The following is a 72,089-nucleotide window of genomic DNA, read 5'->3' on the forward strand; positions in this document are numbered from 1 at the left end:
CAAAATTTCTAATAAAGATTTCACAAGTAATTTGGGAATCTACTAGTATATCCTCCAGTGACTATGAGGAGTTCCTTCTAGGTTTCAATAAAGGAATTCCTTCAGTGACTCCACCAGGAATTCCTTCGAAAATTTCACTAGGATTTCTTCTAAGGATCCCAACTTAAAATTCTCTAGGAATTTCTCTAAGGATTCCACTAGAGGTTTATTTATGGATTGCTTCTAGAATGCGGCTGAAATTTCCATAGGGGTTCCACTAAAAAACCTTTAGAAACTTCACCAATATTTTTCCAGTGGTTTTACCAGGAATTCAAAAAATGCTCTAGAAGTTCTTCCAAAACATTTTGAAAAAAAAACCTCCAAGGGTTCCACCAAAATGATCTCTAACGATTTTTTATGGGATTTGACATTTGACAACCATTCCCTTCAGAGACTTCACCTATATTTTCTCTAATTATTTCACCAGGATTTTTTTTGAGAGTGGATTTTTTAAAGAAATTTCGCTAGGAGTTCTCCAGGGTTAACACTAGGAATATCACCAGAGTTTCGCTAGGATGTCCACCAGAAAAATCTACCACTGCTTTGCCAGAAATTCTACCAGAAAACACTTCAATGGTTTGACTAGGATTTCCCTTTCAATTTTTCAGGGTTATCAGAAATTCCTCCAGGGTATTAACTAAAAAAATCCTCAAGCTCACAAGATTTTTTTTTCCTGAAAAACCACCAATACTTCCGTAAGAGAATCAACTAGGGATTCCACGAAGGATTGAACTAGAAATTTTTTCTAGGTATTCCATTAGGAAGGCATCAACAAATTTCAAAAATATTGCGGCGCTCATTTTAATTCCACATGCAGCGGCGGCGGTAACGCGCAGATAATATGCGCACAATTTGAACGTAACGTCAAAATTTAAGCAAGCTAGGACTTTTTCGTTCTTCAAGGATGAGAATGTTCCAAATTTGCTAAATCTTAAATATTTGGTAATTTTCATTGTCACTGCGACGGTATATCGACATGTTCAGATAATCGCATTCCGTGGATTAGCCTTGCAGATCACAATATTATTCATCCAGGGAATCCGCTGATAATCACGCAGAGGATTAAACAAAGCATTTCTATGAATCCCTTGAAGGATTTTTTGGAACATTCGTGGAAACAAACATGGAAAAATTTATTGTGAAATCCTTACAGGTATCACCAGAGAATTCCCTGGAGAAATTCCTTTAAACTTCTGCTAAAGCAAACTCTGAAGGAGTTTTTTTTTTATTCCTGGTGCATTCCTTGGAAAAAATCCTCCAAGAAATACTGGAAGGAATTGATGGATAAATTATTTTAGAAATTCTCGGAGAAATCTTTGGTAAACTCTTGAAGTAATTCCTTCGAAAATCCCAGGTCGAGCGTGCCTCGTAGGTTCCCTTAAGGGATACAAGGAAGAGTCTTTGAAAGAAGCACTGGTAGAATTTGTAAACTAATTTATTAAAGATTCCACAGAAGAATCCCTTGAAAATAATTCGGGGGAACCTCTCAAAAAATTGTATGCAGTAGGATCTCTAAAGGAATTCCTGGTGGAATCTATTGTAGGAAGTTTTTTTTTAGTTCTTTTGCAGTATTTTTTGTTAAAGCCTTCCTGGTGGAATCCCTGGAGGAATTCCTTGATGAATCCTTTGAGAAATTTTGGGTGGAATAACTGTAAGTAAATTTCTGTTGTATTTCTGTAGGATTTTTTGAAGGAATTTCTAGAAAAAAAAATCTTGTAGGAATCTCTGAAGAATGTTTATATTAATCACTGCAGGATTTTTGGAGGTATTCCTTGGGAAAGATTTGTGATACATAGGAGAAATTCCTGGTCTAGTTTTTGATTGAATTTTTGTAATAATTTCTTAGCAAGAGCGGATTCATTGATCAATCTCTCTAAGAATTTCTTTTGCAATCTTTTAAAGAATTCTTGGAGACAGCCTTGGAGTAAACTCTTAAAATTTACTGAAGAAATCACTTGAGGATTTTTTTAACTTTGAAGCAATCAGTGGAGGAATTCCTCAATAATTAGCAGAGGAACTTTCGAAGGAATTTCTGGGTGATTTCACCCAAAAACCACCAAATGTTTTTTTTTTTTATATTTTGAATTGGAATGCTCGTTTTCTGAATGGTGGACGAGCTATTTAATTTTCTAACAACCAATTACATACACATACAGTTACTACTGAAACTCATTTCAAACCCGGATCAAAAGAGATCCAAAATTTAATGTTTATCGTAATGGTTGACTGAATTGAGCATGTGGTGGAGTTGCTATCATCATTCATAGGCGTATATAACATCAACATTTTCCGTCAGTTGTCATCATAATTTTTGGAATTTTTGGACGTTTCTGTTGGCACACAGCTAATGTACCTTCATAGCTGTTTATTTGTCTTTTCAATGCACTGGGCAGCAAGTTTATTGTTTATTTGCTTCCAACTGACTTGCGGAAATTGACTCGCAATAAGTCAATTTTTTTGTCATTGGTGACTTTAGTGCAAAACATTGCTCATGGAATTATTTGCAAAGCAATTCCCGGGCAGGTGAAAAATGCTTAGTAATAGCAAATTTTGATATGGACATCTAAAAGTTATATTAACTTGATAGATATAAGAGATAAAAGATCTGAAAATGATATCTAAAATTTACTCCTGAAATAGCATTAGCATATCATATTTAGCTTTTGTAAGATCTAACCAATATCAGCGAGCTATTCATTTGATCTGCAAACATCAAATTTTGCTATGGATCAAAAGTTCCAGGAATAAAATTTTGATATTATCATCAGATCTTTTATCTCTTATGTCAATCAAAACAATATCTCGATTTGATGGTCAGAATTTCGCTTTTGCTCGGGTTTAAATGGCATAATTTTATTTTATGAGGATATTTCTCAATTCAATACCCTTATTTGTTCTGCTTCTTCTAAGTAGAAGGGTTCTTGGAAGAGGAAGCAAATAGCTATCAGGGTATTGAATTGAGAAATATCCTTAAGAGCACTCAATCAAATATAATTGTGCTATTTTATCGAAAGTGTTATCATAATACCGTAATATAAGAAATTCATATAATGTTTGGAAAGATTCTAAAGAAGCAAATTCAAAACATTTTATGACAAATTTTGGTTAGGATATTTTTGATCCAACTCTAATACATCTATTGTGAAAGTTTAAGTTTACGGTTCAAAAACTCAGTGCTCAAGGTTTAACTTTTTTTTTTTTAATTCGGTTTTACGTCAATGTGGTCATCAGAATAGTTTTGTTAAATTATTTTCAAATACAAACATAAATGCAAAACTATGAAGTATTGAAATGCCTATGACTCAGAGGAGTTAGTACGATAATTTTTGAAATCATTTGAAAAGCCATAATTGAGGCAAATGTGCTGCAAAACTTCCAGAACGTCAATTTTAGATTGGAGAACAAAATTAACTGCAAACTATAAGTATGTTAGAATCATAATATCATGTATCATGGAATGTTAGTATCATAGAAATTCATCTGTAATCCACACAACTTCAAACTTGTTGGCGTCCTGGCTTAAGCATAGTTGTTGCTTTGGATAAATTCTAGTACTTTCTTATTGGGTAGATTTTTTTGGGTCTATCTCCTTAACTTTGAACTTTAAGAATTGGCTCAATTGATGAGTTAAATAAAAAGTATATTAGGCAAAAATTTTCAAAAGTTCGCCAAAGATTCGCAAAACTCAATTACGAACAACTTCTTTGATGACGTCACATGTTTGAAAACAACGAGAATAGAGAAAAAAGTTTGCTCCTACAAAATAATCAATTCGGACCATTGTGATTGTGGGCTTGGTGACGTCCGACTCAGCGACGACCCTTCCGCTAGTTGTTTGTCCCAGAAAAACAGACCCATCACCTCCAGTCTCACAGTAGATATTCAATGCCGAATGATTTATAGTGCCCCAGGCCGAAGATATCATCGCTCTCGGTTTGCTAAACGTCCACACCGAAAAGCTCCCACTCGAACGGGACAGTACACTATTTGTAATGGAAGTGGTGCTAGGTAAGTACCAAAACAAATAGCTCCGAAGATAGCCCTCGACTGGCGGTGGGGTCTTTCTGGTACAGCAGCTGCCATGGATCGTTTTCACGAAAACAATCCCGCATACCTATTATACACAGTCTGCTTTCACTCGGAATCAAGCTAAACAAATTTCTCCGGTCTTGGGGCAATAATTTTCATCGTGTATAAATAAACTTGCACACTGGCATGATTAAGAGCCGTTGTCTTCGTCTTTCGGAAACCGCACGGTCTATTAAGGGAGTTCATTTGGGGAATGTGATTGCGCTTAGACCGGTGTGGAATGTTGGCTAACAGTTTGTGGAAGTTGCAAAAACAAATACGGTATTTAGCAGCATTTGTTTCGATTCTGTCATTGCATTTCAAAGTGATCTCAATCATATATCCGTTAGATTATCATTGAGATGATTGTAGATCTTTCGTTTTCGGGTGAAACTACTGAAATCATTCTGACGTAGTTCTTAACATGATTTCAAGTATTTAAGATACTTTTAAGTATTTTAGGGATTTTTAAAGACAATCTTTAAAAGGATTTTATAGTAGGTGAAAATATTATCGTATTAAATTTCAGGTGAATTTTTGTCAGAACTCTGTGAAAATTTCAAAAAAAGATTTTTTAAACAGTAAGAAAAAATTCTATCATATTTGAAAATAAAATAGCCCATCCCTTTGCAATAAAAAAAACGAATGAGAATTTTGATTCAATCCCACTTAGGATTCTTGTAGGTATCCCTGTGGAAATTTTGAATTAAATGCTAAACACGTTCTTCAAGATACTTCACTAGCTCAAAAGAAATCCTAAACAAAAAGGAAATTTTAAAGTGAATTAAGGTGAAATTTTTTGCTAAAACTTTTTTGGTAATCAGTTTTTCCTGTCACTAGGAAAGATTTCCTATTTCATTAATTGGCTCAAAGGTGTTATGAACTCATACCTGATCCTAATAATATATAATTCGGGCAGTGTTCAAATTTTAAGAATCAATTCGAAAATCAGTTTTATCCGTATGCTTTTAATGTTATTGCGAAAAATCTAATGACTCGACTGATATTATGAAAGGAATTTACAGAGACTAGCCATCAAGTCGTCGATGAAGCGTCTTAAAATGTTTTGTCAAAAAAATACGCTACGAATTCTACATGCATTCTAAAACACATTTTACTCTAATTTATCCGTGAGGTTGAACTTGTTTCCTGTGCCATATGAGAACATGATTGTGGCTTGCGTTGTCTGGGGGCTGGCGGGTGTACGAAATTCGATCCCTTTTTTTATTGGATTTTTTTTCAACGAGGTTCATTGAAATCACTCGATGGACTTCGCATGAATAGCATCCGAAAGAGTCCGTGAAAATCGTTTCGTTCACACTTACCCCTGGGATACTCAATTATGCTTCGATGAGTTTGATTGCCACTCGGACGTGGGAGAGTACTTCTTCATTCAATAAGCCAATGGCTTCTGATGTTTGTTGGATTTCTTTTGACGATCTGACAGGGAATTTAATTCAATGGTGTGATACGTTTTTTTGCAGAGTTTTTCTGTCAAAAAAAAAAAATATATATATATATATATATAAGTTAAGATCGAACCCTTACCGATCCTCAACAATCATCCATACACCAATCGCTTTATTGGTGTATCATCATTTTCATCATTCCCGGCAACAACAACAACAACGACGACGTCCACCACACCGACGACGATAGCCCAGCTAGTAGAACGGAAACAGTAGTCTAGCATCAGCATTTCATCACCTGACAACATAGGTAGCATTTACGTGGACAACCACCGAACGAGACCACTAAACGAAGCCACAGCCCTTTGGACCCGCGGCATCAGCAGTTCTTCCACAGCAACAGCATAAGCATTGCAGTAGGTAGTGAGGTTTGATCGTAATTAATAATTGAATAAAGGTTCAGTTCGTTTTAGGCAGTAGATCGAATAAGTTCTTTTTTTTAAACTTAGTCTGGGTGACACCCTTCTTCACTTATATATATATATATATATATATATATATATATATATATATATATATATATATATATATATATATATATATATATATATATATATATATATATATATATATATATATATATATATATATATATATATATGCCAAAAATGTTCCCTAAATATTTCATTGGAATCCTAACACGTATAGAAAATATGTAGAATTAGTGAATAAAGACAGCACCTAGGGTTTCGTCGTATCAAACTTTAAATGTTTCACTACGGCGAATATTCCAACTTACCTGCAACATAGATTCATTATCCAAGTGTATTTTTGTGAAAGCTGTCATGGTTTGTACACTTGTACACCAGAAAAGCAATAAAACTACTCTGCCCATAACTGCAAAACAGTCACATTCGACATTTTTGAAAAAAGGAGTTAATACCATGGAGAGTCAACAAATGATAAATACTTTTGATCAACTTACTGAAATCTGTGAGATTGTTCTAGAAAACTCGAAAAAAATACCAAGTTGTTTTGACACATTGGTAATTATAACCGCATAACAGTCACATTGAGATTATTAATGAGTCTCGTATTGTGATAGCTATGAAATTTCTATCAGAAATATTTTCTGACAATTCACCTAGTATGCGATATGAGTTGTAAAAAATATCAGCCTCAAATAAGCATTTTTGAGTTCCTGGTAATTTTTAGAAATTTTAGTTTCCTTCCATACTGCTATAAAATGCACGCTTGGTATTCCATTTACTCAATGCCTACTTTTGTCGAATGTTACAAATATGCAGTTATGGGCAGTACTGTATTTCGATAAATAACTTCAGTTCAATTATCCACTTTGCACTTTTTCACTAAAATCCCACGAACGAACATGATTTGAGAGAAATTCTTAACGATCGACAACAGTCACACCACTTCATGATACAAGTTTCTTCCCGCCCCCCTGTGTGACATACTTCACTAGGTATTTATTTTCACTATGGAAAACCTTCGTACTTTTTCACTGAAGGGTTTCATTCCAATCACACGCCGTAAAAGTTCTATAATTCACGAAATTTTATGAAATTTCCTCACCGACCACGGAAAATTGAGAATGTAAACAAAGTTCAATCCTTCGTATCGGTTATAAAAAAGTTTGTGCGCATCAATGTGTGCGCGATGGTCGACGTAAAAATACGGTTGCTTTGATTGTGTTGTTTTCACTGCACTGTGAGCAAATGCCATAATTGTATGGTCAAAAGGAATTGTATTCATATGTTTGGGTTGAATTTTGATGACGATCAATGAATTTTAAAGGAAATTAGTATACTCCATCATGCTGAAGGAATGGAGGGAGATGCCCGTATATATATTCTAGTAAAACATTTTATTATAGCGTTGATATGTTGTGTTTTGATCACTCAATATATCAGCCGTAAGTTGTGAGACGAATCTGGAAACTGATTGCGACAGAATTGAAAACGATACGACGGATTGATAATATGGCAAGATGCATTTTCTATGCATTATTTCCAAAACGACGATCAACATTTATCAGAATCTTATTGTACAATGCTAAAGCCGTTTTGAGAAAGAATTGTTTGGCATCGGTTTGTATCAGCATCATCAGCATCACTGCAATACTGGGAAAATTGCAGTTCTCACTGATCAATGCTTAATACGATAGCACATCAGCCTATTACGCGTCAAATGATTATCAGGTGTTGATATGCGGTGATTACAATCAACCTCGTCTCCAGTGGTCACTCAACTCGAACGGTGACGTACAACTAGCTGGCAATACTTCTGTAACTCCTGCTAGTGCTGCTTTGATCGACGGAATGGACTTTTTGAACATGTTATAAGCAAAATACTATGCGATGTTCAATTTATGTAACAATTTGAGGGGAAACTGACTATCAAAATATAAAATTTCAACTAATAGTTAAACAAACTGGTGAAACGGTTCACAGCCTTAATCAGCTGAAAGTTGCGAATTATTCGCCATTTTTTTTTGCTTCCGTGTTCGACAACGCATCTGCTTTGGATACTGATGCTGACTCTGCCAAATTGGATCTGCCGCCGGATTTTATTAATCTGACAACATTTACCGTAACTCCTGCTATGGTCATCGCTGCTGCAAAGAAGCTAAAAAGTTTGCTGTCTCCAGGACCCGATGGCATCCCATCTATATTGTTCTGTCGTTGTGCTACTGTCCTTGCTGAGCCGTTTTCTACTTTCTTCACACGGTCCCTTGATAACAGCGTATTCCTCGAGACTTGGGAGAAATCTTATATTTTCCCTGTGTTTAGAAAATGCGATAGGAGAAATGTTAGGAACTACAGAGGAATCACAAACTTGTCAGCTGCCTCGAAGTTATTCGAAATCATTGTCAGCGAAGTAATTCTTAGCCAGTCGAAGCAGTACATTTCCGTCGATCAACATTAGTTTATGCCTGGTTTTTCAGTCACTACGAACTTGCAAAGGATTGTCCGACATTTTCCCGAAAACCATTTCTCCGAATGCAATTTCCTCGAATGACGTTTCCCGACTATTTCACTGAAAACTATTTTCCCAAATGTACCATTTCCACGAAAAAATCGTAATGTAATTGACATACTAAAAGATATTCATAATCCTGCTGCCAAAAAGTATTTAACGTGCTTGCTGACAACTGATTAATTTGTTATAAAATCCATGTGTTTAGAGTAACAGATGTTCAAAATAATTTATCACGTGCACTTGACTCAAAACAACTTTGATTTTTTTTTTTGTGATAGCCTGATGAAAAAACGAGCACATGATAGGCAGTTTCATTGGAAGCGGTATCTTTGGAGAATAGATATTTGGCTTATGGACATTTGGCTGAACATTCGGCTTAGTTTGGCCTTCTTAGAATAAAAGGCTGTTCTTTGTATGTATACTGTTCCAATATTTAGTGGCACTTAGCTGAAAAAATTTCAATTTGAAATTTCCCTTCTCTTAATAATAGGCTGTTCTTTCACATGGTTTCGCATTATTACGCAAAGATGCCTTTTTCGGCTAAACGTCATCATGTTATATGTCGACTAGGTTAAACGTAATTTCATTATACTTAGTGACAGTAGCTACACTGATATCATTGATCCATAGAATCTATTATGTCTTGTTCTACATAACTCAACCTCGATTCTTCTTTCTAGACACTTTCAAAAGACAACATGCTTCTACATTAACTTTCTGGCATTTTCCAGATAAAATTCTTTTTATTTCTAGGATAGAAACAATTTTTTTGAAATGTTCCTAAATTTGTCATCTAGTCGGAAACGTCAAATACAGAGAGCATGAGGTAATGAATACTGAGAATGATAATAATCACTAATAAAAAAAGCCTATCAAAAAACTGAATAAAGAGCAGATCCAAAGCATTGGAAATGTTGGATTAAAACAGTAGAATCTGTAGTGTTCGTTCTTACAATGACATTTCAAGTAAGAACATATTATTACTTGAAAAAATCTTATTATAGTTTCAGTAGCTCTGTTAATTTTTATGTATACATTTATCTATAAAGAACAGTTTTTTAATAAACGAAGGCAAATTTCCGATGAAATCAGTAGCAGTTGCAAGTAGAACAATATTAACAAAGCAAAGTTTCAAAGAACTGTCTACGGTGATAAGAAGGCTGGACCAACTTTGAAATTATCATCTATTTTGATGCCTATGATTATTAGACCAGTAATATAATGAAGAACAATCTACATTGCTGTATTGAATATTGTCGATGTCGATTTTCGTACTCAACTTTGACAAGCAATCGAGCTGAAATTTTCTTCACAGAACTACAAAAATTGATTTTTTTCTGAGTCCCTGCCGGAAAATGAGACACTGTGTGTTTTTTTCATTTCAAAATTTTTCTTCTACAAATATTTTCGGTTTTAGGTGTACGTTTGATAAGAAGGTGGACATTGTTCAAATGGTAAGTGATGAAGAATTTAAAAATTTAATGTCAAGCAGAAACACCAATTTTTAATACTGCTATTGTTTCGAACAATTTCACCTAGTATCTCACTTGCAGGGCTTAGAAAATTATGAAATTTTGTGTTAGCAAAGAGAAAATTTCAACTTGGTTGCTTGAAAGGATACAAAACTAGAGCACGACAAAGTTGAGCGTGTTGTATGAAAATTGACATGCGCTTCTTTTATATAGAAGAATAAAACAACACTGTAAGAAGGGATATTTAGACAATTGAAAATAAGCCTTTTTACGTTATCATTGTAGGTAAAAAAATACCACCTGCTTATGTTTTACGAAACACTAACGCGGTAGTAATGATCGAATGGTAGCCTGGACACGCTGCACAGTAGTGGTGCATGGCCGGACAAAACCTCAAAAATTCATGTTCTCAAAATCGCTTGTTAATATTTTCTATACACTTCTATGTAATTGGGTAACGATTCCTCAAAATTCAAGATTAATCCGTTTTGTTTTCGATTTTTTGCAGCATCGTAAGTGCAGGAAAGTTAGCTAAATTGGACTGCTGAAAATTCATCAACTAAGGTTCACCTAGCAAACTTCAAAGAGCTGTATCTCAACGATTCCATAACCGATTTAAGCTCAATAGGCTTCATTTGAAAACCTTATGCCTTTGATATGGCAATAATAAAATAAATTTGGCACATTAAGTTATTATTTGTAGCAAAAATATTTTTTGATATCCTTCTCTAAAATTTAGATAAATCTTCAAACCTTCGTCCGTTTTATGTGAAGTGTTTCGTTAAAATGAATCACTTACTATGAAGCAGCAAATCATCCATACTCTCTAACCTGCACTAATTTGTCTTGCCCCTAGAGGTGAAATTTCCGTTTTAATTTTTCATTATAATTTATCTATTTCATCATTCAAATCTGTATAATGTGTCATAACTCGTTTGAAAATTTACTGAAATTTACTGAAAAGGAACTTAAATATGTATCTCTAGCTAAGGTTTATACACAATTTTCTGCATTACAACCATTTTTTTTTTTGGTAATAACAGCCTTTTTATTCGATAGGATGACAATACTTAATTTGCACATATTTCACTAAAAAATCGAATTTTCAATTTAGCAGTTATTTCCAACGGAATGATATCAGGTATCCAAGATAGTTATTAAAAAAAACCATTATCAAGCGATTTGGGACGCATTTGAGGTTTTGTCCGACCTGTGCGCTGTGCTGAACTGTCAAATGCTTCAATTTATCAATTTATTGACTCATTTATTCTTTCTTAGTTCTCATGCAGTGAAGATTGGGATTATTTGGGTCACGTCTTTGAATCCTGTTAACTGTTTTCAACCAGTCAAACATTATTTCCTAATTCTGTCGTTGCCCGTTCAGTCAGATGAATTATGTTCAGACAAACGACATTAAGCATCAGATTTGTTCATATCGTGAATATTCTTTCGAAACCCTCCTTCTACTACTTTTGCATTTTTAGACCGATTGTTTGCAAAATAAAGTGTTAATACTGGACTTATTTTTTAACATGTTTTTGAAAGCAGACCTACCGATAATAACTCATCGATTTCGAATCCAAGTATCAGGTATCAGATCAGAAGGCCGGCTCCAGAGGCACGTTCCCCGCCATTTGGGAGATTTGTGCCATCGCCATATTTGAGCCTATTTCATCATCTACCCGATGGGAGAGGAAAGGGAAGGGAAAGATGGGAGGAAATAGGAGTGGGGTCCCTTGAAGAGGGAAAATCGCATAAGCGAATTGAGAGCATGTAGCTCCATACCACAATGGGTTCGAACAGCGCCCTAAAAAGGACACTGCAAAACGCATGAGTGTAAAGAGAGCCTATAGCTCATTACCACAGCGGGTTAAGAATAACAGAATGTCCTGAAGATTCAGGTTTCTGAAATCAGTTTCACTTAATAAGTGTTAATCAAGTAATTGGAATCGCAATCACGCGAAGATTGGATAGTTACATATCAGGTGAGAAGAAGTTCCATAATCGGAATCACAACTATCACACACAAATGTATCAACACACTGAATATTTGCCATGTGATAGTTGAGTCGGCAGTGACCAGTCAAGGTTGTTACCAAGAGACTGCAATTCTGCTTTGACAGATTTGTTAAATACTTAGCCACCTTTGGGATGGCTCAGTAATGTACAATTTTTTTAGGGACATGACTCAAAATTATTCCAATATTGCTGGTGCTGAATTGCCGCCCAAGAATTTCTGAAGCTTCACCCAGCACTTCTAAATTGGAATAGCTGCCTGAGGGCCAATGAAGTCATGCGATGCTCCATTGCGAGCTAATTCATAAGCCAATTCATTCCCAGCAATGGAAGAATAGCAAGGACCCATATAAGTTATACAGAGTTCACTGAATTCAGTTCCTCAAATTGAGTTCGACGTGCGATAACAAACTTAGACCTTGAGTTGGCCTAAGCAAGAACTTTTAAAAGCAGCCTGACTATCTGACATATTCCTTTACAAATAGCCAGACGAGAACTCGTCCCGCGAAGGGAGTTGTGAGGAACAAAGTGACAAGCAATTGTGGAATTCACTCGAAGCTAGGACAATTGTGTCCCAATTCACCGGAAGTGGAAACATTCAAATCACTAGGATTTCCAATGGACGGAGAGAATTCATAGAAATTGGTCACAACCAATTCCCAGTTTGTGGAGTATATGTTCATATAGAGATGTAGCGATGATCAGACAATGATTCATCATCTGATACATGCCAATTCGTCAACTCGTGACTGATTCTGTTCAAGCAGAGCATTATGTCTAACACTTCTTCTCTAGCAGACACCATGAAGGTTGGGCGATTCCCTAAAATAAGTAATCCAAGATTTGAACTACTTAAGCATTCCATCAGACTGGAGCTTCTCAAATTGATATCTGAGCTGATCCAGATGAAGTGATGAGTATCAGCATCACTACCCACAAATCAGCAGAAGGCCTTTTCATGGGCAGTGAACGACAACTCGTTTGAAATCATCCATTGAGGATGGTTCATCATGTGGTAAATACACCACACGACGAAAGACGTATTTCCTATAGAGGTCACCAACAGAAATATCAATTGTGACAGCATATACATCTCTGGTTGTTAACAAAAACTGGGTCCACAAGGTTACCTAGATAAAAGTACACAAAAGTATGGGTTTTGCGCCATTTGAACTGTACCATTTGCATGAGTCTACATAGATTGATCGTTGCTGATATTTTATGCTGAAGATTGGTCTAACTAAGCTATCCTAACCGTAGCCACTACCCAAAATAGGCAGGATTAAGCTTTTCGCAATCTCAGAACGAAAAAGACCAGCAGCGAAAAACCCAGATCGGTATCTCTTAAAAGTCGCCAAAGGCGAAAAGCACAGACTACACTGTGTAATACGCATAATGCGAAACCATCGAGATGAAAATTTTAACTAAATTACAACGTATCAATAATCCCACACTTATTTAGCCTCAGGCTTGAGACTGAAGAAGGGCAGCCGATTATCTCGGAGAAACACAAGGTCACCTACACCATTGCTCCGGGTAGCTTCAGGAAGGGCATAATACTGTGGAGGGCGCCCAGGTACTCCACAGGCTCCGTTTGCGGTTAGGTTTTATTTAGACCCCCCTAACCATTTATTCTTAGGCACGGTAAGCTTAAAGCCGCATGAATTAGGGGTCACCTGTTAGGTGGATTTTTACCACCGGAACAGGCAGTCCGTAGTGTTAATTCTTAGCCAATTGAAACAACCGCTACCGACACTACACGGCTATCTAGGCTGATCGGGAAAAGGAAGCTAACATTGATGATTAACTCCTGACGTGCCCAAACAGCCCCCATTGACTCATTTATTCTTTCTAAGTTCTCATGCAGTGAAGATTTGGATTATTTGGGTCACGTCTTTGAATCCTGTTAACTGTTTTCAACCAGTCAAACATTCTTTCCTAATTCTGTCGTTGCCCTTTCAGTCAGATGAATTATGTTCAGACAAACGACATTAAGCATCAGATTTGTTCATATCGTGAATATTCTTTCGAAACCCTCCTTCTACTACTTTTGCATTTTTAGACCGATTGTTTGCAAAATAAAATGTTAATACTGGACTTATTTTTTAACATGTTTTTGAAAGCAGACCTACCGATAATAACTCATCGATTTCGAATCCAAGTATCTCATCTTCTGTTTTTCGATTCAAATAATTTATAAGAGAATCTTTCGTTTGAAGCTATTATCAAACTTGTTGAATATAATTTATTACACCGATGATTTAAAAAAGAAATGAAAAATGTCTTTGGAAAAATCTTTCGGTAAAATAATACATTCGGGGAAACAGTTCGTTCGGAGAATTGGTTTTCGGGAGAAAATCCTTCCGGAAGAAATCCTTCGGGGAAATGCCGGACAATCCTTGCTAAGCTTTACCAATATTTGTGTAACTGCTATGGAGGATAAAGCACAAGTCGATGTCATCTACACCGATCTGAAAGCGGATTTTGATAGAATTGACCACAAGATCCTTTTGCGCAAGCTTTCTCAAAATCGATTCGAGCATTTCGTATACTTATACGTATACGAGGAAGCAACTTAGGCCCATTATTGATTAGGGTAAGTGTTCCCTTAGTTGTGGGTGTTCCTATAGTTGCGGTAGTGCCGTTTTCACTGATTTTATTACGTTATCCACAGAACTGACACTGCCAATCGACGTATTGGCTTGTTGATACACGGAATAGTTGAAAAGAGCGTTCAAATTGCTTTAAAACTGATGAAATATCACAAAAACTGCTAAAACTGTTCTTGCTTGTACCAATAGTTGTGGTAAAGTGTTCCTATAGTGGAGGATCCCATAAGAAAACCACGGATACCGCAACTATAGGAACACAAATTAAAAATATACCGCAACTAAAGGAACCCTGTACCAATAGTGGAGGTATTATTTTTCACTGACATGCCGTGGATTACTGCGATGGAATCATTTTGCTCATTAAGTCAATGGTCGTTACTTCCCGTTACAATATTACCATTTACATTCATTGCGCTTCTTGAATTTAGGCGGTAAAATGAAGTTCAATCGTGCTTAGTACCTCCACTATTGGTACATCTACCCTACTCTTTTTTTCAATGATGTTGCCGCAAAATTAGGTATGAATTGCGTTATTATTTATGACGACGACCTAAAAATTTATTTGGTGATCCGATCGGTAGAAGACTGCCACCGTCTACAAGCTTTGATCGACCAGTTTTTTGTTTGTTGACTCTCCGTAGAAAAACTACTTCAAACGAACTACCTTGGAGCAAGCGTTGTGATATTGAGTCTTTTTATGTGTGGCTATTCATTCCCACTGGAATTTGCCATGTCTTCCCAACTTATGTTCAGGCTTCAATTTTTTTTTTTTACCTACCATTAGAGGTTCATTACAAGTTTTTAAGAAAAGTAAGACTAGAAAAAATCTTCTACCTGAAAGGTTCGAATCCACCATCTTCGGATCGGCATGACGAAGCCTTGCCTCTCCAGGCCAACAAGGGACCCAAAGACCAATGTAACGGGCTTAATTACAGTTTAATTTTTATTGCCACAAATGATAGTTTGAAAAAGGCAAAATGTCGTAGACGAGGTTATAGCAAGTCGTTAGCAGAGTAATTACCGGGGGAAAACTTTTCTTTCCAGTTCTGATTGCTGCAAGTGGAAAGCCGTGCACTTAGAGTTATGGTTCATTTATTCGACAGTTTTCTACATTCCTGGCGTCGATAAAACTTCTCGCCAGATCAATTGCATGGCCGGACACAGTGACCTGAAACGAGAAGTGATTGTTAATGCTGTTACTGATAGGAATGCAAGGATGTTTTAGTACCTCTTTTATGCAACCATCGAAGTCAGAAGAGCTTTCTGAACACTGATTCCATACCAGGCAGTCATCTACCCCACCAAGATATAATTTGTGATCATTTTTCTGTTTGAAAAAGTTATCGGGAACGCTTTTTGACTGATCCGTTTCGTCGTTGACTGTCAAATAAACGAGCTTATCTTGGTAACCTGCCTTAACGGTGTACCATAATTTAGGGCTTATCGATACGGATGATCTGATTGTGAATACGGTGACATCGAGACCAAGGGTAAAACGCAGCTCCATTGCTCCTTTGTCCAGGATTAGTGCCGCGAAGTTTCCAGTTCCACGGATATCTGCTCGCAGCTCTGCCACCAATCCGGTGGTAACGTTTCTCGGTAAAAATGTTAACTGCATGTTGAAGTTTCTCTTGAGATCGATCCTGAAATATGTGATAAACAAAATTGTATGTAGAGCATATTTGGACGAATGAAATTTTCATATTTATATTTTCTATTGATTTATTTAAGAACTTAATGTTAGTGCTGTTAGTTGTGCCACTTTGCCCTGATCGTCCGTTCCTCGAATGTCAGTTCCCCGAACATCCTGTTTCCACGGATAGCCCAGTTCCTCGAAAAGTTTTTAGCACACATAACAGTCATAACCTTTTATACATTTCTGATTGGTGAATGAACTGGATGTTTAATATGCACTCTTTATCATTTGAATGACGGTTCTTTCGAACTTCACCGTCCTCAGCATTTTTGGTAACATGTGTATAGTCAAGAAAGACCAATCACGGCTTCGAATTTTACTTTACATATTGGTATTGCAATGCTCCTTGCTTCAACAATGGAATATGGTAAAGTTTTTATATTCTTTTAAGATAATATACTTACGAGTATTTCGCATATCCAAATGATCGGAAGGATATCGCCCGCCCATTGAGGTTGTTCATCTCTTCGCAACGTCTTCCAGTTCTGGTTGGTGAACAAGCACATCGGAAGCCATTTTCAAAATCTTTACACAATGATTCCACGCAGGACATTGCAAGGCATCGTTCTCCGCTATTGGAACAGTACCGTCCCGTGAAACCATCAGGACACAAACAGCGGAACGCATCTCTGTCCATCGTTTCCACGCAAACGCCTCCATTCTGGCAGGTGTTCACCGTACAGTGATTACACTTTGAAACCCGTTCTGAACGGACAGCTTCTTTCCGGAGATTTATCGGATAATCGTTCAAAACCATTTGGCTGATACACCCGGTAAACCCGCTCTCGTTACGTCCTGGAATGCCACCGAGGTAGATACATTCACTCCTGCTATTTGTTACAAACAAGTTCTCGTAGAATAGTGCTAGCATTTTGCCATCCAGTGCGAAATAACACCGACCCAGATAACACTTGACATTGACTGTATGCCATTGGTCTATACTTATCCTATGCATTTTAGAATCAATCTTTCGAATTACTTTGCTCTCTGTCAGTAAGCCCAAATCCATCGTTCCATTCACTAGCGCCAACATCATTATCTGGTGATCCAATTCATCACTTCGGTAGAACAGAACACCCTCTTCACGATCCGCCTTAAACGTCACCTGCAAGCTAAAGTATTGCTGATTCAGGAAAACTTCATACTTCATGTAGGCAGGACTACCAGCAACCGGATCGAACCGTGGCACTGCTCCCAAAACGGAAACGATCCTTCGGTCGGTCACGTTAGCTGACGAAGACTCCGATCTACAATAATATCTTCCTGAATGGCTGGCCTCCACCTGCCGCAGTGTTAAGTTATCGTGTACACCCGACTCGGTAAAGCCAATTTCACTGGATAGATCGATTTCATGGAGATGCTTGGTCTCGCGAAACCAACGGGTGGATCTCCGCAGTTCACCATTAGTGCCTTCGGAGCCATGATTGCACACAAGTGAAATAGTGGAATTGTACTCAACGCGTACGATTTTGTCGTGCTCTGAAGGTGTGACGCGGATAGGTTGCGACTCCAGTGGTGGGTGTGAATGAATAGTCGTTGTGCTGGTTGGTTGCGTTGTTGTTGTAGTAGGTGTATCTTTTTCTGATCTTATTGCAATAGCTGTAATATACAAGACAGGACGTGAAAAGGAATATTTAAGATATGATATGAGACGAAATGAATCGAACATTAGAAAGTATTTCAAAAAGGGGTTTTTTAAGGTGAAATGATTTTGTAGCACAAAACCAGCGGTTTGGGTTTAACTATTTGAAATTCCATGAATTACTAAGGATATAAATAATTATTAAATATTCCATATAAACCGTGCACTTTTTCAGTGTTTGCATTGAGTAACACAAAGTTTCACATTTAGTGGATTGAAACCCCCATTTACGTAACTTCTATTTACGTGAATTCCATTTACGTTATATAGGAGCAATTCCACCGAACATGACGAATTTTTTTTTAATTTAATTTTTGTATTTTTTGAATCGCCTGAAAATTTGCATACAGATTCTTTATGACCAAAAATGCCATTTTGCACCTTCAGACCGCCATTTTGAACCTCGCCTTATTTTTGAGAAGGGCGTATCGGAAAATGCATAGCAAAACTTGTTACGTTTAAGTATGAGTTGTATTAGATACGTAAATTAAAGTCAGACATCACGTAAATATTGTAAGCCGTTAACATTCAGAATAAAATGCACTGCTCCGCAAACCACAAATTGAGAGCCCCTGCACACGTTTGCGTTCCATCCGTCAACCGAGAAGAACGACCGATCGGTGACGCTCACACAATTTCACATACCTGCACACCATAAGACCACCCTCTGCATAGCATCGAGAACGTGCACCAGAAAACAACATCCTCACAAGACTGCCACCACCACACCGTCAAGCTGGAGAAGAGAGATCGCTCTCTGCGCTCTTTTACGCACACAACCGTCACACACGCCACGACGGGGGAGACGATTGCGAATTCGAGGCCAGCTCACTCAGTTAGTGTCAGCCCGCCGAAACGACAGTGCACGCAAATCGAAAGAGTCCGGTCTTCGTTGAAACGAAAAACTTAGCCGTCCATCTTGTGAAGTTTGGTAGGATAACCGCGTGTGGTTCCTCGAGTGAAATTAGTGCCAGGCAGGAGGCCCACCATTTGATTCCAGCCAAGGGTAAGACAACCCTAATTCCATTTGGCTCAAAACGCTGATTTCTGGATTCATTCGAACAGGAAATAGAGCGCACAGAGGGACACACGGACCACCATTTTGCATTTCGGTTTGCAGAAACCACGTTGCCCAGGGTAAAAACGCAAAAAACCCATACGATCAGCCCTCGAAGTCGAGAAACAGCGCGACGGTCGGAACCGGTGCGTGGGAACCCAACCAGTTGGTGCATCGGTAAGGCCTTTTACCACCCGTTTTGGATAAGCAAGTTCAAACGCCGTTTCTGTTTAATTGCGCAGTTTCCACCACGCCGGACTACTGTAACCCTGATTGCACCATTCCCGAAGGTCAACCGATAGTCATACATCCCCGGGACAAAGAAAGCCTTCCATAGGAAGTAAGCCAAAGCCCAAAAGTTAGGCCCACCACCAGAAGCTAATCGGCCTCGTGCGTTAGGGCTTTCTTTTTTCGTTTATTGCAGTCAGTTCGAGAGGTCATTGGCAAGGCGGTGGCAGCGAGTCAGTGTGGTCTTCAACCCCCCTCAATCCGGTTCAAGTCAACCGCGGATCTAATCTCGCCAACATTAGGGAAGGCACCCGGCGGCGTGCGTCATATGATCACCGAATAGACGGATTCGGAGCGATTGGCGGCTCTCGGCTGGTGCAGGAAAGAAGCGATTATCCGGAGGGACGAAACTATCCGCTAGGCAGAGCAGCGTCAGAGAACTGCACGCGGTCTCGCGGGTGTCGTCAGTTCAGCAGCAAGATCAAGTCGGTGTGAGCATCGGCCAGAAAGGCGGAATGATGGGGCTGCAGAGCGTCAACGGGGTAGCGGCGGTAAGCAGGGCGCGCCCGAAAGTGCAGTGAGTAGAGCAAATCTAGTTTTTAAGCAAAGTAAAGGTTAAAGGAGAGGCTAGGAGTCAGAAGATAGGAGGAAAGGATCAGGAAAAGGAAAATGATGGTCTGTAAATAAAAAAACTTGTAATTATGATCAGTTTTGTGTTGGAATTCAGTTATTTGTGCGCATTCCCTTAAGAGCTTTCCGGGGCTGATCGAGGTTTCTATTCCCCCCTCGACAGACACTCGCAACATTGGCGCCCAACTGAAAATCCACAATACATTAGCTACCGTTAGCAATTTTTTTGGTTTGTGATTCAGACATTTGGTTTTGTGCGTTTGATTATTCGGTCTATAATAATCAACAAAAAATTTTAACCCTTACGCATAGAAATAAGAAATGGATTACACACATTTGACGGACGAAGAGGTCACGTATGAGTTGGCCCTACGTCATGTAGTAAATTTAGGACCTACCACCCATAGAGGCAAGGTCTTACGTCTCAAGGCACTCATGCAAGAGGAGTCCTTGCGAGACAACCAGCCCACTAGCTCATGCCATGTAATGAGTTCACAGTCAAACATTGAGCACTGTGAAACTCAAATACAGCAGTTGCACATCAGCACTGAAGCGGCAATTCGCACTAACGATAGTGCAGCTTTAAACAAAATTCGAACACGTCTCAATCATTATCGCGACCGTTTGCAATTAATCCGCCCTTCGGTCGAGCTGCAGGAAACACACGCAATGTTATCCATGCATGTCAACGTGTTGTTAAACAAAGTGAACGGAACAAGTGTAGTTAATGGTGCACAAATGGGGGAAAGTGAAGTCAGAGATACAACATCAACTGGCGCTGTGAGGAGGAGGAGCAACAACGAATCGGAAGGAGCTGTTGGAGGAGTAGTAGATGCCACAATCCCTGTGGGCTGCAACTCCATTCAAGAAACCACACCACCGCCAGCTGTGCAGCCACCTCTGATGCCATCGTTTTCGGGTGGACACGGAAGAGGGCTGTTGTTCTCTAGCTCGTTCCAAGCAGGCGACCACGAAGACTGCCGACAAACGGAAACGAGACGGCGAAGAAGTTCACCACCTCCTCCCTACCTTTCTCGGGAGTATGCAGGATGGAATCAACAGGCAAGAGAAACCCCATCGCAAGAAGCGCTGGAAGTGAGAATCAGGCAGATGCAGGAGAGAGAAGAGCGGATGCGAGAAGAATGTTTCAGGATGCGAGAAGAACTGGAGCGGCTGATCAGGCGAGAACGACCAGCACCAGAGCGAGCAGATGAGAGAAGAATGCAGAAAGCAGTGCATAACTGGCCGTTCAAGTTCCGGGGCGAGAAAGACACCACTTCACTCAATGTTTTCCTAGATCGGGTGGAGACGTTTGCGAGGTCGGAAGGCATGAGTGATGCTACACTTCTTAACTCCATCAAGCACCTGCTGCAAGAGGATGCCATTGATTGGTACGCACGAGCAACTTCTCAGCAACTACTGCGTACCTGGGACGACTTCAAGAAAGAGATTCGAAGAGAGTTCTTGCCTAGCGGCTACTCGCAAATTCTGCGATTGGAAGCCAGCTTCAGATTTCAAGGAAGAGAGGAATCGTTTGCGAAATACTATCGCGACATTTCTGCGCTCTTTCGCTTTGTGGATCCACCGATTCCAGCGGATGAGAAGTTCTTCCTGGTGAAGAAGAATATGAACGAGAACTATGCGGCCATCGTAACAGCAGCAAGGCCACGCTCATTGGAAGAAATGGTCGAGGTGTGCACTGGATACGACGAGACGAGAATGCTTCTGAACAGACAGCGCAGGATTCCGATTCCGCACAGTGCGTTGCTGGAACCGAACTTCGCTACGCCTGTGACGTCCAACAGAGTGGTTGCAATGCAGCAGCAGCCTCAACGCTTTAACAGAGTCCATGCGGTGGAAGTTCAAGATATCGCTCATGATTACGAGACAGTTGACGATCAAGACGAAGAACATTGGCAGCACACCATCGACGAGTTGGCGGAGCAAGTCAATGCGTTGAAAATGAACCTAGAGCGGCGAACTACGCGACCAGGTTTTACACCAAGAAACGGAAAGCAGCCTAGGTTTACAGACAGGTTCAAACCAATCGAAGCGGACAGCCCGCAAGTAATGCGACAACAGATGAGAGACACGCAATTTCCCGTACAACAGCAAAGGTCACAAGCCGTTCCGCATCAGCCACGCCAGCCAGAGCAGCAGCAAGAGCAGCCGCAAAGGGTGCAGAGTTGGCAAACGCGACAATGGAGGCCAAGTTCGCTGGAAGAGTCGCAAAACTACAACCAGCGAAGCAACTCTCTTCAGCAAGAGCCAACAAGACTGGTAGAACGCCAATCAGAAGAACAGCAGGAAGCAGAGACCCAGCAACGAATGGTGATGGTATGCTGGAACTGCGACGAAGAAGGCCATAGGTTTATGGATTGTCCGAAGCCGCAAGCGATCCTTTTCTGCTACCGGTGTGGACGAAAAGGCTACTCGTTGCGCAGCTGCTTCACGTGCCGTTCAGGTGCGGTAAACTACCCAGCGGAGAACCAGCAATAGAGGGGAGCAGCTCTCCGCTCAGTATCGGAAACCCCTCCGACATTCCAGAATTTCGAAACCTAAACTCGTTAATCATCAATCCCGGAAGCGACAATCGACCACACGCCGTCATATCTGTGCTGGGAAAGGAGTTAACCGCTTTGCTAGACAGTGGAGCGAACTGCTCTCTGCTAGGAGGAAATAAAGTCAGTCTGGCAGAGGAATACGGACTACAGAGAGGAACCGTCTGTGGCGGAATAAAGACGGCGGATGGCACGAAACACAAAATACACAATTTCGTTTATCTTCCCATCGTATACAATAACCGGAACGAAGTCCTTCCAGTACTATTAGTACCTTCGATCCCGGACTGCGTCATCCTAGGGATGAATTTCTGGGACAAGTTTGGAGTAAAGGCTGTGTGTTGCACAGTTGAAGCAAAACAGGACGAAGAACTCGTCGAGGATCATGAGATGAAGCAACTGACGTCCGAACAGAAGAAGCGACTGGAACAAGCGATCCGGAAGTTCCCAAAAGCGGCAGAGGGCAAGCTAGGCCGTACGAAGCTGTACGAGCATCGCATCGATGTGGGTAACGCACCACCTCGCAAGCAACGGCATTACCCAATGTCACCGTATGTGCTGCAGGAGGTGAACAAGGAGATCGACCGGATGATTGCCCTCGATGTCATCGAAGAGGCACAGTTCTCTCCATGGAACAATCCATTGGTTGCAGTCAAGAAGAAGACCGGACAGTATCGCGTCTGCTTGGATGCTCGTCACCTCAACTCCATCATGGTGAACGAGGGATATCCAATCCCGCAGATAGCAGCGATCACAAACAATCTTCGAAGCAGCAAATACATCTCGTCGATCGATCTCAAAGACGCTTTCTGGCAGTTGCCACTTCATCAGGCTTCAAGAACATTGACAGCGTTCACAGTTCCATCCAGAGGCCACTTCCAGTTCAAAGTGGTGCCTTTTGGACTGTGCACAGCGAGCCAAGCCCTAGCGAGACTCATGACTCATCTGTTCGCCGATTTGGAACCGTTGGTATTCCATTACCTGGACGACATCATTATCTGTTCGGAAACCTTCGAAGAGCACATCGCTTTGTTGGAAGAAGTGGCACGCCGGCTGCGACAAGCAAATCTCACGATATCGTCGGAGAAGTCCAAGTTCTGCCGAAAGAGCATGAAGTATCTGGGCTACGTGATCGACGAACAAGGCTGGCGAGTGGATGAAGAAAAAATCCAAGCCATAGTCTTGTTTCCAACTCCTACCACAAGGAAAGAAGTGCAACGATTCCTGGGCGTTTGCAACTGGTACCGCCGATTCATCGCCGGATTTTCACAGCTAGCATCACCGTTAACAAGTCTGACGTCTGGGAAGACCAAGTTCCGTTGGAATCCCATCGCTGAAGAAGCTTTCCTCAAACTAAAAGCCGCTCTGGTCTCGGCACCGGTGCTAGCGATGCCGGACTACAGCAGACCGTTCGCTATAGCATGCGATGCCAGCGACACAGCGATCGGAGCAGTGCTAACGCAGGACATCAACGGCGAAGAACATCCGATCAGCTACTTCTCGCAGAAGCTGTCAGCGTCCGAGAGAAAGTATTCGGTCACGGAGCGAGAGTGTCTCGCGGTGATCCGAGCGATCGAGAAGTTTAGAGGATATGTGGAAGGAATCAGGTTCACCGTCTTTTGCGACCATGCGGCGCTCAGCTACCTAAAATCAATGAAGAATCCAACGGCGTTGATGAGTCGATGGCTGTTGCGGTTGAACGCGTTCGACTTCGAGATCCGGTACAGGAAGGGATCGATCAACGTAGTTCCGGATGCACTCTCACGAACGGTAGCTGAAGCAGTATTCGTGGTAGACCAGGTGCAGGATCTGTGGTACAGGAAGCTGGTTGAGAAAGTGAAGAGAGAGGGCGATCAGTTTCCGGACTTCCGCGTTGCAAATGACACATTGTACAAGAACTGTCGCTGCAAGGACGCAGTTGGAGCAGTATTCCACAAGTGGAAGCAAGTCGTTCCGAGGGAAGAGAGGTTGCAGCTGATCCGTAGATACCACGACGAACCTGCAGCAGCGCACCTTGGTTTCTACAAGACTTGGCACAAAATTCAAGCCCACTACTACTGGCCACAAATGCAGCAGGAGATTGGCGATTACGTAAGGAGCTGTGTGACCTGCAAGGCATGCAAAGCGCCAGGAAGGAAGATGATGCCGCAGATGGGAAACCCCAAACCAGCAAAGACCCCTTGGGAGATGATATCGGTGGACTTTGTCGGTCCACTCACACGTTCCAAGCGAGGAAACACAGTGCTATTGGTGGTAGTAGACTGGGTCAGCAAGTACGTGATCGTCAAGCCCATGCGCGCAGCGGATTCCCAGAAGATGGTGGAGTTTCTGGAAGAAGAAGTTTGCCTAAAGTTCTCTCGTCCAAGGCTGATATTGTCCGATAACGGGAAACAATTCGAATCGATGGTGTTCAAATCATGGCTAGCAAAGCACAGGATTGGTCACATGAAAACAGCGTTCTACTGTCCGCAGGTCAACAACGCCGAGCGGGTGAACCGCGTCGTAGTTACCTGTATCCGAGCATTACTAGATGGCGATCATCGTGAGTGGGACGAAAAGCTACCGGCAATCACAGCAGCGATTAACGGAGCGAGGCACGAAGCAACGGGAGTGAGTCCTCACGAAGCAAACTTCGGACGAAACCTGCTGTTGCACACGGACCTCTACACGCAGCAAGAACTAAACACACCAGACGACCCGAAAGTGGCACAAGATCTGAGGCTGTCAGCAATTCGCCGAATTCAAAAGGTCATCATCGAGCGGATCAAGAACAGTCACCAGCGGGCGAAGCAGCGTTATAATCTTCGCACCAGATCAGTCGCGTTCAAGGTAGGAGATCTCGTGTGGCGCCGAACATTCGTTCTCTCCTCAAAAGTGGATCAGATCACCAGCAAACTAGAGCCGAAATTCGTTCCGGCCATCGTGAAGGAAGTCCTCGGGACGAACCTTTATCTGTTAGAGGATGTTCTGAGCGGCAAGAAGGGAAGATTTCACGCAAAGGACATCAAAGCGGACTAAGCGTATATGGGCAAGCTATGCGAACAGGCGATGCCTGTCGACTATAAAGCAAACGCTGTCAAAAACACCACTGGGCATAATAACAGCGAACCAACGGAGAAGCATCCAACGAGCTCAGCTGCTTCTCTGTTGAACCGATCAAGGACTACATCATTCGGGATTTTCATCCGCAAGATGGAGATTCCGAACCGTTCAAGCTATGTACACAGGCGGTGCCTGTTAACCAGAATCAGTAGCAGTCAAAAACACCAATCTTCGGGAGATTTGACCACGAATGCTGAGTGTGAGAGCCCGCTACAACAACGCTCCACTTCAGCAACACCGAATTAGACTATGGCAAGGATTTCCGTTCATCCGAACGAGGTTCCACAACGATAAAGCTATGTCCACAGGCAAAGCCTGTCAACTATTAGTACCATACTCCAAAAAAACGTACCAAGCGGGAAAATGGCAAAAGTCAGGTGTGATGAGCAACAACTTCTTAATGACTACCTCTCCACCTCGACGATTCATCAGGTTCATTATAGACCACGATCCACGCCAAAAAAAAAAAAAAACCTTGAACACGATTTGCGACCACATCAAGCAGGGAGGAGATCCAACATGCGGTACCCAAACACTTCCATCGCGCCAGGAGGTGTACCGTGCGCCGTTCGCGAAGCGGGAGAAATCGCACCCTACGTCACTGGAAACGGGGAGTAGGGATCTCGGAAATGCACCAGATGTATTCTCTGATAGGAGGAGTGGAGACCCGGAGATCGACGACCAAAAATCGGTTCGACGCGGAGTTGAAGCTTACGGCCACTATCGGGCGCAGTGAGACAGCAACTGGAGGGCATTGAGAGGAGGAGGACGTGGCTGAAGCCTACGAAGGGCACGGGAGATTGGAACCCCGAAAACCATCGTGAGTAGGGAGACTCCAAATACCATCACGAAGAAGCAGAAAAGCAAGCAGCCTACGGAAGGCACGGGAGATTGGAACCCTGAAAACAGCCGTGAGTAGGGAGGCTCCAAATACCATCACGAAGAAGCAGAAAAGCAAGCAGCCTACGGAAGGCACGGGAGATTGGAACCCGGAAAACAGCCGTGAGTAGGGAGGCTCCAAATACCACTTCGAAGAAACGTAATCGCAAGCAGCCTACGGAAGGTACGGGAGATTGGAACCCTGAAAACCATTGTGAGTAGGGTGGCTCCAAATACCATCATGATGAAGCGGACAAACAAGCAGCCTACGGAAGGCACGGGAGATTGGAACCCTGAAAACAGCCGTGAGTAGGGAGGCTCCAAATACCATCAGATAGAGCAGAAGAAGTACGTAGCCTACATCAGGCATGGGAGACTGTGACCCCGAATTCCACAATAGGGAGACTCCAGATACCAGAACTAGACAACGAGCAAAGCGCATCGTAGACCATGTCCGCAGCGAGCTGCCAACCAAGTGGTCATGCCGTTTGCCGAACGAGATAAATCGAGCCCACCATCAAGATTCGACCACCCACCACACAGAGCTATGAGAGGCACTACTACAAAGACACAAAACACGATCTCGGTAATCCAAGCACATCCAAGACTGGATGAGTGCACCCAAACGCTCAAGTGCTTCCAGTCAATTCAAATGCGTGGCCAAGGGTTAAAGATCTGGGGGTCGTCATGAAATCTTCATCCCAAGGTAACGCGACCAGGGGCGCGGTAAAACCCCATTCTCGGGCTCATGACGATTTAGTCGCGGAAATGCTTCTTTTCTCAGTTTTATGCACAAACCAAAACAAACCAATTTAGTCCTTGTAAAAAGTTTGTAAATATAGCTTCTATGTTTAGTGTGCGATTAAGCCTATTTTAGCCAATACAATAGGCTAGAATCCGATTTGAATGTTTTGCCGTAGTTTGCTCGGATTTGAGGAAGCTGGACAAGGACTTTGGTCAGAGACGATTTGAGAGGTCTATGATTCTGCCAGGCGCAGCTGGCGTGATATTGAGTCTAGTATTAAGATTATGCAGTTTAAGCGATTTGATTTGGCAAGCTACCAAGGCTTGCGTATGTGAGTTTAGTTTACGGTGTAAGGTTAAAGAACCAGATGTAACTTGAGGTCTGCTCAAGCGTTTAGTTGACCGACTTGTCTCTGACCATCATCCTAGGAGGATGATTGAAGAATTTGTGAATTTTTCATAAATCGCTTTCTCATCGATTTATGAAAAATTCTTCCGCTACGGTAGAGTTGTGTTACGTTTAAGTATGAGTTGTATTAGATACGTAAATTAAAGTCAGACATCACGTAAATATTGTAAGCCGTTAACATTCAGAATAAAATGCACTGCTCCGCAAACCACAAATTGAGAGCCCCTGCACACGTTTGCGTTCCATCCGTCAACCGAGAAGAACGACCGATCGGTGACGCTCACACAATTTCACATACCTGCACACCATAAGACCACCCTCTGCATAGCATCGAGAACGTGCACCAGAAAACAACATCCTCACAAGACTGCCACCACCACACCGTCAAGCTGGAGAAGAGAGATCGCTCTCTGCGCTCTTTTACGCACACAACCGTCACACACGCCACGACGGGGGAGACGATTGCGAATTCGAGGCCAGCTCACTCAGTTAGTGTCAGCCCGCCGAAACGACAGTGCACGCAAATCGAAAGAGTCCGGTCTTCGTTGAAACGAAAAACTTAGCCGTCCATCTTGTGAAGTTTGGTAGGATAACCGCGTGTGGTTCCTCGAGTGAAATTAGTGCCAGGCAGGAGGCCCACCATTTGATTCCAGCCAAGGGTAAGACAACCCTAATTCCATTTGGCTCAAAACGCTGATTTCTGGATTCATTCGAACAGGAAATAGAGCGCACAGAGGGACACACGGACCACCATTTTGCATTTCGGTTTGCAGAAACCACGTTGCCCAGGGTAAAAACGCAAAAAACCCATACGATCAGCCCTCGAAGTCGAGAAACAGCGCGACGGTCGGAACCGGTGCGTGGGAACCCAACCAGTTGGTGCATCGGTAAGGCCTTTTACCACCCGTTTTGGATAAGCAAGTTTAAACGCCGTTTCTGTTTAATTGCGCAGTTTCCACCACGCCGGACTACTGTAACCCTGATTGCACCATTCCCGAAGGTCAACCGATAGTCATACATCCCCGGGACAAAGAAAGCCTTCCATAGGAAGTAAGCCAAAGCCCAAAAGTTAGGCCCACCACCAGAAGCTAATCGGCCTCGTGCGTTAGGGCTTTCTTTTTTCGTTTATTGCAGTCAGTTCGAGAGGTCATTGGCAAGGCGGTGGCAGCGAGTCAGTGTGGTCTTCAACCCCCCTCAATCCGGTTCAAGTCAACCGCGGATCTAATCTCGCCAACATTAGGGAAGGCACCCGGCGGCGTGCGTCATATGATCACCGAATAGACGGATTCGGAGCGATTGGCGGCTCTCGGCTGGTGCAGGAAAGAAGCGATTATCCGGAGGGACGAAACTATCCGCTAGGCAGAGCAGCGTCAGAGAACTGCACGCGGTCTCGCGGGTGTCGTCAGTTCAGCAGCAAGATCAAGTCGGTGTGAGCATCGGCCAGAAAGGCGGAATGATGGGGCTGCAGAGCGTCAACGGGGTAGCGGCGGTAAGCAGGGCGCGCCCGAAAGTGCAGTGAGTAGAGCAAATCTAGTTTTTAAGCAAAGTAAAGGTTAAAGGAGAGGCTAGGAGTCAGAAGATAGGAGGAAAGGATCAGGAAAAGGAAAATGATGGTCTGTAAATAAAAAAACTTGTAATTATGATCAGTTTTGTGTTGGAATTCAGTTATTTGTGCGCATTCCCTTAAGAGCTTTCCGGGGCTGATCGAGGTTTCTATTCCCCCCTCGACAGACACTCGCAACAAACTTTTAAAAACTGTAACTCGAAAACGGTTTGTCCGATCGATTTGAGATCTTCTACAAAGTTGTAGGTATTGCTTAGGACTATATGGACAAAATATGCACGGTAAAAAAAGTTACAGATTATTTTTTAATTCAAAAACAAAATTTTAAAATCGATTTTCTCCTGAAACGCATTTTCTATTTTTTTTTATTTTTGGATATGTTTTAGGGGACAACTTATGTGATTTATTGCACAATGTTTCAAAATGGAAGAATTATGGACAAAAAAGTTATGGGTTTTTTAAAAATAACAGAAATAGAGGAAAACAATAATGTTTTATGTGATTACTTGAAAGTACAGAAAAATTGCAATCGAAAAGTACTTAAGTAAATTTTTTCTAGGTTGCATCAATTTCGAGATATACTCATATTTATATAAAATTTTCAAATAAACAAAGTAAATAGGCCCTTTTCAAACATATTTCGTGTTTCTCCATTCCAGAAATATTTTATTTTGATTGAGTGAATCGTAGCTGAATTGTTTATTGTTTGATCAAAACCTATACACTAAAGTATTTAAAAAAGTATGCACGGTAAAAAATATAAACGAAATTTTCAAATAAAAATTTGAAGTCCATTGTTCTTAAAAACCGCATAATTGATGTTTTTAATTTTTGGATATGTTTTGCAGCATATTGTTTGTAATTTCTTGCACAATGCCTCAAAACGGAAAATTTTTGGATAAAAAGTAAATTATTTAAAAAAATAAATGAAACGAATTTATGTAAAACGATATTTTTGGTGCGTTTTTTGAGTACAGAAAAATAACTATATATTTTTAAATATGAAAAATTTCTATCGAAAAATACTCAAGTAAAATTTAGCTGAGATGCATCACTTCCGAGATATACACGGTAAATCTAAACGTGGCATTAAAAATGTGATTCTATCACAACGGTGTACCTTTGGTCCCCCCAGGGCTAAGCCCGGCTAATGGGTAAAGCCAAAGACAAATTAAAGACCTCCATGTCCCTTGCACTTGCCCAAAATTTTATGGCTCATAAGGTAATCTAGAACGCCGTGAAAAGTGTACTGCGATCTGTCAAACTTGGGTACCTTTTGTACTACTGAGGGACCAAATACAGTACTAGAAGTGGTAAAGCCCTCTCATCACGGCAAGATCGTACAACCATGGAGAAGGAGTTTGTTTTTTTTTGTTTTTTTTTTTCTATATATATACTGCAATTTTATTTCTTAATTATATCAACTACTTTCTTGTTATCGTCACAGCTCGAAAATTGTCTAACTTCAATTTCAGTGTTTCAGAGATAGGGATAAACGAGTGATATTTCTGAGTGCCTTGAACTGTTTTTGCTCTTGAAAATAGTTGGTTAAGTTCTTGTGCAATGATATCATATTCCTCAGTAGTTGAATAACAAAAGAAGATTTGTGTAAGCTGCCCTTCTTTCCGATTTTGAGCCCAATCATATAGTTCCTTAGCATTTTTTATCGGATGTTCACATTCTTTGGCAAGACTGGCTCTGGTAGCCTCCTATGGCATCGCATGGCCCTTTTCCATGTGATGTTGCAGAAAAAATGCCATTCAACTTCTATATCATATTTGATTTTAAATTGCCAAAGAGTTGAAAAGTTCCTCCTATTTTTATACTGTGATGCAGCTCAGTCAGACATAAAATATATCTTGATGACAGTTAACTTGTGATCCAATCGCAAAAAATCTATTTGACTTTGCCATCTTGACGATAATATATTACAAACGGATGCAAAGTTGCTTGCTGAGCATTCCAATGATGGCTTTGAACTTCATCTTGAAGAATAAATGTGTAGTTTTCCGAAAAATCACAAATTACTACAAATTCACCTTCCATCAAATTGTTTTTTGTGTTATTTAAAAATGTAGCTTGCTCTTTTTTGATGAAATTATGAGGTATTAGTTTCTCCAATTAACGAGTAAAATATGATACAAATTCATCAGGCTGCTTCAAAAAAGTTTCAATATCACACTTGTCGGTTGTGACCCACTGTTCAAATTGTAATTCGTAAATGTCATTCTCTTCGATTTTTGATAACAAGCTTCGTTCAAAGGTAGTAGAATCTGAACATTTTTCACAACAACGTAAGGTGCAATCCACTGTTTTTGTTTCACATAATAAACTATCAGTAAAAAAATTTAAATCATGCAGTAAATTATATTTCTTTAAACTATGGATTATCAAATTAACATTTTCGTGAATAGTACATACGCACACATTATGTGTTACAGAGCTAGTTAACAATTTACAATTCTTCGGTCTCAATTTTGCAAAAAATATTTTATAAAATTATAACTTTTTTGTCCATAATTCTTCCATTATGAAACATTTTGCAATAAATCACATAAGTTGTCTCCTAAAACATGTCCAAAAATAATAAAAATCACAGATGCATTTTCATAGAAAATCGATTTTAATTTTTTTTATTAAAAAAATCTGTCATTATTTTTTATCGTGCACATTTTTTCCAAATGATCCTAAACAATACCTACAACAACCGCAAAATATATCCAAAAATTAAAAACATCAATGTTGCGGTTTTTCAGAACTATTAGCTTCAAATTTTCATTTGAAAATTTCGTTTATATTTTTTACTGTGCACTCTTTTTCAATACATAAGCATATATGTTTTGTTCAAACGATAAACGATTTAGCTACGATTCACTCAATCAAAATAATTTTTTTCTGGAATGGAGAAACACGAAATATGCTTGAAAAGGGCCTATTTTTCTTTTTTTTTATTTGAAAATTTTATATAAATATGAGTATATCTCGAAATTGATGCAACCTAGAAAAAATTTACTTAAGTACTTTTCGATTGCAATTTTTCTGTACTTTCAAATAATTACATAAAAAATTATTGTTTTCCTCTATTTCGATTTTTTTTCAAAACCTGTAATTTTTTAAAAAATTATAACTTTTTTGTCCATAATTCTTCCATTTTGAAACATTGTGCAATAAATCACATAAGTTGTCCCCTAAAACATATCCAAAAATAAAAAAAATAGAAAATGCGTTTCTGGAGAAAATCGATTTTTAAATTTTGTTTTTGAAATAAAAAATAATCTGTAACTTTTTTTCACCGTGCATATTTTTCTCCATATAATCCTAAGCAATACCTACAACTTTGTAGAAGATCTCAAATCGATCGGACAAACCGTTTTCGAGTTACAGTTTTTTAAAGATTTGCCATGCATTTTCCGATACGCCCTTCTCAAAAATAAGGCAAGGTTCAAAATGGCGGTCTGAAAGTGCATAATGGCATTTTTGGTCATAAAGAATCTGTATGCAAATTTTTAGGCGATTCAAAAAATACAAAAATAATCGGGTTTATGAAACGGCGTGGAACCGCTCATAGGTAAGTGGAATTCATGTGCATGTGGCTACGCGGCATTCGCTTTGTACGTATTTATGAATGTTTTCTAGAGAAAAGTTGGATAACAAAGTGGTCAAGGGTTGAATTATCAGATACAAAGCATTTGATAGTTTGCTTTCATTTTAGTTAAAAAAGCAGGCAACATAACGATCATGATAATAAAAATTTATACAAATTATATCTTTAAATTAGTCAACTTATGATAATGGCCTATTTTAATATTTAAACAATATTTTTTGCATTAAACTCGATATAATTCGAAAATGGCTACTTCTAGAGAAATTATTCATATAACCATTATGGCTTAGAATCATTTCAAGATGCTTACTGTGTCATCAGAACGTATTTATTTTGACAAAAAAAAAATATCAAAATTTTAAAAATCGGCCAAAAGTTGTTCTTAGAAAAACTTTTTAATTAAAAATTTCTTCATCATGAAACTTTGTCCTAAACATCTTTCTACTATCAAGATTCTATGGTAAAAATTTAAAAAATATTAAAAATTGGGTTGTTCTTGCTTTAGCTTTGATCACCGTTTACTTAATGGTTTTCAGTTTATTGGTGCTTTTCGGTGATGATCGGTGATCACCGAAAAGCACCAATAAACTGAAAACCAAATTGGGTTGTTGTGTAGTTTAAAATTCAAGTCTTATTTTTGATTTTTCTATAAAAATAAATAAAAAATTTCAGTGTTGTTTTTTTTTCTTATAGTCCAAACGGTTCACTACAACTTCTTCATAGAACATTTTTCTCTTAAATCAACAGTTTCGGAGTTAGAATTTTTCAAATAAGTTGCATGCAATAATTTATAGGCTATTTTCAAAAGTTACACTTGAGTCAATTATGTTTGCACCCCAGCTTGTACCTTGAATATTTTTCCCCGCCTTGGGCCTCCCAAGTGGTCTCGAACATAAATGAAAATTAGTATTTGCATCCCGACTAGAGGCTTGTAACAAAAATATAATAAAATTTTATCAGAATATGATATGCATATCATATTATGATATAATTTTGTTAGGCTCCGTTATCCACAGAACATACTAAACCATAAATATAACATAGTATGTTTTATTTTCCTTTAAGATATTTTTGTGTTCATTTTTAACAACTTTATAACAAAATAAATAGATAGTTATGCATTTCAATAATATACAATATTATCGTATATCGAACAGTATTATAATTTTGATACTTTGTATCAAACATTGTAACTCGGTTTGATATGTTTTTGATAGAATTAAAACACATTTTGTTATGTTTATGTTACTATTCATACACTTTTTGCTATAATTTCAGTTATTTTAACAACATCCTGCATCAAGTTTGTAACAACCTATGTTCGAAAAACACTTATAACATAATAACATATGCTGATATAATTTTGTTATGTACCCTTAGTCGGGATCAGTCTAAATAGTTGACTTACATAACTGCTTTGACTTACATGCTTTACAAAATTCATTATTTTGAAAATATGTTGAATTCTAAAAAACTCTACACTGTTAGGCCTTTACTCATTCATCATATTGAGAAGATATCTGTATCATTTCTGAAATGAAAAACAATGATAATGGTTCAGATCGTAAGAAAATTTGTACAAGCTCAAAGCTCACCAATGCTCTAGATTATTGGAGAACTACAAACTTAGATAGATTTGATTAGAAGTAAGAATTCATGGAATAAATATTCATAAATTCAAAGCCGTTATTAGACTTAACATTTTCAAAATACCCGACTAAAGGTACATAACAAAATTATATCAGCACATGTTATTATGTTAGAAGGTTTTTTCGAACATAGGTTGTTATAAACTTGATGCAGGATGTTGTTAAAATAACTAAAATTATAACAAAAAGTGTATGAATAGTAACATAAACATAACAAAATGTGTTTTAATTTTATCAAAAACATATCAGACCAAGTTATAATGTTTGATACAAAGTATCAAAATTATAATACTGTTCGATGTACAATAATATTGTATATTATTGAAATGCATAAGTATCTATTTAATTTTGTTACAAAGTTGTTAAAATTGAACAGATATGTTATATTTTTGTTTTAATATGTTCTGTGGATAACGGAGCCTAACAAAATGCATATCATATTCAGATAAAATTTTATTTTTTTTTTATCAGCCTCTAGTCGGGTAGGTATTTGAGCCTATTTAAGTATCTGCAGGAGGTAAAGCCAAGAGTGGCCCTCATCGAAGGCTTTCCTTTGTTTTTTCTTTTTCTGGTCAACCGATTTTGGGGCCCCCAGGAGCTCGGGCCCGGTCCGGACCGCACCCACCGCACCCTTCCCAGAGCTACGTTACTGCACCTGCTGCAAGTTTATAATCATGGTAATTTTTACAGCCAATATGCTACCATAGTGAGATTTATTGCAAAACAAAATTAGAAGAAATAAATGCAAACAAAATTAGGCAGCATCCATTCATTACGTAACGCTAAAATGTACAATTTTCGACCCCCTTCGTAACGAATTTTGTATGAGAAAAAAAAATGTGTATGAGCCGCAACGTATGAGCCTAGAACGGGTACATAATTTATGGACGGCGCCTTAGTCTGCACAAATTTAGTGACGTCGTGTAGGGTAAAACGGTATAATGCGCCCCAACCGGGCAATACGCCCCACTTCATTTTCAAGAGATTGAGGCTTCTTCAACACGTAAATATGATTACATATCTTCCATATCCGTGAAAAAATGATGCTGCGCATATTAGATCTTTTAGAAGTATAAACAACCAATAGAAATACACTGATAGGCAAAATAAAGTGCCCACCTCACCAGTTTTAGAATTTCTCTCATTGATTTGGTTCAAATTAAATTTAACACACTTAAATCTTTTTTGATCTTTTATTTTTGATATAATTTTAAAGTTGCACTTACGAAATTTTGATAAAAAAAAAAAGAATTTTACTCTGCACCACACACGAGCCCGCCGCTTTCGGTTAAACAGCTCGAGCTTCAGGAGCGCTACATCCAAGGAACGGTGACGCATGGAGGTGTGATGTGATGAAATGTGATGGTCTGGGGGTGTCTTTCATGGAATGGAGTAGGAAGCCTCGTGAAAACCGACGGAATAATGACGGCAGATTCCTACATCAACATCTTGCGGGAAAATCTGGAGGTTTCGATGATCCAGACGGGCCTTGAAGAGAAATTCATATTTCTCTAGAACAACGATCTGAAGCATACTGCCAAGAAGACCTAGTCTTTCTTCCGGTTTTGTCGGATTAAACCGCTGGAATGGCCTCCACAAAGCCCAGACCTCAACCCCATCGAGAATTTGTGGGCGATTCTCGATGCCAGGGTTGACAAAACTGGTGTTACCAACAAAAATAATAATTTTGAGACTTGGAGCGCGCCTGGGAAGAACTAGAACCACAACACCTACAAAACCTGGTGAAAAGCATGCCGAAGTGCCTCCAGTAAGTCGTCAAGGCCAAAGGAGGACACATTAACTATTAAATTGGTTTTTATTTTTCTTAAATCATCTTTTCTAGGGTCAAGAAGGAAGTGTCACTATTTTTTTTCAATACAAATTGATTTTCTTTTTCTTTAAGTAAAACTCTTTTTTCATCAAATTTTCGTAAGTGCGTAACTTTGAAAGAATATCAAAAATAAAATATCAAAAAAGATGTAAGTGTGTTATCTTTAATTTGAACCAAATCAATGAGAGAAATTCGAAAACTGGTTAGGTGGGCACTTTATTTTGCCTATCAGTGTATCAATAATATCGAAAATCAGCTTTTTGGTGTTAAATTATGGGCCCGATAGGCAAGCCTCGTTGTAAATGAAGCCCATCCTTTACAATTGTACTAATTACAAAAACTTTTACCGGAAGACGACTGCTAATGGACCCTATTAAGCTTAGCTAGTGGTGGAATTCTCCTTGGAAGCATTTCTACAATGCTGCGGAACTTTTTCAATGGGAGGGCATATTGCCCGGTTTGTTTTGAAACGTCAATATTTGAACCGTTTACAAAAAACGTCTTGTTCTCATTTTATAAGCTATCTGGCAAGATAAAGTTGCATGCAGAGCATGACGAACTCAGTGAATAACGCTTTGACACCAAAAACCATAGAAGTAATGCATTTGCTACTGCGATAGAGCAGTTTTGCCTGTTTACCCTATTCAATTTGACTCTCTGTTATTGTATTAATAACTGCAACGCTGTTCTTAGTGTAGTCTGTATTTTTCTGCATTGGCCCTTTCAACGAGTAGAACATAATGAGTAACGTTTAATTTCAGGCATTGTCAACAAATACGAAATGTAACCTATACATAAACTAGCTTTTGCACAGTTTTGGATTGCCGAAGAGAACATTTTAGTTGCCGACAATAGTAATTGCATTGCCGATAAAAAAAGAAGTGCCTCATAACCTTGGTTAGGAAATACCGATGATTTTGAGAACAATATATTCTTATTTGTATAAATGATTATTATACAAATATAAAGTGCTCAAGTGTATTTCAAGTGTATCTTGTTATTTTTTGTGCATTATATTGTGAATAATGGCATGTTAAAAAAGTTCATCAGCTTGGACTGCCGAGAAGACGTAAGTTCCCGTAATAAAAATTAATTTCTTACCACTAGACTCCAAATGGAAAAATCTCGTTTTGCGAACTAAGCTTCGTTGATTTACCAACTAGAGTGTCCATCCCGGGACATCCCGGGACAAAAAATCCCGGGATTTGACAAATTTCGGGATTTCCCGTTTCCCGGGATTTTATTTCTGTTATCCCGGGAATCCCGGGATTCCCGAAATGTACGTAGAATTTGGTGAAATCACTAAATTTTCATTATGGGACAATTCGACTTGGTGTTCATTCCTAATTTTACTTAGCTAGCTTAGCTTAGCTTAGACTGACTACACATATCAATGGTTGCTATTCCGTGATTGACCGAAGTCAGTGAAAATGCACAAAGAATCAACTAGAAGTTCGGCTGGGATTGGCCATAATCTTCTTCAATGTGCATAATTCAGTGCCTCTATTTATACAGGGTCAATAACGGCGCCGGCCACGTCCTTGCAGTCAGGTGGGATTGGGGGAAGGAATGTTAATGTGTAACCTTTGCTATTTGGAGACCGTGTTTGCCTCTGCATCTCCACAAAGGTTACTGGGAGGGATGTTTATTAATGGGAAGGATCGTTGGGTCACAGGATTCACTTTGATAAGCGATTAGACCATGATAAATAGTGATTTGTGAGATATATACATGCTTTTTTGTAAATATAATATTTTCATTTGATATGAACAATTTCTATGTAGTGGAAAATTATGCCGACACTTGAGGTGACGAACCATTCAAAGTTTGTTGAACAAATACCTAAATGTAACATTTCTACAGCTGTCAGGACGAAAGCATGTGTTATTATATTTTACTTATTTGAAAAGAAACAAAAAACTTGATTGGATGGAACATCATAGAACACTCTTATTCTTATGCCGACACTTACAGTGGCGAACCATCCAAAGTTTGTTGAATAAAGTGAACCTTTCGCAAGTCTACACTTGTAGTGTCGAACCATTCAAAGTTTTTTTTTTAATTACAAAAATAAAGGTAAAAAGGGGTGTTCTGAAAATAAAAAAAAATGTGAAACATAAATAATTCATGAATCAGAGTTTGTGTCGACACTCACAGTGACGAACAATTCATAGTTTGTTGAAAATTCATATTTACGTCCCACAATTGTAACGATTAAATGTGCAGTCATACATATTTTATAGATTAGAAATAGTAGCATGAAACGAGCTCACCAATTGATTCTTTAACCTTCACTGTGCAGCCACAATCCACTCTCAGCCTCACTCGTTTGCTCGGCTATATAAAAGCACTCAGAAAAAAAAAAGGCGCGCGACCCGAAAAGGAAAAAAAAAACTTGGCTTTCTTGACGCACTGCCCAGCAGCAAGCGTCAAGTCAAAGGATCAAAAAGAACTAACCGATCGTGGCACTTTTCACTTACTCTAACCGAACTAACTGATCACGCCACTTTTTCACTTACTAGACCGACGCGCGACATGTTTGATCCTGCCCTCGTCGCTGGCCCCCGTAGGAGCAAGCGTCAAGGTCGAAAGATCAGACAGAACTCTTGGTGTTCATTCCTAATTTTACTGAACAAAAAGTGATTTCTTGTTAGCGCAGCTGAAAGATCATTCGAAAATATAATAAAAACTGTTATCAACTCAATTTCTACCAAAATGCAGATATCACTAACTTGCGATTCACGGCAGTAAACTTCAGTAAATAATTTTCAGTAATTAACTTTTAGCATGATCTACAATACCTTCAATGATCTTTGACCGTTTCTTTTGCTCTAGTTTTAACGGATTTTCAAATGTTTGAAGCAAATTGCTTTAATATTATGACTTAAGTTTTTATCATACTTCCATTTATAAGTATTATAGAGAATTTGAAAAAATAAATAGCAAACCCGTTATTAGTTGAGCTAAGTTTTGATTTTTGTTAGGTTTCTTCATCAGAATATCTGAAATGTGATTTACTATAAATAACATATTATTTTGAAAAGTTACATTATCTGTTTATTTCATTAAAAAAAACATTGTATTGTTAAATTGGTACTTCCATTTCAACCGAAATGATAATTTTATTAAAAAATTGAAAAATCCCGGGATCCCGGGATTTCCCGGGACAAGCATAGATTTTTGTCCCGAATCCCGGGACGAACAAAATGGCCGGGAAATGGACACTCTATTACCAACTGATTCAATTTACGAACCAATACAATTAACATTCTCAGAGCTAGTTCATACATTGAGGTTACAGTATATTCAATGATTGCGCTTGTATATCTGAAGTCCTATATTCCTGGATATTCGTTGCTGACCAAGGAAAATAAGCATATAGCTGTCATAGTTTTTCATAAATTTGTCACATAAGACTATTTGGTCTTTATCTCCGAAATTTCGCGCAAGCTGAATTTAGAAATCTCACAGTAGTTAACTTACCTTCATCACTAATATCTTTATGCTCAGAATCTTCCTGCATCTTCCGCTGATGCTCTTGCAATTGACTTCGAATCCAATCCACATAGTGCGGCACGTTTGTAAAGCCGGCATAGCTGTACACATCGCATAGGTTTGTCCCATCTTGTACTGTCGCAAATGAGACGATGCCTCGCAAATACCAGCTGTTCTGTTTGAAAACATACATTCCACCACCACTGTCTCCGTTGCAAACATTCGTTCCTAAAATGGTACGGCATCAACGTCGAAATTAACTCACTATCAATTTGCGAAATACCGTACCGTTCTCAGCTCGCGCGCAGTACATCCCAGTGTGTATGAGCTGCCCAAACAAATACGGTTTGGATTCAACGCAATCTAAGTAGCGAGCAATGAGCATCTGCGTCACCATAAGCTGATTGGAAACTTTGGCCTCCTCGGTGAATCCCCATCCTACCACCGTTCCATAACTACCAGCCAATTTTTCGATAAACGATGACTCGCTGTCATCTACTTCAATGGGCCGAATCTTCTCACTAAACACCACGGCCTCACTTAACAGCAATAGCGCAAGATCGTGCCTATGGCTTTCGGCAGTAAACTCGGGATAAACATTGATCTCTTTCACCTGGAATTCTTGACCATGCGTATGGCGTTGATCCAGGATCAGCACGCCCAGCACAATCCGGAGCTTTCCAGTGTCGAACTTGTAACCCGTATCTGGATTGAACAGACAATGGCCAGCCGTAAGAACATACCACTTGCTAATTAACGAACAGCCGCACTTGTAATCATTTCCGACGAACAGTGCACCATGCCAAGGCCAATCACCATCCACGGCCAGATTTCCTTCTATTATTCTACTATCTAACGTAAAATTGTCTGCACCGTCTCGATATATCTTCGTTTCACAAGACGTCGATGCCAATTGAAGTGCAACAACTAAAAGCAAAAAGAGCACTCGGATTCTAAAGAAATCTCCGAAATTACGACTCACTACCGGGGAAGCTGTTCTCGAGGTAGACATCATGCTACCTTGACACTTTGCAAGAGACTGTTTAAGTCAAAGGTCTCCCGTGAGAGCGGCTACTCACTCACTGTTTGCTGATAACCTGAAACTTGAACGCAACATCGTCTAGCGCGAGAATGCATCCTTAGTTCTGTTCCAGGATGATAAGCGTTATGCAATGGCGATGTTCGTGAAGAGGCTTGAGTAACCGGTAAGCAAGAGAGTAGATATTGACTGAATGCTTTTGTAGTCTGCTCTAGGGGAATTCTCATTGTATGAAATATACTACAGATGATCAATCAAGTTGCTTCAAATCAAATTTATATTCCAGGGGAAGGAGCCTTCCTTAGCCGAGTGGTTAGAGTCCGCGGCTACAAATCAAAGCCATGCTGAAGGTGTCTGGGGGCGATTCCCGGTCGATCCTGGATCTTTTCGTAATGGAAATTTCCTTGACTTCCCTGAGCATAGAGTATCGTCGTACCTGCCACACGATATACGAATGCGAAAATGGCAACTTTGGCAAAGAAAGTTCTCAATTAATAACCGTGGAAGTGCTTATAAGAACACTAAGCTGAGAAACAAGCTCTGTCCCAGTGAGGACGTAATGGCAAGAAAAGATGATTTTAGGGAAAACAAAGAACGGGATAAATAATTGATTCTTCGCGCCGTACCTACATTCGACAGCAGGAAGTTTTGTACCAGTCTACAATAGTAGTTTACAGAACAATTTGCAGAATGATGATTTTTACAGCACGAGTTGTAAATTTATTCTACGAGGCTTGCCGAGTAGGATAATCACGACGAGTGCTGTAAAATCGAGTTCTGCAACGAGTTACGTACAACATTTTTTGCTATTTCGTTGAAGACCACTTGAGGATACCAGAAATTTTATCGGAATACATTCACCATTATTTTACAAATTCTGAAAAAAATGCTGCGTAATGATTTATTACGCAACTTAAAACAGTTGCGTAATGAGAAAGCGCCACGTAATGAATCATTACAGCACTGATTTCAGTTGCGTAATGACTATTCCCGCACTGCATACTTCAGTGCAGGTAAGTCGGCCGTTTCATGACAGATTGGCATGATGAAAAACAGCCTATTATGATGAGAAAATGCAAAAAAGGATTTTATGTGATTATGTCTGTTATGGATAACTGGTCGGCGTTAAGTCAGAGTGGACCAAGAAAAAAAAATAATAGGAAAATTGGATTATTATTTCATTGCATGCAAAATTACCTTACCACCATTTCACTTTGATCAGATTTGATAAATGCTGTAAACTGCGAGAGATATGTGACAAATTTACTTTGGATGATCAATAACAATCGATTGTTACCAGAACAGTGAAAATGATCAGCGCGCTGAGGAATGTGAGGAAATGAAAGACATTCCAAGTGATTTGTCAGATCTTTTGACATCGAATGATTCTTCTTTTCATCCATCAGTAGAAATTCCTAAATATTACATAATTCTATGCATTTGATTTTGATTTTTGACCATTTACCATATTTGGATGGGGGTCAGAAATTGCAACAACTTCTGTGCAGACAGAGTGGACCAAGTGTCAAAAAGCAGTGAACTGATCGATAATTGCATTTTTTGAGTCGATTTCAGAGCCCGATAGAAGTTTTTGGTAGTTTTATGGTGTCTGTGTGGATTGTTCTAGAATTCACTGTTTGGACCAGTATGTTTTGGCCGATACTCAACATTTTCACTTGGTCTACTCTGACTGAACATATATTTGAATATTTCTGGTCTTCAATGCCCTGACCGTTCAAAATTTTAATTTTCAAACTATCGTAATGCCACTGATTTCTGAATTGAAGATATGGATTATTGAAGAATTTACGGTACTGATATCGAAGGATGTTGATAATCTGGTTATCTTGGAGATATGCACCCAGATCGAATATTCAAGCATTTAATGATTGTTATTTTCCTAGAAATTGTTCAGTCAGAGTGAACCAAGTCACTGAACGAAGGCTATTAGTTCAGTCAGAGTGGACCAAGTGCACATAGTCCATCAAAAATCGTTCTACCAGTTACATTCATTTCTTATATCTAGGTGTTCTGTGTTATTAGACAACACTTTCATCCTAATTTGGTAAAACAAATTTAAGATTTTATTAACATTTAGTTAACAACATGTTATATTTCATTTGCCGTAGCAGTTCAGATTTTTTACAGGTGAATTGATTTCATCTGCTTATAAGAGAAAAAAAAAGATTTTAATATACTTAACCTAACTTAACCTAAACATATAACGCATTAATCGTGGCAATAGAAGATTGTAACGATTTTTGCCTGAAATTATTTATTATTTTATTTGACATTTGTTCCAATGCTTCAACATTGGATATTCTATGTAACTCATTGGTACTTTACCAGGAAGGAAGCCTCAGAATCATTTAAAAAAAATTGGGGTGGGTAATGGCTATTACATTACCGCGGGGTTGACGTAGAACTACGATGATTAATAATTTGATTTGTCATGTGTATGAATTTGTAAGTGTACTAGTTTTGTGTTGTTATTGATCGGATGAAGTTTTCAGAAGTTAACTCTTTTTGGACTTATTTTGGTAGTCCTGAAAAGAACCATTTGTCGTTCTGTGGTTCCGAGAACCAGTGTTTGGTGTTCCAGGAATAATGCCAGATGATTGAATTTGTTTGTTTGGTCGTTGCTTCCTTGTGTTGCTTGGTTGGGTGATCGGTTTCTGGCCGGTTTCGCCAAACTCCTCCAGTAGATTAGATGTTTGATAGCTCGGGTGCTTCGATCGTGAGAATCGATAGAATCGGTCCAGTGCTTTGGTCTGTAGCAATATCCATTGCATAAGCTATAGGCTCTGTACTTTGATACTCATCAATATGCAGGCTTGGCCGCTATGATCCAGTATTTCACGCAGTTCGTCTCAAAGCGTCACTAATCGATGATTGCCTAAGCGCTGCAGCTCATTCCTCAAGTCAACCCTCTTGGTAGAATTGCTGCCTTTGGCGTGATTGAACTTAAAAAGTAAGAGGTTGTTTCCGAGATACGACCGCCAAAGTGACGTTGGATAACATTAGCATCTTCTATTTCCTGGCTTGAGACCGTCACGAACTTATGAAAGATTTCTGAGAGAACAGCACCAATTTTCGACCCAACACTAACTTTCGACCGATTTTCGATACGGTTTTGGCCTACTTTGTATGAAAATCCGAAAATTGGCACAGAATTCTTGTAGGTCGAAAATAAGTGCTCTTCTAATCAATTTTCACACTATTTGTTGCATGCCATTGTTGACCTATTATGAACATTTTGTGTTATTATTTGGTTGGTTCGATTAACTCTTCAACCGGTCGATGGAAGAAGAAGCATGAGCGATAACTTTTGCTCAACAAACAAATATTCCGCTTGAGGGTCCACGCATGATCCACTAAGATTGATTGCTTAAGTGGGTTCCGAAGCCTTTCGATACTCGTCGTATCCGTGGCGAACGTGCTGAAATTGCATTGAAGCACAATTTCAAACAACTGCCCTTTTCAGGGCCACAATTGATTCAATAATTTATTTAGTTATCAATTATAGCTTCGGATGATTAGTTTTCAACGGAGATAAATGGCAAACAATGTTTAACATAGGTTCCCGTCGTTCGGGTCGGGCGGCGGTAGCAGTCTTTTCTGTGTGCGTATTTCCATTCGTTCGACAATGTCTTACCAAATCGAAACGTCAACAAAGCTGTTGCTTATTAGTTTTAGCTCTGTGTTCGACGAGTTGATACTGATCGCTCTAGTATCATTTAGGTAGCGACGGCGACAACGGCATTATGCGATCATCTCTAAATGCGAAACAAACCGGGAGGAATTCTTCATTCAAGTGCCGTTCGCAATTTATCCGACTCATGCACACACTGTCGAGGATCGCCCCGCGCGCGCACAATGGGAAATTTATTTCCCATTTATGGTTGCGTGCAAATGACTGACCAAAATCTGAATCAATCACATTCAATCATCAGTAATGTCGCTCTTCACGGTGGAAAATTCTCACAACTCTTTTAAAATGAAATTGTCGTCCTGAAAAGGACGGTTGGTGGTAGTCACCGTCGATCAAACTGGGTTTTCATTCCATTGTTAGACAGAAACACACCAAAAGATCACTGAAAACGATTAAATTAAAATGCGGTCGGTAATTTTGTGCTCTCTTGTCCATCCTTGTATTCGATGGTTTGCTCACTCCTCCGACGGTAATTATCAAGGTTTCTGGACGCATTCTCCACGAATTCGATGGGCTAGCTGGATGCCAAGAGCCATGATGAGCGATTACACGGAACCCGCAGCTTTTAGCTTGGGAATAAACAGCAGCAGCAGCGACGAACGTGTAAATTTTATTCCGATATGAGTCCTTCTTCGGTTGCTGGTCAACGATTGACTGATGCGCGCGTGAAGTCGAGTTTGGTTGGCTTCGACTGAACACGAGATAATAAAGAGAAGTAAGAAGAAGACCGAAAAAGGGCGTTTCCCTTTGAATGACGAAAGTGGCTAAGATATCGCGCAATGATGTCTGTGTCAGGAATACACAAGAAAAATGTGCTTTTCTATAAAAAATAAGACATGCTTCGATATTTCCCAATTTTTCAATAGTTTAGTCATGATAATCAATAGTTTTCATTGTTGGAGTAGATTAGAAAGATTTCCAATCGATTGGTGCAAGAATCTTGAAAATCTATCCGGGCGTTAGTAAGTTATTAACAGTCAAAATCTAACAACTTTTCGTGACGCGAGCGATTTTTCGTTTTTCGAAATTGTACCCCAGTATGTTGCCGTAAGACGTTATCCAACGTCAAAAAATTGGAAGAGTTTGTCAAAAATAGCCCTTGCAGTGAAGTAACCCGCGACAAACCAACATATACCAATTGCTGATCCTGGCTTTTGTCATAGTCGTACACGACCTCGGGGAAAGTTCCACCTTGCGACTTATGAACAGTAAAAGCACAGGCGCTAACCATCGGGAACTGAATGCGTTTGCATTTGATTATGCCGCACAGCTTGAAAGTAAAATAAAAATTCTCTATACAGGAGTGAAATTGGAGTTTCAAAACCAAGAGCCTTACGTTGGCATGAAATATTTTGAACTCTTATAACTGTTTTCTGAGAGTTTTTAGACTGTTTTAGAAGAGAACGTTGATTTCAAGCAAATCTATAAATAGGGGTGGCTAGAGAAAATTTGACGTCATTTGCTTTCCATTCTCCGCTTGGATCGCATCTCAGCAGGCAACAGATCGTCTTGCTCTGACCGGGCGTGCTTCTCAGGCACAGACTTCGATAGCGAAGGACTTTCCCGTTTGTCTTGCTTCGCTCAAATTAAACTGTCGAGCGAGCGAGAGAAGATGCCGTCCGAAGCCAAAGTCATCACCGCTGCCGCCGCCAAGAAGAAGAAGAAGAAAAGGAAGCAGTCCACAGGAAAATTTGCGGTCGAACTGTGAACACGGTCGGGCAAGTCATTCTGGCTTTGTGCTTCACCGCTTGTTTGCGTTCACCCAGCCATCGTCATCGCCGCCATCATCAGATTTCAACTTAAGCTCGGTGATCCACTACCTGTTACTGTTGTGCGTCATCCACGCCACGAATCTTTCGGTTCGTCGTATAAGCAAATAACTTGCTCAAATTTATACATTTGAGTTGAGGATTCCCCGTTTGACCATGGCAATCAACTGATAACATCCCGCAGTGTTATTTATCTGTAAGAGCATCAAAGCTAACAAAGCCATCGGCCCTTTTCAGGGCCATCAAATTGGTGGAAAAGAGTTAAAAGAGAAATATTTCCGACTTTATATATGACTTCTTATATTCCTAAATCAATTTCACAGCTTCATACAAAATTTCATTTGTCATGAATAATTTATGACTAAACATTTTGAGACTGTAATCACGGACGCTGCTGCAGTGCCGTCGGGGTGAGTGCTCAACATTCCACAACAATTGTAAAATAGAGTGGCATTTCCAACAGCGTCTTTGATGTTCCATATTTTGTGGGAACACTTTGATTAGCAAAATTATCACATGTAACAAAATTGCGACATTTTAAGAATGCATTCGAATAGACATTCTCATTGAACAATTGTAATAATTTTGGCACCCATGGATCAGAAATTTACCGTCATAATAAAGAAAACTATTGAATATCATGCGTGATTTTAATTTATTGTAAGCTATTAAAATAATGTTGATATTTTTACTGTCCATACGAACGCGCATGTGAATTTTCCAAGATATGTAAATCCCTAACCAAGACATCAACTTCATGTACCTTATCCTAGATTGGTCAATCAGAAGAAGGCGAAGAATACGAAAGGGAGGAGCATCGTCTGCAATTCAAATTATGTAAAACATACTATCTTTGACAGATTCGGTTCATTTAAGGAACGAATGACCTTCGGATTAAAATCCCTCTGTAACAACAACAGGATTCGGTTCATTTCATTTACACTTTCGAGCTAGTAAGAACTTCTCGTGATAATATAGCTAGTAATATTTCTTAATGTGCTTACCAAAAATTTGCTATAATCTCTTAATTCATCTCGTAGCATCATACAATATCTGATTTATCACGAATAATCGACAATACGACAATTTGAGGATGTTCCAAGAACGCTGCTGCAGTGCCGTCGGGATGCAATAACAGCATAATGCTCATCTTGTACATCCCTTGCCAAGAAATCAATTTCATATAGCCTATTTCTCAGATTAACGCAATAGACAACATGTAGAAAAATCAATTCAGATCAAAAGTTGCTCATTACAATTGGTCAAGAAACAATTTATTGATTTTAATGTCGCAATTTTAATACATTTTCCAATTTCCGTACTCGAGAATTTTGGAAGCGGGGGCCGTGATGCTCGGGATGGATTGTCCTCCATGACTGGTCCTGGCTGGAAATATTCGTGGGGAGAAACTCGACCCTTTGCTGCAGGAATTTCATTAACAACTCTTTGGTAAAGCAGAAATTTTCCGAGGAAAATTCTGATAAAAGTGAACTTTTTCAAAACAACTCTTATTGATTGGAATATTTATCAACAACTCTTCGTTAAGTAAAATCATCCTTAATAACTCTTTGCTTCATCGCCAAACCAAACCATTTCATTGAATTCATCATGTACAAGAATATGAATGGTAAGGAGAGGCAGATGGTGTATATTTCGCTGGCGTTACTTTCCAACAGGTCGCCGGTTCGCGCTGACTACTAATCCGTCCACTGAATGATTTTCAGTTGTTGCTTTCGCTTCGTTGATCTCAGGTTCCGTTCGCTACTCGCACACTGCTGTGGCTTTCACGCGCTCTTCTTTGCTGCTCCGCTGCTTGATCCGTTCATTATGCCGTTCGATTTGTGAATGAGCTGGGAGCAGAACAACCAGTGGTTTTATTTGCTCAAGCTCCGTTCACCGATGGCGAGTGGTGGGGTTCTCGCTTGGTTGTTTCGTCACTCCGTTCGCTACTTGCACCCGATTGGTTATTGCTTTCGCGCTATTTTCGTTGATGGTGTAATTCTTCGCTGAGAAAAAAGGCAACTCTATTGATTTTTCATGCAAAATGACCGACTTTGATAAACTATATCTCAGTTATTTATGGACCGATTTGAATGAAATTTTCACAGAATATCAGACATAACTTAAATTTTAACATATGTTTTTGAGTGATTTTTCCAATCACACGTTGAAAAGCAGTTACGGTTTGACTAAAGTGAATATATTGACGATTTTTTATGATTGACATAACTAAACATATTGAAGGAATAGCTTCATGGTATCTTCAACAAAGTTGTAGACTTTGACGAGATGAATAAGTTTGCTGAAGACAGTTTTTGTGTAAGGCTTTGAAATTTTAAGATAAAAAGTTTTGAATTTTTCGTCGAAAATTACAGTTTAGTCAAACCGTTATTACTTATAAACTTGTGATTGGAAAAATTATTCAAAAATATATGTTAAAATTCAAGTTACATCTGATGTTCTGTGAAAGTTTCATTCGAAAATATTTCCATAATAACTGAGATCTAACTTACCAAAGTTGGTCATTTTGTATGGAAAATCGAAAAAGTTGCAAATGCATGCGAATAAGTTGGGGCCTTCCTTAGCCGAGTGGTTAGTGTCCGCGGCTACAAAGCAAAGCCATGCTGAAGGTGTCTTGGTTCGATTCCCGGTCGGTCCAGGATCTTTTCGGAATGGAAATTTTCTTGACTTCCCTTGGCATAGAGTATAATCGTACCTGTCACACGATATACGAATGCAAAAATGGAAACTTTGGCAAAGAAAGCTCTCAGTTAATAACTGTGGAAGTGTCATAAGAACACTAAGCTGAGAAGCAGGCTCTGTTCCAGTGAGGACGTTATGCCAAGAAGAAAAAGATGTGAATAAGTTCTCTGTTTATTCAACAAACCAGCTGAATAATTCATGGGTGCACAACAGAAACAGGGTAGCGGATCACAGGGATTTAGTTGAAATCTGGAAACGTAGCTCAATCTTGAAATCTTGAGCGATTTCACAAATCAGATTCTGGATTAACAGCTCAGCAAGCTTCTAGCAGCGAGGTACTTCTCGCTAAGCAAGTTCGGAGGAGCTCTTACCAGCTCGAAAGCGGAAATGGAATGAAACTGAATCCAACGAAGGCAGCATGTTTTATAACCTTGGAATAGCAGATGATGCTCCTCCCTTTTGTGCTCTTCGCTTTCTGAACGACCAATCTGGGAAATGGGTATGTGCCAATAATGTGTTGGGCTTGGAATTACTTGAAAATTGCGGAGAATACTATTACGTGAGAAATTGGTCGAACATGAATTGTTGGAATGATTGGCATTCCCTAAATATTCAATACGAGCTGTTGATAATTAATAGTTTTCTTTATTATGACGGTAAATTTCTGATCCATGGGTGCCAAAATTATTACAATTGTTCAATGAGAATGTCTTTTCAAAAGCATTCTAAATATGTCGCAATTTTGTCACATGGGATAATTTTCCTAATCAAAGTGTTCCCATAAAATATGGAACATAAAAGGCGCTGTTGGAAAAGCCACTCTATTTTGCAATCGTTGTGAAATGTTGAGCACTCGCCCCGACGGCACTGCAGCAGCGTCCGCGAGTACAATCTCAAATGGTTGAGTCATAAATTATTCGTGACAAATGAAATTTTGTATGAAGCTGTGAAATTGATTTAGGAATATAAGAAGTTATAAATAAAATCGGAAATATTTCTCTTTTAACTCTTTTCCACAAATTTGATGGCTCTGAAAAGAACCGATGGCTTTGTTAGCTTCGATGTTGTTACGGATAACTAACACTGCTCGGACCAGCAAAACTCAGGGGGCTTCTGGTATTTGCTCCTAACGGGATTGCTTCTTGAGCACCAATGATGATTTCATCACGAGTCGAAATTTTGAAGCGCGGGTCAACAGCTCCTCGGCCGATGAAATTTGCGGCGGCGATGACGATGGCTGGGTGAACGCAAACAAGCGGTGAACCACAAAGCGAGAATGACTCGCCCGACCGTGTTCACAGTTCGACCGCAATTTCTCCTGTGGACTGCTTCCTCTTCTTCTTCTAGGCGGCGGCAGCGGTGATGGCTTTAGCTTCGGACGGCATCTTCTCTCGCTCGCTCGACAGTTTGATTTGAGCGAAGCAAGACAAACGGGGGCGTCCTTCGCTATCGATGTCTGTGCCTGAGAAGCACGCCCGGTCAGAGCAAGCCGATCTGTCGCCTGCTGAGATGCGAGCCAATCGGAGAGTGAAAAGCAAATGACGTCAAATTTTCTCTAGCCACCCCTATTTATAGATTTGCTTGAAATCAACGTTCTCTTTTAAAACAGTTATTAAACTATTTAGACAGGTATGTGGGATTCAGTAAGTAAACGACATGAAGCTTTGATGTGTTATCTTTCGATTGAGGTGCTAATCAAGAAATTCCGTTAAGCCAGTGCAAAGGTATAAACGTTTAAAATATTTCATGCCAAAGTAACGCTCCTGGTTTTGAAATTCCAATTTCACTCCTGTATAGAGAAGAAAGACGTACTTCTACGTCAAAAAAAATATTTTGAATTCTCTGCAGTGCTTTCTTTCTGGTATTACAACAGCTAGTCCATATTGGTTCATTTGAAAAAACCTCGTTTACATTGTGTCTCTTCGTATTCGATTTCGGCACATGCTCTCCAAACCTTGAACTTGTACTTCGCTTGTTACACTCCACGCCTCTTTGTATCAGTTTTTTTAAGGTTGTTTTCCGGTAGTCTTGAAACGAGTTGAGCGCAAACTTCCAGCAGTGACCACGGGCACGGGCGATCATGCTGCAGCAAGGGATCCGGCAGAACGTGGAACGTTATAGACGGAAACGGCAACAGCTGGGAACAGCTGTGCCGGTCTTAAGAAACGCGTAAGTTCTATCAGAAGCTCAACGCATCCCGCAACGGCTTCGTGCCGCAAGCCGAGATGTGCAGGGTTATGGATGGGAGCATTTTGACGGACTAGCGTGAGGTTATCGAAAGGTGGAAGCAGCACTTCGACGAACACCTGAAAAGCGCTGAGAGCACATGAAGGCAATGAAGGACGGGACAACGGAGCAAATATCTTCGTCGGTACTGCGGGCGATGGAAACGAACCAGCCCCCATTTTGAGGGAGGTTAAGGATGCCATTCACCAGCTCAAGAACAATAAAGCTGCTGGTAAGGATGGCATCGGAGCTGAACTCATAAAGATGGGCCCGGAAAGGCTGGCCATTTGTCTGCACCGGCTGATAGGCACAATCTGGGAACCAGAACAGCTACCAGAGGAGTGGAAGGAAGGGGTGCTATGTCCCATCTACAAGAGAGGTGACAAGTTAGATTGTGAGAACTTTCGAACGATCACCATTCTTAACGCGGCCTACAAAGTATTATCCCAGATCATCTTCCGTTGTCTGTCACCTGTAGTAAATGAGTTCGTGGAAAGTTATCAAGCCGGCTTCCTTGACGGCCGATCGACAACGGACCAGATCTTTACTGTACGACAAATACTCCAAAAATGTCGTGAATACCAGGTCCCAACGCATCACCTTTTCATCAATTTCAAGCCGGCATACGACAGTATCGACCGCGTAGAGCTATGGAAAATCATGGACGAGAACAGCTTACCCGGTAAGCTCACGAGACTGATAAGAGCGACGATGGAAGGTGTGCAAAATTGTGTGAAGTTTTCAGGCGAACACTCCAGTTCGTTTGGATCCCGCCGGGGACTACGACAAGGTGATGGACTTTCGTGCCAGTTGTTCAATATTGCGCTAGAAGGTGTAATGCGGAGAGCAGTGATGGAAAGTGGCGATCATTTCTGCTGAACTAGAAGAAAAATAAAACCAAACGCTCCCGAGCGTCAGAGCGCTGGTTTACTCGCATCCGTCGTACTCCCGAGTAACCGAAAAATGATTCGCGATCGTGTGCGGAGCTGTTCAGAGTCAAATTGTGTTTTCGGGGTAGAAGCTGCTTTCCCTCCAAGATTTATGGTTTCCAAGGGTTTACTGTCAACTTGATGGTTATGCAAATAATTTGTCTGTCAGAACCATAATAAATCACAACTTGCTCGGTTACTCGCCAGTAAACGTTCCCGAGCTTGTTGCTACTTCTTTTGACATGTTCTCCCGAGCAGGTGGGTGCGGATTTACTCACGCCTAGCCAGTTCGCGAGTCTGTGATGTTTGTTATGCGTTGGTATGCACTAGGCCGTCCCTTATTTTTCGAAAATGCGAATTATTATTCGTAATTGTAAAGTGCTCGTTTTGGTAAGAAAAAATTCAGGTAAAAATTTGAAGTCCGTACGTGATCCTCCAACGACCCTAAAGGTATTCGGTGTAGATGACCCCCGTGCACCAAAACGAGCTCGCTGCTCTAGTGTACGCAACAGGAGTACAAAAAGTGACTAGTAACAAATTGATATTTAGCATATAACTTTCAGTGAAATAAAATTTTATATTGTGGATAGCTTCATAACACTGTACGCTGACATAAAATTCATAACTATAAAGGGATCGTTCAAATATTACGTAACGCAACAAGGGAAGGGGGAGGGTCTTCCGTAGTGTTACGGTGTTAGATACAAAAATTTTGAATTTTTCGTACAAAAGCTGTTACGTGGGGGAGGAAAGGGGTCTTAATTTTTTTCAAATTTTACGTCGCGTTATGTTTGAATCATCCCAAAGAAAACAAACTTCTATGCTGATTATCAACGCGCGCAGAACAGTTTGTAACTGGTGGCTTTTCATACCCATGTTGCGTGCACTAGAGCAGCGAGCTCGATTTGGCGCACGGGGGTCATCTACACCGAATACCTTTAGGGTCGTTGGGGGACCACTTAGCGTTCACGTACGGACTTCAAATTTTTACCTGATTTTTTTCTTACCAAAACGAGCACTTTACAATTACGAACTTATAATAATTCGCATTTTCGAAAAATAAGGGACAGCCTAGTATACACTCGTGAGCTGCTTAGTGATGCGATCTTTTCCAGCACTGGCGGAGAGCCGGGCTTAACAGCCGGGGTACGATTTTTACGCGTTCCAGTCAATTTGTTTGCTTCGCGAATGATATGGACATTGTCAGCCGAACATATAAAAAAGTGGCAGATCTCTACAACCGCCTGAAACGCGAGGCAGCAAAAGTTGGACTGGTGGTGAATGCGACCAAGACAAAGTACATGTTAGCTGGTGGAGCCGAGCGCGACAGGGCTCGCCTAGGTAGCAGTGTTACGATAGACGGGGATACGTTCGAGATAGTCGATGAGTTCGTCTACCTTGGATCCTTGCTGATGACTGACAATAACGTTAACCGTGAAATACGGAGGCGCATTATCAGTGGAAGTCAGACCTACTATTGCTTCCACAAGAAGCTGCGGTCATCCTAGTGAGCTAGGTGGGTCCAAGTGCACAGCGATTTGGCGAGAAATGCGACCACAAACCAAGTATTCTGCCCATAACTGCATATTTGTAACATTCGACAAAAGTAGGCATTGAGTAAATGGAGCAACAAGTGTGCGTTTTGTGGCAGTATGGGAAGAAACTAAAATTTATAAAAATTCCTAAGAACTCAAAAATGCTTATTTGAGGCTGAAATTGTGTACAGCTAATATTGCATATTAGGTGAATAGCCAAAAAATATTTTTGATGGAAATTTAATTGCTACTACATTACTAAGCGCATGTATAATCTCAATGTGACTGTTATGCGGTTATAATTACCAATGTGACAAAACAACTTGGTATTTTTTTCGAATTTTCTAGAACAATCTCACAGATTTCAGTAAGTTGATCGAAAGTATTTGTCATTTGATGACTCTCCCCGGTATTAACTCCAAATTGTCAAAAATGTCGAATGTGACTGTTATGCAGTTATGGGCAGTATTGTGGTGTGAAATTGTTGGTTCAGTGTTTTCTGTTTAGATGTTACCTTAATAAATGAAAATGGAATTCGGTGGATATTGCGCCACGGTGTATTTCGTAGAGCAATTTCAAAACAAAAATTTCGGCACATGGGGCAAGACACTTGATCTGGTATAAAAATATTAATATATATAATAATATTAAAATTGATATTGAAGATATTATCTAGTGTGCTGGGGGCTTTCTCTTGATTAAATTTTCGAAACATATAGATGATCGTCGAGGGGGCCTTCCTTAGCCGAATGTTTAGAGTCCACGGCTACAAAACAAAGCCATGGTGACGATTTCTGTTGGATTCCTGGTCGGTTCAGAATCTAATGGAAATTTCCTTCACTTCCTGGGGCATAGAGTATCATCGTACCTTCCACACGATATACGAATGCAAAAATGGCAACTGAGGTAAAGAAAGCTCTCAGTTAATCGTGCTTATTCTGCACGGCGTGTGAGTAGAGACGAGTCGCTCTCACCGCGAGTGACGTGAGACGACTAATGTTAATCAAATGGGAGCGAGTTGACAATTGTCACCTCACACGCCGCGCAGAATAGGCACGAATAACTGTGGAAGTGCTTATAAGAACACTAAGCTGAGTAGCCGGCTCTGTCCCAGTGGGGACGTTAATGCCAAGAAGAAGAAGATGATTCAAATCTTATGTTCTATATTACTGCAGATTAGTGCTTTTGAAATTGTGAATGTGGACACAAGCCATCCATTGTTAAAGCCAATGTTTGGATTCCGACATGTTTCACCGTAAGGACAGCTCACCCTCGCCAACGTAATAAAAGTTGTGTATTGCTGTAATAAAGGATTATACAGAATTAGCTAATGAAAACACAATGTAAATAACTATTTATTGAAAAGTATCATTAATTAATTCAAATATTATTTCTTCTGCTCTCGTTGAGCAAATCTTCTAGTACGATCCGAAGATAACCGGTAATGACCTTGTGTTATCATTCATATAAGCGTTGATTTTTTTATATTTTTATAGCACCCGACTGATCAGTTATTTTAAAGGTGTGCTTATTCCCAACTGTCGTTTTTTTCAAATTTAACACACCGCTAAAGTTTGGAAAAATCAAGTTCGCATCATAAATTTCTTCATTATCACACTCATCCGCTAGAATTCTTTTTGCCTCGCCAATATTAATTCCAGGGGGTAGTTCATCGTCTTGGATTTGATTATCTGTAGTGAAATTTTCAATGTGCAAATCGGTTTCTTGATTAGCTTTCGATTTGGGAAACATCAGTTTTTTGGATTTCCCCAAGAGCACCGCATGAAGAATACCCTTAAAGATCAAGGATGTTCATAATATGTTTCGGCAACAGACCGACCGCTGCTAGGATTCGCTCCCAGAAATGTGAAAGATCCTACAACATTATAAATAATATATGTATTGCATTAAGATTTAAAGTAAATATAAAAGCTCACCGTGTTTGAGTCCATGTAGCTTGATATCTTGAAACGTCAGATGTCTTTATTTCTTAAAAGTCACAGCCACCTCGATGTGTTTTGAAAATATTAATGGATTAATATATATTAATTAATATTAACAGATATTAATACCAATATTATCAAGTGTCCTGCCCCATGATTCGGCATGTCTGTAATTTTGACACAAGATTGTCATGATTGTCCCCTTTTATTTGCAACCGAAACGAAAATAATCGGTCGGGGGGTCTAGAACAATATTTTTTTACGGAGTTTAGGATATAACTTAACCTTAGTAAGTACCTTGGGTCGAAAATTCAAACAGCTCGAAAAAATCAGTTTGTTGACCAATTTAGTTATTTTGTACTTAAATCTAAGGTACACATGTACAATTTTTGGAAACCCTTCTGGGGATCCGGAATTGCGTCACTATGGCCACCGAGGACCTACTACATCTGAAAAAAGTCCCTTTAGAGACCTTTACTTTGAAAACCTGTACTTTCGTAACTAAACAAGTAATCTGAACCGTCCTCATATTGTTGAATAGGTATTCACGTGGACTGTAAATAGAGATTCTCAAATCATTTAGTTATTTATACCCGGTTCCGGAAACCCGGAACATCCGAAATGAAGTTTCCATCGCAGTTTTGTATATGTAATTCAAATCGGTACATCGGTTAATGGATATTTTGGCATAAAATTTCTCTGTAATAACCAATTACCGGTGCACATCCTTTGAAAAATTCGGTCCAGTATGGTCCATGTGGATAGTCCCGGAAAGTGGCCAATCTGGTCAATTCGATGAAATTACTGAAAACCAAATGAATAGTGTTCAATTCACAACGATTTATTATGTTTGGATGTATTTTGCCAAAAAAAATGAATTCATGGTTATTCTGGTCCTTTTAGAGCACCGAAAAGACCACCGGAAAACCCGTAATATGGGACCACTAAGTTTTAGCACCAAAACTAAGCATGCGACGGCTCAAACTTCATGATTTTGAACTCCCTGTGACACTTCTAATTCAATTATAGCGCCAACTCGAACGTCTTTTGATGGAAGATTAGCATCAGAAGTCGTTCGAGTTGGCGCTTTTATAAGTTTTGAACACAACATAGCTGTACGAAACATAGTACTTGAGATCTGCCAGATATAAATAGCAAACAATTTTGTATGCACTAAAGTTCACCGTTTTTTTGGCTCCTTTTTTGATGTAATCGGAGACTTTTATGCTTCACTTGATATTTTTGTTAAAGATTCCGTTATTAACCTAGCGAAATCGTAAAGTTACTGAGTAATTTTTCAAATCTGATTGAATTTATTTGTTTTATGAATTGCTATAGAATTCCTTACAACTCTAATGAAACTATGCTAAAACTGAACATTACAGCACTTGTTGAGATCTCTAAGCAAAATTTTACGATCACACGATCATTCTTTCACAGGTATATTTGTTATGAATGAAACCTATCGATGTTTGTATGAATTCATTTGCACATTTTCTACCATCAATTTAAAAAGGAAGTGTATATTCGTCAGCATTGTTATTAATATGCTTATCTTTATTTAAGAGATTTTCAGCCCTAGACAATAGTGTCAACATTGCACTGCTATCGCAATTGGGTTGGAATATTGGATTTATGAAATGTTATATTGCGTCTGTCATTGGCACAAATGTGAACTTAACAATTTTCTAGAATCTATGACATAAGGTCGAAGGGCGAAAGATTGAAGAGGAATGGAGAGGGGATAAAAGATCAAACATCTTTTTTCAAAGATGATTTAATTTCGCTTAATGCAAATCACTCCAAGCTTTGATCTTTTTGACCTTATGCATTTTCGATCATTTGTCTTGTCTTCCTTTTGTCTTTCGACAAAAGAAAAAGATCAGAAAGATGAATATTGCTCTTTGGTTACAAACCAAAACTGAAAAAAGTTTGTTTGACATACTTAGTTGTAACAGCAATGCAAATTTCAACAATGGATGAAAGCAAAAAAAGGCAACTCAAAAATTCAAATTTCGGCCTCGGCCTGTAAATTTTTACACAGAAAAAATTCGTTCTCGTATCTGTGAACAGCAGACGTGAACTCGCCAGCAAGCAAAAATACACCGTGAACTAGATCATGTTTATGCGTAAACATGATGGTAGTTCATGGTGTATCTTTGATTCTTCACGTTTTCCAGAACTCTTTTTTGAGCCTATAGGTCTAGAGCTGTCTAGAGTTTACCATCCAAATCCGTTTCAACAGTTCACCTCACCAAAATTTATTGATTTACGGTGCATTTAAATGATAATACAAAAAAACAAAATTAAAAAAAAATTGCGCTACACCCCCCGATGGATTATTTTCGTTTTAGCAGCAAATGAAAGAGGAAGGTCTCGTCTTTCATTGGTCCAAATTTGAGACATGCCGATTTTTTTGTTATAAAGTTATATGAAAAAGACACCGTGGCTCATTTCTTTCCCCACTGGACTATCGCAGAAGTTTTTACAAGTGCGGAAACGCTAATAAAAGTGCGCAATTGCATCCAATCCGGTAGGTGTCTTCGGGGGACTTATTCCTCATAAATCAAAGAATTAGTGCACTGAAGGCTCCAACAGGATTCAATGCAATCCCGCACTTTTATTTACACTTTCGCACTTATGAGACCGCACTTCGCAGTCCAGTGGTTATAGAAATGCACAATAAATTATCTATCAAAAGTTATGATTATTACAAAGAAGGGCAGAAGCAGAATGATCAAGGAAAAAATCCACAATGTCGTTTTTGCTTAGAAGTCTGAAAAGTTGGAATATCCGAGATTCTAAATGCTCATATTACTGATCAGAAATCTTTTTCCACTTAGAGTTTCAGTACAGGATGAAAAAGTTTTCCTTCTCGCCAGGCTTGGCTGGTAGGTATTAGGTTACTGCCAAGCAGATTCCAAGGCTATTATGGGTTTCTGAAGCCTCAAAAGCTTCCTCATTACAACCTTCTAAATTAAGAGAACCCTTTCAACACCTTCAAAGTCGAAGCTCCGATAATCAATTGGCGGAGTAGAAATTATCTGATTTAAAGATCAAGCACATACAGCCGATTGCGGCGGATTACGATAAAACTTAGCAAAGCTGATCTGGAAAAGAGCACACAAAATAAGTATGAACTTGAATGAACCAGTTTCACTATTACCTTGGATATCGAGTGCAATTCCATGACTCCAAAATTTGAACTGATGGAAGAGATGAGTTTTAAGACAACCGTAACCGTTGAACCACCTTTCAATTCTCACATTTCTCAAAATTTGTCAGTATTTCTAATTAAATCCCAAAGTTTGACGTGAGTCATGGGATTTTGAAGTATTTTGCAGTTTGAGCTTTTCAATTATAGCAGTCTTTTAGGGGATAACGAGTGTATGCTTCGTCTGCGTCTAAATTTTCGGCGTACGGCCCAAAGAATTTTCTCACCCTCAAACGATGTTTGTACACATTGACGTCTGAACAAGTGAACGTGTTTAAAATTCGAACGCCACACATCAATCTGCCCTGGATCAAATCGATGTTTGAGCGAACCGCCGCCAGCCATCGTCCTTCGGCTAATGTGCAACGCGGCCAGATAGAAAATATATAAACACAGCCAAATCTAACTCCAAGCAGCAAAAGATCGAAAGGCTAGACGGAGAAGAAAAAGAAGCACCAATCTAAACAGCACTGGCCAACCGAAAAATGAATCGAACCATGCCGCGTTGTCCCTTCTTCGGGTTCAGATCCGGCACCTTTACGTCACTGTTTACGTTAGAGAGCGAAACGCGCCGTTCTCTTCGGTTTGGCTTTATCAGATGCCCAGATGAGATGCATTATTCTAAAATTAGCCTTTCCCGCACTACGGCGAGCTCTACATACCTACACCGATTTCCACCTTTCCCTACGAAAACATATTTTATTTACCTTTGGCATCATCAACAGCTTCAATCGTGGGAACGTGCTCTGTAGTGTATATCCATGGCAGTCGGTAGGACTCATCTTAGGAACATACCAACGCAACGTAGGGTTATGAGCAAAATTTCGTTGTATTGAGTTTTGAACAGTGATAATTTTCATTTTTTTTTTTTCTTCTTATGAATGATTGTGAAACAAACAGTTGTGTTTAAACCTGGGAGGGAGGAACCAATACAAAATTTCTGTACGTCATAGTGAGCCGAGATTCCGCTGTCACGAACTGTCACTGTGAGCCCAGATCTCAAACATTGGACTAACATGAAAAAAGCGCGTAACTGATTAAAACACATTTTCGTATTTCTTCAAAAGTGATAAAAATCGAATGAAAATCAATTCATGCACATAACGCAAGTAATGTCACGTGAGCACCATTTAATTTGATTGAACATAAAGCATTGAAAAACGCATCGTTCTACTTTTTCTAATGAAAATGAATATTTAATGCATATAAAACTGTGGCCCTTTTTTAATGTTTGTCAGGAAAGATCGAAGGTGCACAACAAAAGGAAACTACCGATTTTATCGAAGCCTGCCTTGATTCTTTTTGGCAAGCTGGAGTTATCTTGCAGTTCAAAATAAAGTTGTCTTATATTTCGTGTGTAGTATCGGTGCCTCCCTCCCAGGTTTAAACCATCTTTCACTAGACAACTTTCATATTGTGAAGTAAGATTTGGATGAATTTAAGAGTGGTCGAAAGCGAACACGAAATCAAATTTGGAAAATAAGAGCGTATTCAATATCCACCATAGTCGAACGTTTTATGTTTGATACGACGGAAATGGGCGCTTACGACGAAGTGGATCGAAACCCTACTAAATTCTACAAAAGCTGCGATGCAATTGGCAATTTGTAGACCATCTCCGAGAGACCTAAGATGGTGCTGCAGTGTGCGGCCAACTGGTCAGAAGAGGGTAATGGGGCAATTCATCGACGTCCTACACGGTGGCAACGCTTGTTTGGCTCGTACCAACACGCTGTTGCTGTAACCGACTCTGGCCCGATGAGGTGTTTTTAATTAACCGTGAAAATGTGGCAGGTTGAGGCACGAAATGTAAATCAAAAATATGACGCTTGAACATGACCAATGGCCATTACAAATAATGAAGTGATTGGCTATGCGGAGTCTGCTTGGGCGGTGATGATGGTGATGGGAACATCGGAATGCTATTATGGATGCATCTGCAGTTGTTTTAGACTGGATGCAGAAATATCATGTGACCCGTGGATTACAACTGCATTGATACAGAGTTTCTTACTCAGATATCACGTGTTTTCTAATTTTCTGTTATAATTTTGGCTGAATGCATTATTCAGATGAATGTTGCAATACTTTTTCAATTGAGTCTGTATTTATGACGGGTAGTGTATATCTCATTTATATACTATCTGAGTTTAAGCAAAATGTGTCTGTGTCAAAGAAAAATCGTTGAATATGATAATAAAACATCCATTTGAACCCAAAACAGTTCGGAAAAAATATCACCCGCTTCAATAATTTTCCTTTTTATTACAATCTCGTCAACGATTCTTCTGTACATGAACAAGACAAATAATTTTCCCGAGCTTCGCTGCCAATAGTCTGTGCCTGTGTGGTGCAAGACTACCGTGATTTATTTCATTAATCACCCCATTATGTGTGGCTCATTTAGCAACTTGACACCCTATCTTTACACGTGGATCAAGCGAAAAACGGCTCCACTTCAACGCCTCGTTGCTTGTTCATACGGTGAGCTGAGTGGCGATGACAACAACGACGATGCCTCTGCACTAGGGTGTTCCAGAAAAAAATCATGGTTTGGAAAGTCATGGTACTCGACCGTAGAATGAAAGTATGAACATATAAACTTTCCAAAAATAGTTAAGGAACATCTTAAGACCGATTTATGAAAATGATAATTTTTTATGAAAATTGCTATATTTTGACATTTTGTGTACATGTTTTCAGGGTAAGATGATTCCCAACTCCGGAAGCTTTTTGGAACAGTTGATATTGCACTGCTATAGCTGGAAAAGTATTTAGCATACTTTCTGCATGTAAGCGCATATAGTGGTACATTTCCGAATCAATATCAGTAATGAAAACTGATTTGTTTTTTAATTTGAAATGGTCAGTTGCAAAGTCAACATGGCTGCCAAAACAAATGATGGGCTATTTGGCCTTAAATTGTGCTACTTTTCCCCGAATGTCGTTTGCCCGAATGACCCTTTTCCCAGTTCAAATAGGTGCTATAATAGTTTTCAGTGGACCATCCTGCCCCTAGAAAGTACCATGAGCAATCAATCGTTATTCTCGACTAAACACATTTTGCAAAAAAAATGCTGACGACGGTAAAACTCGTAGAAACCACCAACCAAATAAAGAAGAGTGCATATCAGATGAACAATACGTTCTCTACCCTGAAATGTATGTATAAGGTTTTGACAATTTTGCTGCTAAAAACTTTTCGGATAAATGGGCTATTCGAGGAAATGGCATCTGGTATTCGGGAAACTGGCGTTCGGGGAAACGACATTCGGGAAAAAGTTGCACAACATTAAATATATCCTCGCAACATTTTTGCATGAACGTTAGAATATGATTTTTCCAGGCATTTTACAGGTATTCCTGTAATGAATCTGACGGGAAATCGCTTTGGAAAATGATAAGGGATTCCTGTGGAGATTTTTGTACGATTTGTTTAAAATTTCCTCTACGGGTAGGGTGCCGGTGCAATTAATGGATTACCTGAGCTATATAAATCATAACAAAATAACGAAAACCCTCAACAGAGATCTTTTGGCGTCAATAGAAAGATTTCAACCTTTACTATATGAAAAAAAAACTATAAAAAGAATGATTAAACTATTTTTTTAACATAAAATCGCTTGAGCTACTTTTCGTACACGTGTTCCAGTAGTTGCGCTAGTGCTCCAGTAGTGGACGTTTGGGTATGATACAAGGAATTTCAAACAAAATGGTAAATTTTTACATAGATTTAATATTTTTCCCTTGGATAGTTTGCTTGTATCTTTCAAATGAAGCATAAAGATCATCGCTGGGACTTTTCTTCATTTTTATACATCCATTTAAAAAATTGCTTCCATCCGTTGATCCACTACTGGAACACGACGGCAACTACTAATGCAAGGGAGCAATTTTGTTTGCGTAAACTTAATTATTTATATGACTTTTTGATAAAATAAAAAGCTGAAAATTGGCAAATCGACTAAAAATAGCACATGTCGTTTTTATCGAAAAATGTACGTTTCATTCCATAGTTCAATCTACTGGTACATTACAACCATTAGTACCGACACCCTAATCTGAAATTCTAGGAGCTTCTGTTACTCCTCAATGTACTCTGCCAATGTAGTGCCAAAACTTAACTCGAAGGAATCTCTTTGAACTTTCCGATAAGTTCTTTGCAATTCATAAAGTAACTCCTTGTGTTTTGGAAAAAAATCTGGCAGGGATATTTGTTGGAGCCGGAAACATCCGTTCAACGAATAAGATTGAATTTTATTTTTTGCTATGGTACGTATCCCTTAGGTACCCTATTGCCACTCAGCAGTATTGCGAGAGACTGTGAGAGGAGAGCGCAAACTTGCACACACTAGCCACTGTCCACCGTATGAGAACAATAGGTAGCTAGGCCATGTATTGTATGTATCTATTGTTCAAAACCAGTTCGAAATAGAAGGTCAAACAAGACAAACGTACGGTCGATCTGCGTCGGGTTATTCTACAATTGAGAGAAATATCACAAGTCTCCCGTTATCAAGGGACTTTGCCGTTTTCGCTGTTGTGCGGTGGTGTTTTCGGTCTATGTGATTTTTTCTAAGTGCCCAGTTACCAAGGGACTTAGTTTTTTTTTCGTCTTGTGTGCCTCGGTCCGACCTTAGTGAGAAGGTGGACGAGCTTTAGTGGCCTATCGTTGAAAAAAGCGTGGTGGCCCTTCGATTCCAGGCAAAGTGCGCGCTCGAACAATATTCAAAAAAAAAAACTTGATGTATTGCTGGCGACTCGTTAGAGAAATTGGATTGAGTCCGAGGAATGATATCTTGAATTAAACCCTGGGGTAATTATTGAAGGAATCAGTGGCGCAACCAAGGGGGGGGGGGTTTGGTGGTCAACCCCCCCCCCCCCCCAGAGCCGGAAAAACATAAGGCTCACCAAATTTATTTTTGAAATCATTACAAATCCTACAAATGCGGATCAGTTTATTTATAGTTATTTTGTATTTTACTCTACTTTGAAGAAGGAGCATTTTTCAAAAAATCAAGAATCGCAGGTCAGTCACATCTGTGAAATGTTTTGAGAAATGCGAAAATGGCAAGGGGTGGATCACTCTTGATGCATCGAGAAAATTAAAATGCATGTCAATGCAATCGTTCTCTTTGAAAATTTTCAAACTCATGGTGTGCTGTGATTTTTTACTGTAGGTTTGATTGTTGTTGCGCAAGTGTCAATTTCGTCCATACCTAATTTACTATCGCGGCAGCTACCTGGTATATGAATCATCAGAAGCATTGGCCATCCAGAGGAACTTCCAGAGTTCTCAATCTAAATTTACCTTTTCCGAATCCATATGGGGTTAGTAAGACTGGAGACTTTTCAGAGAAAATTGGCTGTGTTGTTAGCTGATAATTAATTTGTATATTAATCTATTTATTTATTACAGGACATTCCATCGACCAAAATTGCCTTGTTGCGGAATGGCTAAATTACTTTCTTTCGAAATACAGAGCTGAAAAATTTGTTTCACATAACCAAAGCTAGAAATAGAAGGCATGATTGGCGAACTCAGTAAGAAAGATGTCCAAAGTCATGAGAAAATTATTAGATTTCAAATTTTAAACCAGAAGGAATTCACCGGCATCAACATTGGCGAAGGGTGCTGTTTTAGATAGAAATGGTTATGATAGAAGTTTTAGGAGACTATTGGGGAATTCTCTTCGTGGATATGAAACAGATCTAACTTTATATTCATAGCTTTGATTGCCAATCTTGTTTTTATGAAGTAAAGATTATGGGAGAAGAAGGAGGTCTGAAACTAAACTTCATGAATTATTTCCAGTTTTTCTAGGTGATTTTTTTTTTCATTCAACAATCGATTTATATAACAAATGAAGCCTTGAAATAAGTTTGGTCCACATTGGAGCAGTGTAGAATCTCTCAGCGGAAGGTTTCATAGAAGCTTGACCGTTTTATGTTCCGAAGAGTCCCTTTTATGCCTTCCACATGTCGTTGAAGTGTACCAGGTCACATTTATCGCTATGTTGTGGTTCAACAATCTTCCCAAAATATAAGTGATCCCAGACTGCAAATACAATTTGTCTACACTAATTCTGAAATTAAAACGTGAAACTCCGATCAATTTGGAAGGCAAAGATCTATCAACGCAATCGCGTTGTCACCTGAACGACGCCGCCTCAGTCAACTATCAGCGAGTCACTTAACAGCCTAAATACTTTCTGGGAAGAAAATACCGATTATTCCCGTTCCTAACTCCTTTGCAGATCATCAAGAACATCTTTTTCGCCAGGCCGTCAGCTTTTCGTAATATTTTACTTTCATAACAAACAACGACGCGTTACTATGATAACAAAATGAAGTTTCCAACATCAGGGCTAAGTTGATGTGAATCACAAAAAAATGCATTTGATGCAATTCAATGTACATTTGATGTGCATCAAACAAGTGATCCGCCCCTTGGAAAATGGGCTGAAAAGTTTTCAAACTTGTTATCCATAGGAATATTAAAAAATCCAGAAGAATGATGTGTTTAAATTGTTTAAATTTGAATGAAGCTTGCACAAATTGCTTTCTACTCCGATAACTCTCCGAGAAAAATACAAAGATGACCAAAACGCGGTTCATTTTAGAGTTACACATTGCGCAAATCTGTATTGGGATTGATATGCGGTTGCTTTTCAAGACAGAACAATGCGACTTGGTGTTTTTTTTTTCAATTCTACCGAACAAAATGAGTTGCCACATTAGTCCAGTTGGAGATCATAGGAATATATATATGTTGAAAACTGATAGTGACTCAATTTTAACGAACATGCAGATGAGACTGACTTGCGATTCACGTCAGTGAAGATTTTAACAAAAACAATATTAACCTGCGAATAACTCCTGTAATAACTTTAAAACATTCTTGCCTTCTCTAAAAAATGAACGTTATGTTTAAGAAGTTAGTCAAACATTCAGATATATTGGGATTTATTTGGCAGCTAATTGAAGCAGCATTAGGGGCATCAAATATTTTTTTGTTGACTCAACATTTAGGCAAATTTTATGAACTTCAGAGTATATATATTCCCGGAGAAGCGATAGGTTGTTGAAGATTACGGAGAAAAAAACCTTGATAGATTGTCAAGCATGTTCTTCCCATTGAGCATTTCAATAATTTGGAGGTTTTACAGCTGTTGATCACAAGTTATATTTTGCTTTTGGAAAATTAAAATAATTAGGGTGTTGTTAGAAAAATGGGACTCTGTAAATCAGTTTGTAGGATCAGTCTGCCAAAAACAAAGTTTATTGAAAATTTTGAGGTGTTATCACATTTTTGGTCATAAAATCATCATGATGAAAACAAAAGACGTTTTTTTTTACTGGAATTTCTGAAAACTAACATAACATGGAAAAATTATACTTCCAAGGGCAGTTGAGTTTTGCATTGCTGATTTACTTTTAACCTACTGCAACAATTATGTATTTTCACTGCGAATTTTTTGCGCTTGATAATCATTCTCATAGTAGAACGACTTAAGGAACATCACATTTGTTGAGCGATTGAAGAGTTGCTAATGTATGGTAATGTTGTTTACTACATTTTCCTTATGCGTGTTAAGAAAGTTAAATGTACTTCTATTCTACTACTCATTTTTCAAAAAAAGCACAAATTTCAAAATTACAACCTCCCCCCCCCTCCCCCCCAGAACCAAATCCTGGTTGCGCTACTGGAAGGAATTATTTAAAAAATCGAAAGAAAAACATCTAGAAGAATCCCATGTGTAGACCCCTAGGAATATGTGAAGCTATCTTTTTTTTTCAAATTCTTTGATGAATTGGTCGGTGTTCAGAAAGGCTGAACCGAGTGTTATTTTTAATGATTTCAGGAAAACGCACCTCAAGCTTTCGGAATAACAAAATATTGGCATCATTTTCGGGATAGCATTCCGCAACTTGACGGGAAAATCGCCACTTCACCAGATTTCATTGAAGGCCTCAAGAAGCGTCATCTTAACAGGCAGAGGGAGACGTTGAAGAAGAGGGTATCCTGTAGAATCAGCACCTTTTGAGGCGCCTCGCACTTTGTCGAGAGCCCACAGAAGTTCGGCTAGGGTGATTTCGATGTTATACACATAGGCGGTGTTAGGCGAAAATCTATGGACTCCCGTTCAGCTGCCGTTTTCCCAATCCGGACGATGGAGGGTAGCTGGAAGTCGCTGATCTCTCGCTGTAATACTTCACCAGTTTACCAGCTGCTTCTTCGAGATTGTCTGTGAATCCGTTCGTCTTCCATCGGTCGCTGTCGTCGGTTGCCACGCAATGTATCAACTGTATTCCACAGTTCGGTTTTCGTGCTGCGGGGCGACATTTTCCCACGATTGCTGCTTTGCTTGGGTGACCGCTTTTCCGACGTCGCACAGTGCGTTGCTCCATAGACAAAAATCAAATTTCAAATTATTTTATTTGGCGATAATAAGTATCCACAAGTGTTTATTGATATCATACGTTATTGAAACATGTATTTATAAGCTATACAAAGCACTAAAACCACCACAACAAGCGTCGAAAGTGACAGTTGTCGGAGTAGCAGAAAAACTAGATTTTGTCGCATGTTTTCAGCAATTTTTCAACTAGCACGGAGAGTGTTGAAATCAATATATTCAATCAAAATCTAAAATAGAACAAGACTGAAGGTTGGTAAAGTATGTTTGATGTGATAAGAACACCAATTTTTACTTGAAATGTGAGAAATCGGCACGTTGAGTTGACTATGAAATCAAACTTATGAAATAGTAACATGTAACTTTGATTATCAATTCAAAAAAAGTTCCACCGAGTTCCACCCCAAATCATCCACAGACATGTTTCTTAGAGTGTCCTCTGATAGGTCTGAAAGATACAGCTGCAACTCCCTGCAACTCTTCGAGATTTTTGACTATTTTTAGATATAATCCTTAACCAGCACAAGTATCAAAATGAGTTGTTTGTGATAAAAAAATCCGAAAATCTTGCGACGCTATGTGGTCTCGGCTCAACCAGACATTACACCAGAGCAAGTTTTTGCTTAAAACAATATATCTTAAATGTGGTTTCCAAGATTTTATTCAAATATATAAAAAAATATAAAAAATATTCAAAAAAAAAAAAGAATCCCATGTGGAGACCCCTGGGAATATGTGAAGCTGTCTTTTTTTTCAAATTCTTTGATGAATTGGTCGGTGTTCAGAAAGGCTGAACCAAGTGTTATTTTTAATGATTTCAGGAAAACGCACCACAAGCTTTCGGAATAACAAAATATTGGCATCATTTTCGGGATAGCATTCCGCAACTTCACCAGATTTCATTGAAGGCCTCAAGAAGCGTCATCTTAACAGGCAGAGGGAGACGTTGAAGAAGAGGGAGGGTATCCTGTAGAATCAGCACCTGTTGAGGCGCCTCGCTGTTTGTCGAGAGCCCACAGAAGTATATAAAAAAACTGAAAAATTGAAAAATAAAACCGACTTTTTTACTTGGAGGCGTATAAGTCACTTTTGCAGCTACGAGCGAGAAGGGACATATTTGCAAATAACTTCTTACATAATTATGAGTAATAAAAGTACAAATTTCTAGGTTTTCCTTGGAAAATAATGAGATTGGCGCTTGGGACAGTTTTGCGATTATGCGTATATTATATGTCATTTATGCAAATTGACCAGAAACAACTTTCTCTTCCATACCAAGGTGGTCAAATGGCTTGATCTTCCAGTTTTGATTTTTGTCCCGCATCTCCATACATTCAACGCACTGTGCGTCGCTTCAGTTTCCTGGAAGCTTCCCAATGCTCCGGGTTGATTTGGATCGCGCTGTTGAAGACATCGAAGGGATCGCAAACATTTTCTCCGCCAGCGAATTGCCGCTTTTACCTCAGGGCACCACCATGGTACCGCTTCCGGTCCAACACAGCCACTGGAACGAGGGATGGACTACTTCGCTGCTGCCATTTTCGTCACCTTTGGTCTCCTACAAAGCTACGACGCACGGTTCAAGGTCAGAGATGAGCAGCTTTAGCTAGCTGATGTTAGCCTTAAGACCACGGATATTCCACAGGAGGGCGAAGCAGCCGTCAGAGCGACAATCCGTAGCTGATCGTGTGGTGGATGACGAAGTAGATGTTCTTGGATTCAGCGGGTACCGTTTTGACTCATATTCCGAACACTTAAGGTCAACAGTGACTCCAAATGCATCTGATGGGCATAAATTGGCTGATATTTGTGTAAATTTTAATTTCTCCGTAAAGCCTAACTGTTAGCTGTTGGGTGTACCACTAATAATGTTGATTTAATTAATTTTAGTATTGTTTTAACGTAAAAGAATGGAACGACATTTTGATTCAAATGCCGAACACTGTGCTTATTCTGTCTCATATTCCGAACACCTTGATTCAAATTCCGAACAGCACGAATAAATCGTATTCAAATAAATAATTTCGCAGATAAATTTATCTGAGCTTGTTCTACTGGTCTCAAACTCGAGAGTCATCACTACTCCCGCGGTAAAAATGATATTGTAAACTTTAAAATTGAATTGCAATTGACTGTCATTTGGTGACATATTTCAGCGAAACATTTCAACCAAATCGCCATACAAGAACCAAGTGTTCGGAATATGAGTCTGTTCGGAATTTGAGACAAAACGGTATGTTATAAGAGAAAGAGGATGTGCGGTAGCTTCTGTCGACGAAAAAATCAATCTGTCACTTGTCTGTGGAACGCTTTGTCCCACAGTACCAGCTGCTGTCGATACCATTACACTAGTTCTGCCAATATCGAGAACAGCCGGCACTGCAATGAACTCTCGAAGGGCCTTCTCCGGGAGATGGGGGCATATCCTGAAAGAATATCAGGCACAGCAGCAACCGTTTGCGATATGAAATTAGAAGGACTGACTTGTGGGACGTCTTGTCCCACAGTACCAGCCTTTGTCGAAACTACTACACGTTTTCTTCCAGAACTACCGGCAACAGCCGGCACTGGGAAAGGACTTTGTGTAGTATCTTCGGTGAGATGGTTGTTGAAAACGAGGCGATAGGTTGATGCTGGTTGATGTCGATTGAGATTTGCTGTAGATGCAGTGTTTTGGTGGGTGTCTGAAAATTTTGCTGGCCTGGCAGTACCAGTTTGAGGTAGGGATAAGCGAGAAATGACATGTGGAACGTATACTAATGATGCAGCTGCATCGATGTATTCATGGCAAAATTGATAATCAGAGGATTAAAAAATCAATGATACTTCTCTTGTTTTTCAATTTCTTTATTAGTATCATTCCAAACATTACATTCATTTCTTATATCTAGGTGTTCTGTGTTATTAGACAACATCCTAATTTGGTTCAAAAAAATTAAGATTTTATTAACATTTTGTTAACAGCATATTACATTTCATTTGCCGTAGCAGTTCAGATTTTTTACAGGTGAGTTCATTTCACCTGTTTATAAGAGAAAAAAACGCTTTGAATATACTTAACCTTACTTAACCTAAACATATAACGCATTAATCGTGGCAATAGAAGATTGTAACGATTTTTGCCTGAAATTATTGATTATTTTATTTAACATTTGTTCCAATGTTTCAACATTGGATATTCTATGTAATTCATTGGTACTATACCAGGGAGGAAGCCTCAGAATCATTTTCAAAATTTTATTTTGAATTCTCTGCAAAGCTTTAATCCTGATATTACAACAGCTAGTCCATATTGATCCAACATACAACATGGCTGGCCTGCAAATTTGTTTGAATATCAAAAGCTTGTTCTTAAGACAAAGTTTTGATTTTCTATTAATAAGGGGTTAGAGACATTTCACATATTTATTACATTTGGCTTGAATGCCCTCAATGTGATTTTTGAAAGTTAAATTCTTATCTAGCGTGAGCCCTAGATACTTAACTTCATCTGACCAATTTATTGGAACTCCTCTCATTGTGACAACATGTCTACTTGAAGGTTTCAAATAAAGAGCTTTTGGTATATGTGGGAATAGGGTAGAGACGAACCAGCCAAGGGCTGAAAGTCTCTTTAATAAAGACAATAATAATAATATGTGGGAATATTATTAGTTGAGTTTTGGATGCATTAGGAGAAATCTTCCATTTTTGTAAGCATGAAGAAAAAATATCCAAACTTTTTTGCAATCGACTACAGATGACACTCAAGCTTCGTCCTTTGGCGGAGAGGCCTGTGTCATCCGCAAACAAGGATTTTTGACATCCCTGAGGTAACCCAGGTAAGTCAGATGTGAAAATATTGCATAATATTGGTCCCAAAATGCTGCCTTGAGGAACACTAGCTCTTACAGAGAGTCTTTCAAATCTGGAGTTCTGATAATTAACCTGAAGTGTACGATTTGACAGATACCTTTGAATTATTCTAACAATGTACCGTTTTGATTCGAATCCCGAACAGCTTCAAATTCCGGACACTCTACTTTGTATGGGAAAGATTTCACTCGAAATGTTTCAAAATTTTCAGTTTTAAAGTTCTCAACTTCCAGGCGCGTTTTAATAAGCATTTTCCATAGCAATCCATGAAATTTTACAATGTACAACTAGTTTTGACGTTGCTCTTACGGCTGGGAATCCTAATTAATAATTTAATTATTTAAGTTTTGCTTTGGTGAGCTATCCGGAGTTCGAAACAAAGTGTCCGTAATATAAAGCAAAAGTAAGGTTGCGTCCGGAATAAGAATCATGGAAATATCACTAATTTCTGTTTATTTTAGGTAATCCAAGCAGTGGAATCCAAATATTCACCTACCATTCGAAAGTTAAGTGTTTTAGTAGCTTGATAACGCACAGGTATCATACATAATGTTTCAATTTACATGCTTTTCGATCGGTTATACTTCACAGGGGCCTTAAGTGTCCGTAATATGAATCAAAACGGTATGTTGGAAAATTAAAGTTTTTTAATTTCACGATCAAACCTTCATGCCAAACACTGTCGCATGCTTTTTCTAAGTCTAGAAGAGCAAGACCAGTAGAACAGCCTTCAGATTTGTTGGAAAGGATCAAATAAGTTACACGTAAAAGTTGATGAGTGGTCGAATGTCCGTGGCGGAATCCGAATTGTTCATTGGCAAAAATTGAATTTTCGTTGATGTGGGCCATCATTCTGTTCAAAATAACCTTTTCAAAAAGTTTACTGATGGAGGAAAGCAAACTAATAGCTAGAAACTTCTGCAGGATTTTTGTCTGGTTTTAAAATTGGAACAACCTTAGCATTTTTCCATTTGTCAGGAAAATATGCTAATTGAAAACATTCGTTAAATATATCAACTAAAAATGATAAGCTTCTT

General features: G+C 39.3%; 1 protein-coding gene and 3 long non-coding RNA genes across 5 annotated transcripts; 2 read left to right on the forward strand and 2 right to left on the reverse strand.

The window, feature by feature from the left end:
- Positions 1-15,691: 15,691 nt before the first annotated feature.
- LOC5577934 lies at positions 15,692-40,755 on the reverse strand. The gene is made up of 5 exons (XM_001663554.2): positions 39,996-40,755; positions 39,696-39,935; positions 16,717-17,911; positions 15,845-16,259; positions 15,692-15,784 (listed from the first exon to the last, which is right to left on the reverse strand). Exons 1-5 carry the CDS (start codon positions 40,720-40,722, stop codon positions 15,698-15,700), a joined length of 2,664 nt encoding a protein of 887 aa, XP_001663604.2. The 5' UTR covers positions 40,723-40,755; the 3' UTR covers positions 15,692-15,697.
- LOC110675761 lies at positions 18,412-19,918 on the forward strand. Its single transcript, XR_002499771.1, has 4 exons — positions 18,412-18,960; positions 19,020-19,188; positions 19,254-19,351; positions 19,411-19,918. It is a non-coding gene; the product is annotated as an uncharacterized LOC110675761 (long non-coding RNA).
- On the forward strand, positions 27,586-29,181 carry LOC110675760. 2 transcript variants are annotated; one of them, XR_002499770.1, is made up of 4 exons: positions 27,586-28,223; positions 28,283-28,451; positions 28,517-28,614; positions 28,674-29,181. It is a non-coding gene; the product is annotated as an uncharacterized LOC110675760 (long non-coding RNA). The 2 variants fall into 2 exon arrangements; XR_002499769.1 differs by having other exon boundaries at positions 28,283-28,614.
- A 23,830-nt stretch (positions 40,756-64,585) lies between the features above and the next one.
- LOC110677273 lies at positions 64,586-65,139 on the reverse strand. The gene is made up of 2 exons (XR_002501076.1): positions 64,933-65,139; positions 64,586-64,863 (listed from the first exon to the last, which is right to left on the reverse strand). It is a non-coding gene; the product is annotated as an uncharacterized LOC110677273 (long non-coding RNA).
- Positions 65,140-72,089: the final 6,950 nt, after the last annotated feature.

This window comes from Aedes aegypti, chromosome 2 (assembly GCF_002204515.2).
Source record: "Aedes aegypti strain LVP_AGWG chromosome 2, AaegL5.0 Primary Assembly, whole genome shotgun sequence".
NCBI lineage: Eukaryota > Metazoa > Arthropoda > Insecta > Diptera > Culicidae > Aedes > Aedes aegypti.

Excerpts from the sequence above, each read along its gene's own strand:
- LOC5577934 (XM_001663554.2), bottom strand. The coding sequence starts at position 40,722 with ATGATGTCTACCTCGAGAACAGCTTCCCCGGTAGTGAGTCGTAATTTC. Across the intron at positions 39,936-39,995 it reads CTGCGCGCGAGCTGAGAACG|GAACGAATGTTTGCAACGGA; the intron begins GTACGGTATTTC and ends GTACCATTTTAG. Across the intron at positions 15,785-15,844 it reads TCGATGGTTGCATAAAAGAG|GTCACTGTGTCCGGCCATGC; the intron begins GTACTAAAACAT and ends TTCTCGTTTCAG.